The sequence below is a fragment of the Procambarus clarkii genome, chromosome 27 (genome assembly GCF_040958095.1).
Source record: "Procambarus clarkii isolate CNS0578487 chromosome 27, FALCON_Pclarkii_2.0, whole genome shotgun sequence".
Classification (NCBI taxonomy): domain Eukaryota; kingdom Metazoa; phylum Arthropoda; class Malacostraca; order Decapoda; family Cambaridae; genus Procambarus; species Procambarus clarkii.
Genome location: NC_091176.1, coordinates 14,721,591 through 14,774,090, shown reverse-complemented (window position 1 = coordinate 14,774,090; position 52,500 = coordinate 14,721,591). Strand labels below are relative to the sequence as shown.

Sequence of the window (52,500 nt, the reverse complement as noted above, 5' to 3'; positions counted from 1 at the left end):
AACTGGATATACCACCTCACAGTGAGTATACCATTTCACAGTGAGTACATCCCCCGTGCAGCTGGAGGGATCCCACAGTGAGGAGCGACTCATTACTGACTCACCTGGCGGGGGCTTCAAGGAGAATCGAACACTGAAAACACTTTAATGATTCGCCTTTAAAGCCAGTCACCTACCACCAGCGCCCTCGGTGATATCTTTAACACGATAGCCACTTAAATCCACCTCTGTCGCTCTTATAACAGGAAGCCTGATAGCATCGCTATCATATATATCACCATAAATTATATCGGCTATATTGCGTTATTATTAATCAACCTACACTCACGTGAAGAGGAACTTGCACGCACTACATATTTTTGCGTGAGAATCTGCACGCAAAAAACGTGAGAACACATGTTTAATGTTCGCATTTTTATTTCCACTGTGTTAATATTATTATTGGTGTTGTTAGTAATGGTAATTCCTTCTCACAGGCGTAATAACATAGGTTTCAAACCAACACCTGTATATTTGTGAAATTTGTGTAAGGAATTTACACAAGTCTTTCGCACTCTGCTGAGTGCTTTGTCAACGTCTGCGTGTGTGATTAAAACGAGACATACACCGCAACGTCTGATTAGACGTTGTGATTGTAAGTCTCGTCCTAGTCACACACTCAGACCTTGACAAAGCACTCAGAAGAGTGTAAAAGACTTTGTGTAAATTCCTTACATAAATTTCACAAATATACAAATGTGGATTTTTATCCTTTTGTTATTATCATCAGTAACTAATTACCATTATTTTATAATTATTGGATATAATCTCCATTATTATTATTATAATTATCTCCATTAGTCTTGTAGGACTTATTTTATATATTCAAAATAATCTTGCATGAAAATTCATTGAAGGATATCAAATTAGACATAAACATTTTTTTTAAGTTTAATTAAATAAATATGATATACAATATTTACAATATGTACATAATTAATAGGAATGTGCAGTTGGTAAAAGTAGAGGAATTGGCAGTTAGCTAGTTTTGCGTAACAAGGGGAGAAAGAGAAACGTACTCCCAATAGTTCGTTCTCGTTAGGTCCTCAGTGTTAAAAAATATATGTATGTACAGAACATGGAGAAATTATCATTTTGATCAGTGATCAACACAGCTGTGGGGGGATGCAAATCTCTTTGTTTATATAAAGGAAACAGTTGGGTCTTTATATATGAGGGTTGTAACCTAAAGAACAACAATGCTATATAGACCTTTCCTGTCGTAGTAAAGTGGGGGGGGGGAATGTTTGTTGATAGTCCTGGCGCGAGTGTGGTGGTGTGGGTGTAGTGTGAGTGTGGTGGTGTGGGTGTAGTGTGAGTGTGGTGGTGTGGGTGTAGTGTGAGTGTGGTGGTGTGGGTGTAGTGTGAGTGTGGTGGTGTGGGTGTAGTGTGAGCGTGGTGGTGTGGGTGTAGTGTGAGCGTGGTGGTGTGGGTGTAGTGTGAGTGTGGTGGTGTGGGTGTAGTGTGAGTGTGGTGGTGTGGGTGTAGTGTGAGTGTGGTGGTGTGGGTGATGGTTGGTGGGCGTGGTAGTGTTCTGATTTAAATAGGTCTTTAAAAAAAAAAAAAGTGTGTACTGGTAAGCTTCTCGCTGGATAACCAACCATAAGCTTTCACATATCCCTGGTCTAACCTGCAGTTATTTTTCTTGTATCCTTTTCAAAACTCCATTTTTATTACACTTTAAATTTGAGGTAGAAAATCAGACGACGTATTTTACCCAAGGGGGGGGGGAATAAGAACTTGTTTCAAAGCCATACCTTAACAATGGAAGAATTTTCTATTGATAAATACGGTAGAATTTTCCGCCACATAAAGCGATACAAGGGAGCTATTTAGGGTACAATAGGCCAGTCAGGCCCACTAGCATTAGGGGTCAAATCCTCTCGCTAACGACTCGTAGCGAGGGCTGACTATAATAATCACCATAGGGACAATACTATTTCCCACACCTTTCTGTACTTCTCCTTGCCTGGCCTCTACATCTTCTCCCTCTCCCCCCCCCCTCCCCCCAATCTTCTTTCTTTCATTCCTTCCACCTCCCATTCAGTTCTCTTCCACCCCACTTTCGCCTCTCATTCTTCCTCCCTGTACTGCGCCGCACGTCGGGTTGGTCATGAAAAAGGGGATCGAAATCCATCAATTTAAGGAGGCCGTAAACCATACTAATAACTTCTCTCTTCGAAAGGTCGCAGCCTCACTAAGCAGCAGATCGTGGCCAGGAGAGAGCAGCCTAGCGGTCTCTTTCTCCTCTCTTCAAGCCTCTACCTTTCTACTCCTCTACCTTTCCCGTTTTCTATGTATAAAATATATTATATATGTAGACCTGCATCAGTATAAATGCACCTAAATGTGTATGCGTTTATTTACGTGTAGGGTTCATTAAAAATGGGTAAGACTGTGTGTGAGAGTATGGGACTGTTTATATTATTATTATTGGCAATAATAATATAAATTGAATATTTCAAATATTCATGTTTACATAAAGTGATTTATAAGATAATCTGAACCCACACAGGTTTCATGAGAGACCGGGCCGCGGGGACCTTGAGCCCCGGAACCAACGCAAGGTAACCCAAACACAGCCCTAAACACACACACACACACACGCACATACACGCACGCACTCACTCACTCACTCTCACACACACACACACACACACACACACACACACACACACACACACACACACACACACACACACACACCCACCCTTGGTCCAAGAGCTAGAGCTCGATCCTGCAAGCACAAATAGATGAGTGTACACACACACACACACACACACACACACACACACACACACACACACACACACAACACTGGCCTGTTGTGAAGAGCATCTGGAAATCTCTCTTTTAATGGTGAACAGCCATGGAATTTTCAGTTACAAAAAAAAAAAGGAAATTAACACATTTTGTTCTATACTTCATGTTCACAAGGACGATTAAAGCTTCAGCGTAGTAAAAGACTCTAACTTTAACCGTACCTGTGTACATATTTTCCTAACATTCTCATCATTCTACGTATAAAAATATATTTGTTTCCTATACTTATTATGGTATGAACAAAAAAAATTCTACCCATGTGCTATTAAGTAACTGCTCAGCACATTTTAAGAACTGAAACTCATTTGCATCAGGAATACCTGTGTTGATCAGCACTTGCTTACTCTCGGGAAGAAAGGCAAATAAATAATGCAATTTGATCAGTCCCCCTTCATAACATATTTTTGGGTCCTGAGCTTAATTTAAATAAAAAAAATTTTCAGGGAAATATAACCAAATAGATGTACATTTCCCTAGTATCAAACCGACACAACCTCCCATAGAACACAAACAATTCACAATCATCTTTTGTCATTTCTTGTTTCACACTATTTAGTAAGAGTCAAATGAGATTCATGTACAGTTCTCTAGTAGCCTTGGTGACACCATGCCAAGGAAGGAGGCAGACTCCATTGGTCCTTTTCCATGACACTCGTCAGTCCAAGTTACAGTACCCTTTTAACCAGAGAATATTATAAAATTTGTATTTTGGTTAGGTCAGGAATTATCTGGAAAAATTGCATGCATATATATATATATATATATATATATATATATATATATATATATATATATATATATATATATATATATATGTCGTACCTAGTAGCCAGAATGCACTTCTGGGCCTACTATGCAAGGCCCGATTTGCCTAATAAGCCAAGTTTTCATGAATTAATATATTTTCTCAAATTTTTTTCTTATGAAATGATAAAGCTACTCATTTCATTATGTATGAGGTCAATTTTCTTTTATTGGAGTTAAAATTAACGTAGATATATGACCAAACCTAACCAACCGTACCTAACCTAACCTAACCTATCTTTATAGGTTAGGTTTGGTTAGGTAGCCGAAATAGTTAGGTTAGGTTAGGTAGGTTAGGTAGTCGAAAAACAATTCATGAAAACTTGGCTTATTAGGCAAATTGGCCCTTGCATAGTAGGCTGAGAAGTGCGTTCTGGCTACTAGGTACGACATATATATATATATATATATATATATATATATATATATATATTTGATAGCAGTCTTTCTTGTAAACATATGTTGAATATGACCGAAAGGGTAAGATTAATGATTCTAATACTAATTCTAACACTTTTTTGAAAATGTAAGGAGTGCCTTGCAAAACGCATCTCCAAGGCGTCAGACCATAATAAAGTGGGAAAATAAACTTTGGAGAGTTAATTTTTCAACTACCCTCAACATTGACGAAAAACAGAAATATTGAGAAGATTCGTATTAGAATCAGAAATCTTACCCTTTCGGTCATATTCAACGACATTTTATATATATATATATATATCATCCTTTTGAAGATGTATTATTAAATACGAAAATACTTAAGGAATTTCCTGTCTTAATCCATCCTTCGTGGTCTGACATTGTTATATATATATATATATATATATATATATATATATATATATATATATATATATATATATATATATATATATATAAAACACTAAATCCCATCTAAACAACACTGCCAGAATTATTGTGTCAATGTATTTTAATTATGATTACAAAAGAAGAATTTGGTTTAAATACCAAATAAATAAATAAATGTAAATATAACTTTAATTTCATTCTCTGCATAAGTTTAGTACATGCCAAAAAAATCCTGTATGTTTTGTGCTGTGATAAGGTTTTAAATCAAGTTATATATTAGAAAGAGCCAATTTTATAAGAAAACAGCCAATTTATGTAAGCTTTTAGCTTATTTTCGTTTGAAGTTTGTAACTTCGACACAAACAATACTTTGATTTTTTTCTTTATTTAATAGAAGTTTAATGAGAGTGGATAAGAACTCAATTAAGGTTGCATTGCATTCCGAAATAATTTCTACAGTTTAAGGGAAGTATTGGGGTTGGTAATCTGTATGAGATGGAAAAGTAGTTAAGTTAGCTTATGACAACCAGGTGGTGGTTCGTGCTAGAGCCTGTAGAGATGGGATTGCTTGGTTAGTCTCGTGAAGAGTCACAAGGTCGGAGTTTGAGGGAAAGACAGGTGTAGGTGGAGGTGAAGGGCAGGTGGAGGTGCAGATGAAGGGGGGTCTAGGGGAAGGGCAGGTGTAGGTGCAGATGAAGGGGGGTTTAGGTGAAGGGCAGGTGTGAGTGCAGGTGAAGGGGGCAGTTTAGAGAAGGAAGGGAAGTAGAAACCAGTCAGCAGAGGGCGGGGCAGGGAGGTAAGAGCCACGGTCGCTTCTAAGCAACTTTTACACCCATCCTCCCTGTCCACCTGGCTCTGACCCCAACTACCAATTAAAGGCTTTAATTGGTACTAGATAGAGAGCCATTACAGACAGGCCTATTGTCTCTCCCTGGCGGTACTGGGGGGGGGGGCGAGTGGAGGGGATACGGCAAAAGTGAGGTGGGGATTGAAGGGGGGGGGGGCAGGGAGGGGAGATTGGGAAATTGGGTTGGGAAGTGAAGGGGGGGGGAGGAATGACAAGGGTAGAGGGCAAACAAAATTGGGAGAGAAAACAGGGGATAATGAAGGTAGGAAGACTAGGAATTGGGAAGGGGGATACGGGTGTGAAGCGGTTATAGGGAAGGTGCGTGGATGGGGGAAGGAACTGGGGTAATGGGAGAGATGGAACGGAGAAAGAATCGTCTTAAAATTGGCAGAAAATAGACCAGAATCTGCCCCAGGTAGAAGGCCACCTGGTTTCCTTGATTGGTTACTTAAGGGAAAAAATGGCAGGTTTTCATGTTTTCTTTTCGTGTTCGTTTAACCTTGAATGTGTTACACCTTGACCTGGTGTAACTTGGAAATAATTCTGACGTTTTCATCTGCATTAATGGAGGCTGTAGGTGGGTGTGATCGGGTGTATATGGGGCGGGATTGGGTGTATATAGGGGCGGGATTGGGTGTATATAGGGGCGGGATTGGGTGTATATAGGGGCGGAATTGGGTGCGTATGGGCAGTGTTCGGTTGTACATGGATGGTGTTGGGAGTTGTATGTGAGTTGGGAGTGTTTGTACCTGGGTGAGGAAGACTATGTGGGGTGGGTGTGTGGGTGTATGTGTGTGTGTGGGGTTGGGGCTGGATGTTTGGGGAATAAGTGTACCCACACACATCATGAAGACGGGGGTGTAAGAGGGTGTTTGGAGAGATGGGGAGAGGTGTACACTCCCCACTTCCTTAACTGACGTCACTATTTCTAAGTGCTTTGGCTTTGCTCTGTGTCTTCGTTACTTAAAAATGGGGGAGTTTTCGGAGAGACCAAGTCATTAGTAATAAAAAAATGTGTATTAAAGCAAGTTTGAAAAAACAAATTGACTCTTTTTTTTACAAATCGTAAAATCTGATTGAACGTTATTTACATTACACTTCACTAGCCTATTGTATATCTAAACGTGTAGGGACTAGTATATGTGGGGGGGGAGGGGGTTATACATGCTATAGACCACCTTCAGATCTTTTACCGAGGTTGCCTGCCAGGCTCAGGTCATCATTGCTTCGTGTAGGCTGCTGGTGCCTCCATGTAGGCTGCTGGTGCCTCCATGTAGGCTGCTGGTGCCTCCATGTAGGCTGCTGGTGCCTCCATGTAGGCTGCTGGTGCCTCATGCAGGCTGCTGGTGCCTCATGCAGGCCGCTGGTGCCTCCATGTAGGCTGCTGGTGCCTCATGCAGGCTGCTGGTGCCTCATGCAGGCCGCTGGTGCCTCATGCAGGCCGCTGGTGCCTCATGCAGGCCGCTGGTGCCTCATGCAGGCTGCTGGTGCCTCATGCAGGCCGCTGGTGCCTCATGCAGGCCGCTGGTGCCTCATGCAGGCCGCTGGTGCCTCATGCAGGCCGCTGGTGCCTCATGCAGGCTGCTGGTGCCTCATGCAGGCCGCTGGTGCCTCATGCAGGCCGCTGGTGCCTCATGCAGGCCGCTGGTGCCTCATGCAGGCCGCTGGTGCCTCATGCAGGCCGCTGGTGCCTCATGCAGGCCGCTGGTGCCTCATGCAGGCCGCTGGTGCCTCATGCAGGCCGCTGGTGCCTCATGCAGGCCGCTGGTGCCTCATGCAGGCCGCTGGTGCCTCATGCAGGCCGCTGGTGCCTCATGAAGGCCGCTGGTGCCTCATGCAGGCTGCTGGTGCCTCATGCAGGCCGCTGGTGCCTCATGCAGGCCGCTGGTGCCTCATGCAGGCCGCTGGTGCCTCATGCAGGCCGCTGGTGCCTCATAGATGAGATCATCGGTGCTTCGAGTTGGTGGCCAATTCATGAACTTAAATCATTAACACTTCAACTGAGGTTAGCGTTTCTTCCGTTAGGTCACCAGGTGGTGCACTGAGGGGAACCCGAAGATGGTGAGAGCGAGAGTGAAAGACCTCACCCTCCAACCCTCTCGTTCACTGCACCCAACCCACCTATACCCAGCTACAACAGGAGGCACCTACCTCCTGGAGCAGTTTCCCTCATTCACCTGTAGGTTAGGAAGGCTGAATGGCCTGCACCTCTTCCCCTCTCGAGGGGAAGGGTAGGGGGGGGGGAAGGAGTCTGAGACGGGGGTGGGGGAGGTGGGGGCACTGAACACCAGATTGGGGGGAGAGGTGTTGGGGGAGGGGAAGCAACAACAGATTGGGGGGAAGGGAGAGGGGAGAGAAGGGGTAATCAGTCCCTGTATCCCCCCCTAATTCTCTACGCCCTGGGGGCGGAATTTGACCCCGTCAATAGGCCACCGCGGAAGGTCTTTGTTTACAAGTTTATCACTGAAACAGCGTCCTGAGCCTCTCAGCTCTTGCACGGCTTGTTGCTGATCTTGGCCATGTTGCCCTCACTCATCACCATGAACTGTCTGTTCTTCTCCTTGGGTTCCCGTCTTACGCCCTTCTTCTTGAGGTGCTTCTGCACCCGCCGGCCCCGGACCGCCAGGTACTTGGCGTTCTCCTCCACCGAGATGTAGGTGTAGCCGGAGCCGCCCAGCGTCTCGTGGAGGACGCACCGTAGGGCGTCTCGGGGCTTGTGCAGGATCTTGAGGTCGGTGTTGTTGAAGGGACACACGGGAGACCTGATGAAGTTACTCTTGACCCCTCGGCGGTGGCGTCGTCTGCTGCGCATGTGGCGACACTGACTCACTCGCAGGGTTTTCTGCCGAGAGAAACAAAGAAAACGTTAATGAAGGGTAAATTCATATATATTTTTATGATTTCAACCCCGAAAGTGTTGAAAAGGGTGAGTTTATTGTTAAGGTTACATCCTGTGAGTGAGCATATACCTCTATAGGAGCATGTAAGTCACCACCAGCCCCCCTCTATAGGAAAAATACCCGCTGGGTTCAATCCTGTCACCTATACCCTATACATGCAGCTGGGAGTCTCCGGTTCATCAGACAACAGGATTAACATTTACCAACCCTTGAACTAACTTTTATCTTTCTGGTGCAAAGTGAGGAACGTCTTGCAAGAACGGTGTATTAGCGCACCCCCGCAAGCACAACTAGGTGAGTACACAGGGGTCTAACGGCTGAGTGGACAGCGCTCGGGATTCGAGTCCCAAGGGTCCGCGTTCGATCCCCGGCGGAGGCGGAAACAAATGGGCAGAGTTTCTTTCACCCTAATGCACCTGTTCATCTATCTTGAGATCTTGAGGTTATCTTGAGATGATTTCGGGGCTTAGCGTCCCCGCGGCCCGGTCCTCGACCAAGTCTCGTTTTTGTTACACACCCCCAGGAAGCAGCCCGTAACAGCTGTCTAACTCCCAGGTACCTATTTACTCCTAGGTAACAGGGGTATCAGGATGAAAGGAACATTTTGCCCATTTGTCTCCGCCACCACCGGGGATCGAACCCAGAACCTCAGGACTACGAATCCGAAGCGCTGTCCATCCAGCTGTGAGGCGTCCTTAACCTAGCAGTAAATAGGTACCTGGGAGTTAAACAGCTGCTACGGGCTGCTTCTTGGGTGTGTGGGGGGGGGGAGAATTTGTTAATGGACAGTTTAGCGGCGGGCCCAAAGAGCCAGAGCTCAACCCCCGCAAGCACAACTATGCGAGTACACAATCGCACAACGTATTGGTATATATATTACATGGGAAAGATTAAGAGGATGCACTTATAGATGCCGTGGTTCACATGTCAGGCTGCGAGCAGCTACGTCTAACAGCCTAGTTGACCAGACCACCAGCCAGGAGGCACTGTCAGAGACCGGGCCGCGGGGACGTTGATCCTCGGAACCAACGCAAGGTAACCGCAAGGTAAGTCATCCCGATTCGCCAAGCCTCTAAGCCCCTCTGCCTTCCTCCTGTCCCTTGCCATATCTCAAACCTATCCCCCATCCCTCACTCCCTCCCGGCGTTGAAGAGCCCCGCAGTCCGCAGTTCGTCTCCGTCATCGTGTCGTGAGCGATAATTATTGCGCTTCCCGGTAAAATGGGTCTTGACCTTGGAACAGCAGGCTTCGTTGGCTGCTGAAGCCTCTTCCTGAAGCACGTATTGGTACCCTTAATACACGTCTCGACTATCCCTGTCTGTCGGCCTTCTGCCAGCCTGCCTGTCCCCCCACCCTGCCAGCCTGCCTGCCTGCCTGTCCCCCCACCCTGCCTGGTGTCCTACCTGATTGCCCCTACCATACCTACCCCTATAGGTAACACTATATGCAATGGTTACGCCTCGAACTAAAAAATCCACGATGTGGAACAGATCCACCAGCTTCAACCCAGACATCCAGACAACACAACGTGCTAAGCTGGACTCGGCAACTTATATAGAGGCATAGACCCCGGATATAATTCTAATTAACAGGCATGAAATAAAAAGAAAGGACAGAAGATAAAGATATTCAAGTACCAAACTTACCAGGTCAACCTCGGAGCAGCAATTGCTGTCGGAAGAAATTTACCGCACAGACTCAAAGATAATTTTCAGGAAAACTTCCTGTCAATTGAAATCCAGGCGACTAAATGGACAATCGTTATTGGAACGTGCCACTAACCACCAAAACGACCTTATCTACCTGTTTCATTCAACAGGAACAGGTAGGAACAGACCTGCCTATTTTACTGGGAGATCTGAACGCCAAACACAGAAACCTGGGACCTGGGAAAACCCATCAGGCCTGGGAAGCCACACACACTATGATAAGGAACGGAAATCTAACCCATCTGGGTCATTCGAAAGTCTGGCACACAGGCCTAAAATGTAGAACATTAGAACTAAGGCTTTCAGAGAGATTTACCGCCACACACTGCAGCTTCACAGGCAACAGAGCAGCTAAACTCGATATTGGCAGCTACTTGGATGTCATCATCGAACTGTATAGTGGAGTGCCACAAGGAAGCTGCCTCTCACCCACGCTTTCCAACATATATACAGCTGACCCGCCCCAACCTCAACATGGAGAATATATCACAGACGCTGATGATATCACTCAATATAACCAGAACCATCAAAGTCGCTACTGGCCAACAAGACCAAGGCAGCAATTGAATTCATAAACAACTTTGAAAGCAATGGAAAATAAGTACAACTCGACAAAATTTTCAGAGAATACAGATTGCAAAAAAAAAATAAGAAACCCAGACCCTGTTATCCTTGACAACCGCCGGATCCAATACGAATACAGACAGAATACTGGAATTCAAGATTAAAGGAACAAGAATCAAAATAACCGTCAATGATAGAATAAACAAAGCAAAAACAGCCATATGAAAACCGAGGGGTTTCCGACGTCTCAGCACGATAATACAGCTACACTTACATAAGGCTCGAGTCTGGACGCGTCTCAAATATCCTCCAGTACCACTACATACCTTGAAGCTTTTGAATGTTAATTTTCTTTAAGTAATGCAAAATAAAGCGCTAAGAAGAGCAGCAAAACACCGTCCACCATGTGATCAGACAATCCAGGAGCTCCATGAGCTCCTGAACATACAGGCACTAAACATCAGACTGCAGCACCAAGCCATCAGGGTGTGGAACACCATCGAAGTGTTAGAGGACCCAATGTTAGAAGGATTGCTGCAAGATGAGACGCCCCGCTCCCACAGTTGGTGGCCCAAGAGCCTCGATCATCTCGATGGAAACCAAGCCGCACAATACATAATTTGTAGATGAAATGCTAATCAGAAATCCACCCCTCTCTCCTGAATAATAAAAAATAATAAACATCCTTAAACATTACAACAAAACATGTACACACGCATTTGAGTGAGTATATGTGTATAATGCTGTACAGTATTCATATATAGACATCTATATTTCCTGACATACATGTGAAGAACCTCACAAACACTCACAACTCCCTCACAAGGAGAAAACAAGCGTAGTTTACCTGCCCGACACACAAACATTGTGTCAGCAAGGCAGACAGCCCGACTGCTATCATAACCCACACTGTATTTTCTTTTCCCAAACTTTACTCTTCACTTGTTGTGCAATCCCATTTTCTTTAACCCCCCCCCCCAAAAAAAAATCAAAACTTGCCCTTCTCCCTCCCTCCCTCCCTCCTTCCCTGTATCCTACGCTCCCTCCCTACAATGTATGTAATATATATATATATATATATATATATATATATATATATATATATATATATATATATATATATATATAAATCCCTATTTCCCTAACACCCTACCTCACTGCCCCCCTTCCCTACACCCCCCCCCCCCGGCTGCAACAGGCACTTGAGGACCACCTTTCACTAAACGCTACGTTGCAGCAAGGGTTGCTGGCCGTAGATCACACTCCCGGTGGCAAAAGCCCCTCATTAGGCCTGGACCACCCTTATGCTTCCCCTCCTCCAACCCTCACCCCCCTGCCCATCCCCATCTTCCCCCCCCCCCCTCCGGGAGAAGGCGATGGGTCCGTGTTAATTACGGTCCGCAGTGGTAATTACAGACCAGGGAGACGAGCAGGACGTGCTGGTTCAGAACCCCTAGGTCTACAGTAGGACTTTCAGAGAGCCCTGAGATTACAGTAGGGTTCCCTTCCAGACCCCTAGACCTATAGTAGTGCTCCCTGGAACTGTAAGCATACAATTAGGGGCCCCCCGAACCCTATAGGTCTAATGAAGATCCACCCCTTGGAATCGCAGGCTTATAATAGTAGGTATATCTGAGAGACTAGGCCTATAGTAGGTATAACCCCCTACCCCCCCCCCCCCCCGGCCTGCCCTTTTAAGTGTCTTCTGGTTCTTTTGCTAAGCTCATTCTCCTTCGTTTCTCTATCATGCATTTTCTCACCTCGCGGTTCTTCCTCACATTCGGTACGGCTGTGTGTGCTTCTACGACGAGGAAAAGGAGAATTAATAGAAGCTATAGTAATAAAAACAGTAGAAATAGAGTAGTTGTAGTAGAAGTAGTTGAAAATAGTGATCCTGTCAACTGTGTTTACCTGAGCTAAACACACACACACACACACACACACAATTAAGTACGAGAGATTAGTGGAAGAACAAATTAGATGAGCTAAGTGTTTGATTCAAGGTAAAACGATGAGTTGGGAGATGAATTAAGGAAAGCCCAAAAGAAGATGTCAGATATTAAATGTCAAGTGAGTGAGAAGTGAGTGTGTCAAGTGAGAAGGAAACCATAGAGACTCAAATGGATGGTCTGAACCATAAGATTGGCTACACTTAAGCCCAAGTAGTCATGAGCTGGTAGGAAAATAGATGGTGAACGATGCCCACCAAATAGCAATCTCAGAAACCATGAAAGTGCAAACAAGGAGGATAATGCCGAGTGAGAGAAAGCTAATCATTGAAAGCCCGAGACAAACATGGGATGGGGGGAAAAACCTGACCGTATGTGTATTGAGGACCTTCGGTAAATCTGTGAGTACTAGGCCTAGCGGAAACTGAGGGGGGGGGGAGGGCTTGATGAGAATGAGGCCATACACCCCTATCACAGTCACACGGAACTATTGATTTGATGAAGATTTAGCCACCCAAAAGGTGGCACGGGCATGAATAGCCCGTAAGTGGTGGCCCTCTTGAACCATTACCAGTATCAATAGATGATGCTGGGAATCTGTGGAGGTGCGACTGCACCCTGCGTGACGGGAGATGTCTCCCGGACTAAATGGTGACCAAATGGTGTCCGAAAGCACCAATGTTGTTGTTATAGATTCAGCTACTCAGAAGAAGTTCCAAGTAGCACGGGCTATGGTGAGCCCGTAACTTACCTGGCATAGGAGCGGGCAAGAAGCACGGGCTCCTTGCCCGTGCCTGGAAAGCACCAAGCCTGGAAAGCACCAAGCAATTACGACTATATAACACTGGGAAGGGGTCAGGAGAAGGATTAGGGATGGGACGAGGGAAAGGAATGGTACCCAGCCACATGAACTGTCGGGGATTGAACGCCGACCTGCATGAAGCGAGACCGTCGCTCTACCGTCCAGTCCAAGTGGTTGGATAAGAGAAGATGAAGAGGAAATGTTCACATTGAATACCAATAGAAAAAAGAGGGCATAGATGTAACCTTGAATAATGAGTCACAGAGATGTTAAAAGGAAGAAGTTTTATTTTCAGCGTCAGGGTGTGAACTAAACGAATAGGTTGTAGAAGCCAATTCTGATCATAGTGTCGAAAGTAGACATGATAGAAATGACGACCAGCGGCTGGAAAGGCGGGGCCCATGTGCTGAAGTTGGGTTCAGCAGGCACAATCGAGTACAGCGGTGGGTGTGGGCGGGCTGACATGGGCGTCCCCTTACAGCAGACAGCAGAGGTGTCACAGGTCTGTCCTGTGATAAGGGCAATGAGAGATGGGTGGGGGGGTGTGGGGTACAGAGGAGAGAAAAGGGGGGGGGGTTATCCAGAAGAATGAGGAATGGTTGAATATGAAGAGGAAGGGAATGAGGAGGGGAGAATAGAGGTCTCGCTTCATGCAGGTCGGCGTTCAATCCCCGATCATCCAAGTGGTTGGGCACCATTCCTTCCCCGCCGTCCCATCCCAAATCCTTATCCTGAGCCCTCTCAAGTGTTATATAGTCGTGGTGGCATGGCGCTTTCTCCTGATTGGAGAAAGGAGATATTTAGTTCCCTCCCGTCCTCATTCTTCTCTTCGTCTCGCCTTCCAACCTCTCTTTCCCGCTCTTCCTTACACCTGCGTCCCTCTCCCTCACCCTTCCCCACCTCACCCCCCCCCCCCCACCACCTATCTTAAGACGTCCCAGTGTTTGACTTCCTTATCAGCGCCAATCACCTTATGTAAAGTAATTTTTATATAACTACTTGCATATACGCATATATTTAGGTGCCTTAAGTGTGTGTACTATATTTACACATCTATCATTAGAACGCTTGCCTATATACGTGTGTGTGTGTGTGTGTGTGTGTGCGCGTGTGCGTGCGTGCGTGTGTGCGTGCGTGCGTGCGTGTGTGTACTCATGCCTAGTTTTATGTGCGTTTTCTTTGACCTTATCATGAGATCTTGCCTCCAAAACGTTCTGATTATTCCTTAAGCTCTGATAAAAGTTAGAGTTTTATAGCAAAACACATTAAAGGGGAAGAGAGAGAGAGAGAGAGAGAGAGAGAGAGAGAGAGAGAGAGAGAGATAGATAGATAGATAGATATTAACACAGAAAGGGACGGAGGAGTAACTCACATACATCACACTCTACCAACTGGATTAGGGGAAACAAGCTGTTAACTGTCAGTTTAGTGAGTGACTGGCCGCAACTAACCGGTCATTACCCAATAACTGGCTATAACCATAACAGACCCAAGTCTCAGGCCTAACCATTAACTGTTCCCAATTCATCTCTTCTCTCTGGCAATCGTTCAGTGTTAAAATATTAGACGTTTTATTTGACGATTTAAATAAAAAAAACTTGAAACAATTATTATCTTGAATTAGATACAAATTGTACGAATAAAATTTTTTTGCATTGAAGTTAAATCTACAGTATGATTTTGAACTATATTTTACTGTAATTGTGTGCTTATGTGCGTCCAGCATCAACAGTTTATATTGCGCTCACAGAAACACGGGTGAAAGTTAACACCTGAGAACTAATAATGACCGAATACCAAATTTAGGAATATAAGTAATTTTACTACGATAGGCGATTAGGGGAAAGTTACATTATTTACTAAAATATCTGATATGCAGGAACAAATTACGAGCTAAATTATATGCACAAACAATTTGGATTGAAATTAATAAGGCAAAAGTTAACCTAATAATAGAAGCAATATCTGGTGCATCTATAATTAATAACTTCTGCATTGTAGCCAACTTAATTTTTTGAATAGTAAACTAGACTACAATCGTGAAATGCTGAGACAGTACAGGTTTTGCAAGAAATTGACGTCTGTTTTCTCAAAGAGTATGTTAGGAATAGTGTGTGTTAGAGAGGAATAGAGTGTGTTAGAGAGAATAGAGGAATAGAGAGAATAGAGAGAATAATACGAATAGAGGAATAGGAATGTTAGTGTAATGAAGATTATTATATATTAAACCAAGCACTAGAGAAGGAAAACTACTAAATCGAAACGAGGAAACTAATTCAAGAAAAATGGTCATAAAGAAATGGTATGAAAAAAAAAGTTGATCGTGGCTCCAACCACTTGGGCTGGACGGTTGAGAAACGGCCTCGCTTCATACAGGTCGGTGTTCAATCTCCGACCGTCCACAAGTGGTTGGGCACCATTCCTTCCCTACCCCCGTCCCATCCCAAATCATTATCCTGAACCCTTCCAAGTGCCATATAGTCGTAATGGCTTGGCACTTTTCCCTTCCAGATGACCGTAAAGCCGCCTTGGATGGGATTAATTCCTGGCCCTGATAGGTGTAAACTGGGGCAACCCAGTTTACCCACTTGTAAACTTTACCACTTGCCCAATTTACCTTTTCGTAAAGGTAAGGGGCAACGAAGTTAAGGCAAGGTTATCTCAGCAGAGAGCTAAGCTAAGCTAAGAGCTTATTCCTAATATGTGAAGGATATGAGGCCAGGATGAGAGATGCTGGGATACAAGGCCCCAGGATGGGAGCAGCTGGGATATGAGACCGGAGGGAACAGTCACCTACCACCTGGACCTTCGGGAATCGAGCACCGACCCTGCAAGAAGCGAGGGCATGCCTGTACCGCTGGACGCATCTGAGGAATTTTACAAAAACAATTTACGTGTCCGCTTACGAAATCTGTACATCTTTCCCCGATCGTAACGGCTTAGTCTGTACATATTATAAACAGTTTACGGGCTTGGAAGCTTCGTTTCGCACGGTTATTACTCTTATAGACAACCTCGAAGCACTTCGTAACTCGTAAACTGTTTTCTAAATGTAAACAATGAGGAAAGATATACGTAAATGGACTCGTAAATACTCGTTGATTCCTGACCCAGAAACCTCATAAATATACCATTTAAAGCTGTCAGGTTGAATTATGAGGGACTTGAGTTTAAAAGGCTCGAATTTTAAGTTAAAAGGTTCACCATAGCCCGTGCTGCTTGGAAATTTTTGTTCCAAGTAGCGAATCTTAAACAACAACAAGAAGTAGAACCCCCCCCCCCCCACCTCCTCTGTATATGCAAATAATGAACTTGGAAACTGTATATATATATATTATACATATAAAAGATAAGAGCAGATGGTAAGGCATATGTTTTTCTTAAAGAGGTAGGATAACGGTTTTAAGACCTCAAAAGACTACACAAATTTTGGATGATAGGACTAAATTACGGAGGGCTACGATGATTGATTTTTTTGGGTCCCCTCGTGGCTATGGACAACAAAAAAAAAAACTGCAACAGAATAAGAAAAAAAATTAATTTACTTCTTTTTAATAAAATATTTTTCCCATAAAATCCCATATAAACTCCCAGATATAAGCGTCCTTTCGATAGCTATTACATTGATTATAACTTGAACACGGGGCCTCTATATACATATATATATTTCTTATAATAGGGGAGTCCTCTAATTACTGTTATTATCAGTTGGGAACGCAAATTGAGTGCGGTTTGGGATATGGGTTGAGGAGGAACCAGTTTGGGATATGGTTGGGGATAGGGATTGGGATATGGTTGCGGGGGATAGGGTTTTGGGGATAGCCGGGCGGCTCGGTACATCCCAGTCAACAATGGCGGTGAAATTGTTCTGTGACTTGAGGGTGAAAACACCACATTGGTTGTGAATTTCATTAGTGTTTTGACGGTAACTTTAAACACACCCGTCCACTGGACCACCCAGCGGTGGCCCTCGTGTCTGTCCTGTCCTCTCTACTCGTCTGTCTGTGTATCGTCCTATTCGTGCGTCTGTTTCGTTCGTACGTCAGACTTTTTCTCGACGTGTCTGTGTTTGTTCAGTTCGTGCATGTCCGTGTGTCCGTCCGTGTGTCCGTCTGTACATGTCAGTCCGTAAATGTCCGTGTGTCCGTCCGTAAATGTCCGTGTGTCCGTTCGTACATGTTCGTGCGTCCGTTCGTACATGTACACTTCCCAAAAACAAAAAGTTAAGGGAGAGAGGAGGGAACCAGACTCCCAGCAAGGGTAAGTTGTCATAGCGAACGGTCCGGTTCAGTGAGCAGCCAATCCGGACGAACATTTTACAGATCAACCGAGTCACGAGTCTCACTTCAGTGAGCGTGATCGCAGACTGTGTGTGAGACAGAACCAAAGTAATCTACTGGGCTCTATCATATCTACACTTGAAACTGTGTATGGAGTCAGCCTCCACCACATCACTTCCTAGTGCATTCCATTTGTCAACCACTCTGACACTAAACAAAATTCTTTCTAATATCTCTGTGGCTCATTTGGGCGAACAGTTTCTACCTGTGTCCCCTAGTGCGTGTGACCCTTGTGTTAAATAGCCTGTCTTTATCTACCCTGTCAATTCCTCTGAGAATCTTGTACGTGGTGATCATATCCCCCCTAACTCTTCTGTCTTCTAGCGACGTGAGGTTTAATTCCCGTCTGGCGTGATATCAACCCCCAGGTCTTTCTCTCTGACTCTTGAAGAATTTCATCTCCCAAATGATACCTTGTAACTGGCCTCCTGCTCCCTACAACTATCTTCATTACATTACATTTGCTTGGGTTAAACTCTAACAACCATTTGTTCGACCATTCCTTTAATTTGTCTAGGTCTTCTAGAAGCCTCAAGCAGTCCTCCTCTGTTTTAATCCTTCTCATAATTTTGGCATCGTCAGCAAACATTGAGAGGAATGAGTCTATACCCTCCGGGAGATCGTTTACGTATATCAGAAACAGGATAGGACTGAGTACAGAGCCCTGTGGGACTCCTCTGGTGACTTCACGCCAATCTGAGGTCTCACCCCTCACTGTAACTCTTTGCTTCCTATTGCTTAGGTATTCCCTTATCCACTGGAGCACTTTACCAGTTACTCCTGCCTGTCTCTCCAGCTTATGTACCAGCCTCTTATGCGGAACATTTTTTTTTTCTACCACAGACGTGGCCACACATTTACAATGCTAACTAGCATATATACATTTTCTTCTGTCCTCCATGGACGGGGTTAAAGATGTGTTAAACATATTGTTCTGGGGTTTATTGAACAATCAACCACAGAAGGTGATTCGGTGCTTTTAAAATGCTAAGCTAACCTACATACGTAAATACATAGATACACAGATTTACGTATGCCCTACATAAAGTGTTCGATGTGTCTTTTACATAGTGTCATTAATGTGCATTTACATAGTGTTATTAATGTGCATTTACAAAGGTGAAATGTAATTCTGATCAGCTTCCATATATACTTTAAACACATACATATACATACACACACACATATACGTGTGTGTGTGTGTGTGTGTGTGTGTGTGTGTGTGTGTGTGTGTTTGGGGGAAAGAGGGGGGAGGACCATACCTCTCTGACTGTTCCTTTATCGTCTGTTAACCTGTCTTTAAAGCTTATACTTAACTCGTTTCCCCCGGCCGCGTCTAATCTGTAAAATACTTCACTTTCTCGTTCTCCAATGAAGATATCCACGGATTATCGGGTGCTCTTAAAAGGGGGGGGGGGAGGATTGAGATGTGGTGGGTATTATTGACGGGGGATTGAGAGCATGTCGGTATTTCAAGGAGGCGGTGGCGATTGTCCCTGGTGAGCAAATTTTGACGGAAAGCGTGAAAAGCGGATTTCGGGGGATCACTTTGTCGCGGTCCCATTTACAAGCGATGTGTGGTGCCGCAAACACGGTGGAGGTGGAGGAGAATACCACCACCATCCATTACGGGGTGGAGATGATATAGTGGTATTCCATCCCATACGCGGATCTGGACGAGGTAAGTGAAATTTACCTATTGAAGTCATAGAAGGTAAATGAAATTTACCTTGTCCAGATCCGGAACTAGCTCCTGTTTTTACTTCAAAAAAAACTTCAGCTCCTGTCTCAACTTCTTAAAGTGGCCCAGTCATCGTTAGTCTTGCGTATTCATCCTGTTGTACTTGTGTGTGCATTCATCCTGTTATGGCATTGTTGTGCTACAAGTACAACGCATTTTCACTTGTTTTTCGTATCATATTTATATTTAAAAACTTGTATTGAATCGGTATCGAAAATTTCCTCACCAAATTCATTCGATTTATTCATTAGCCTTTAAACACACGAGGTTCCTTATGATATCTCTGTGAATCAATCAGGTCTCCAACCTCGACACTGTTGTTGATCGCTTAGAACATCGCTTCGTGGCCAATTCCCTTTAGTACTTTGTACGACGCTATCATGTGTGTGTGTGTGTGTGTGTGTGTACTCACCTAATTGTACTCGCCTAATTGTGCTTGCGGGGGTTGAGTTCTAGCTCTTTGGTCCCGCCTCTCAACTGTCAATCAACAGGTGTACAGGTTCCTGAGCCTACTGGGCTCTATCATATCTACACTTGACACTGTAGATAGATAGAGCTCAATAGGCTCAGGAATGTGTGTGTGTGTACCTGCCTGCGTCTGAGTGGATACTCACCTACTTAGTGCTTGAAAGCCGAACTTCAACTCCCAGGGCCCCATCTTTTAATCACCGGAAGTCTGTTGCATGAAACTTCTTATCGTATGTACTTTCGCAACCATGGAACTAGTATGTGTGCGACCAGGATTTAGGGATAAAGTGACCAGTATTTAGCGAGGGAAGGGCGGAGGAAAGAGATTAGGGGGGGGAGGATATGGGATTTAGAGCTAAATAGGATTTCTCTTAATACTTCGCACCTCAGCACCTGGTTAATTTATAGTGTGGGCATGTGTAGGGAGGGGGGACTGTAAGGAGGGGGGGGGGGAGGCTAGGATTCGGAAGGGGGAGAATATGATGGTGAGGGGGTAGCAGGGGGGACAGGGTATGGAAGGTGAGGGTAGGGGGGTGAAGTTGTGGTGGGTTGATGAATAGGGGGGTGGGGGTAGGGTCATGTTTGGTACGTGGGGAGGGGGGTGAGAGTTGCGTTGAGGTTTCATAGGGTGGAAGGACAAAGATGTGCTTGTAGGAGTTGGGGGGATCTTGCCTCGCGACTTGGAAAATATTGGTGTGAGGTTTACATTTAAAACTGTGTATGGAGTCTGCCTCCACCACCTCACTTTGCGCAGTCCACTTGTTCACTACTCACTGCCACCCCCACCCACCGCCCCCACTGCCACCCCCACCCACCGCCCCCACTGCCACCCCCACCCACCGCCCCCACTGCCACCCCCACCCACCGCCCTCACTGCCACCCCCACCCACCGCCCTCACTGCCACCCCCACCCACCGCCCTCACTGCTAACCACCTCACCCATTGCTACCATTTTTCTGTTACAAAGATGCGATGTATTAGGTGAAAAGACAGGTCGGAATACACCCTGCTCTCTTAAATCCTAAATTAATAAATTTAGAGTTCGGCGCATACATTTGTTTTTGCCTCTCACGACTGTTATTCCCCCCCCCCCCCCCCTTCATTCCAGCCCACCCTCCTCCCCTTACCCAGTAATCCCCCCAAAACCTTCCCGCCCCCCCTTCCCTTCACCTGTCTCCCCCCCCCCCCAGTCCTCCTGTCTAGTGTTTACCCATAAGATCAACATTTGTCCTGGACGCATCTCCCAGGTGAGAGAACACACCTCCGACATTTGTTTCCAGAAAAGCCTCTCCTGACATTGTCCCATTGTGTGTACAAGCGGTAGCTTAATGCATACAAACACCGCCATCGTTTAGTACAGGGGGGGGTGGGGGTACTGCAGGCTTTTACCATGTCTGTTCCGGTCGTCTGACCTTGTCTGACCCGGGGACAAGGGCCACCCGACCCGGGGACAAGGCGACCCGACCCGGAAAATCAACAGAAAATGGGGAATGCGATGAAAATGAGGGTTCCAAGAGGGAGGACTTTCACACGGTCGCCGGAGCCGCCGTCCCGCGCACAAACACCTTCCAGTCATACCGCCATCCGTGGCAAATGGCCCCACTTACGGACTCGGGCCGACAATTGCTCTGAAATGGTTTGTAAATAAAGAAGATCTGGAGTTTGGCTTTGTTATTTATAGAACAAACATAGTGTTCATGCGGCCATACCGCCATGAATGCAGTTGAGGGTTATTTTTACTCGTTATTTTATACTTTAATTATTTACGGAAGATAGAGAGCAAACAACTAATTTGATTATATTATGCGTAAGAAAAGCTGAAAAATAACTATAAAACTAATTATTTAATTATTTTCTTCAGAAAACAGTGGACTTAACCCTCACACGTCAAGTTTTTGCTCTTTGTTATTCTGTTTCCCTTTCGTGGACTCGTGGACCGTGTTAACGGGCCTGTCACCTAGGGATTAGGCTCCAGGTCCCCGCCACAGGACCCGGACTCGGGGATTACTGCGCTAGGCTCCAGGTCCCCGCCACACGACCCGGACTCGGGGATTACTGCGCTAGGCTCCAGGTCCCCGCCACACGACCCGGACTCAGGGATTACTGCGCTAGGCTCCAGGTCCCCGCCACACGACCCGGACTCAGGGATTACTGCGCTAGGCTCCAGGTCCCCGTCACACGACCCGGACTCAGGGATTACTGCGCTAGGCTCCAGGTCCCCGCCACACGACCCGGACTCGGGGATTACTGCGCTATATAGGCTCCAGGTCCCCGCCACACGACTAGACCCTGACGAGTGCAGAACTGTCCAAGACAGTTCGGGAATATATTTTGTGTTTACTTAAATGTATAGACCCTCGTTAAGATTGTGATGGTTGGGGTGGAGGGGGGGGGGGGTTCCTTTGTGTTAACATTTAAGGATGTGATTTGTTTGTGGTGTGAATAGTTTGCTTGAGGCTGTCACCAATCTGCCGCCCACTCCGCCCACCCGCAGCCCTGACTGCCGCCCACCCGCAGCCTTGACTGCCGTCCACCCGCAGCCCTGACTGCCGCCCACCCGCAGCCTTGACTGCCGCCCACCCACCGCCCTGACTGCTACTCAGTGCAACCTGTCATCAGGGAGGAAATATGCTCACAGGAATGGATTGAGAACGAAATTAAAGTTATTATTTACTCTATCCGTGGTTAGGTTAGGTTATATCTTGAAAGAGATAAGGTTATCTTCAGATGATTTCAGGGCTTAGTGCCCCCTCGGCCCGGTCCTCGGCCAGAACTCCTTTTTGTTACACACCCCCAGGAAGCAGCCCGTAGTAGTTTTCTAACTCCCAGGTACCTATTTACTGCTAGGTAACAGGGACATCAGGGTGAGAGAAACATTATGCCCATTTGTCTCCGCCTCCACCGGGGATGGAACCCGGAACCTCCGTACTACGAATCCGAAGCGCTGTCCACTCAGCTGTCAGGCGCCTAAAGGTTAATTTACGTTAAAGTTTAATTATGTTAGGTTAGAGTAGGTTTCATTACATTCGGTTACATTAATACGGCGTAATATTGACGATAATATGAAATATGGAATTCGAAAACTATTTCAGTGTACCTGAGAATTCCGTTTACAGAAAACAGAATTCTTGAAAGAAAACGTTTTTAGCATCCACTCTTATATTTTAAACCAACTATTTATAACAACATAAAGTTATAACTTGAGGATAATCTCCTGTTTATGACAAAAATTCACAGGATATTTTACCTTCCTGTTGTTGTGTGATTGCACCATTCCTTTCTCCCATCCCATCTCAAATCTTTATCCTGGCCCTTTCCAAGTGCCACATAGTCGTAATGGCTCGGCGCTTTCCCCTGACAATCCCCTTCCCTTCCCAGTTTGCATGGCGACAATTACTGGAACTGTAATATGCTTTCAGACCATCACAAATATCTAGATAACTATCCCGGTGGTTTGTAGGGTAATGTGGTTTCTGGCGGTAATGGATTTGGTCTGAGGACGGGCTCTCCACTGAGGGTAACATCGATTATTAACGTCCATCTTGCTAATTCCCTTCCCACTCATTCTTACGTCTCTGTTTCTGGGTTAGAGTTCTGTTTCTGGGCTGTTTGAAAACCGTAAGAGTTCATACATGCTGTTATTTCTGGCCCTGTTTACTTTAAGATGTTTCCTGATCCTTGTACGAGCTTGTTTTACGGGTTCGCCATAGCCCGTGCTACATGGACACTTCGTTCTGAGTAGCTAAATCTGAAACAACACCAACTTGCGGTTGTTACGATGCGGTGTATTGGGTCTATCGAAGCTGTTCTATGGTTTGTGTCTTAGTTTATCCCGTGATAGTTGCTACAAGTCGTGGCTATTAGAGTTACGTGTGACGGGGCCTTGAGCCTACCTAGGAAGCCTAGGTGACTTGTTGTGTGTCACAGGTGCCTGTGTGGAGGGCCGGCGAGAAACAATGGGCAGAGTTTCTTTCATCCTGATGCCCCCTGTTACCTAGCAGTAAATAGGTGATTGATTGATTGATTGATAAAGATTAAGCCACCCAAAAGGTGGCACGGGCATGAATAGCCCGTAAGTGGTGGCCCTTTTGAGCCATTACCAGTATCAAGAGCTGATACTGAAGATCTGTGGAGGTGCGACTGCACCCTGCGTGACGGGAGATGTCTCCCGTGAGTAAATAGGTACTTGGGAGTTGCTGCTTCCTGGGGGTGGAGGCCTGGTCGAGGACCGGGCCGCGGGGACAATAAGCCCCGAAATCATCTCAAGATAACCTCAAGATAACCTAACAATCCTAGGAGCTGGGGGACGTAAGCATGTGTGTGTGTGTGTGTGTGTGTGTGTGTGTGTGTGTGTGTGTGTGTGTGTGTGTGGTAATCCTCTGGAAACACCTGTCTTCACTAGTAAACAGGTGTCCATGTTGTAAACACCACGAGTGTCCATGTTGTGTGTTCAGTAATATAATAACAAGATTAGAATGAGGACTAATAATTATAAATTATTGACTACACCTAGGATACATTTCTCACCTTGTCGTACATTTCTCACAAAAAAAAAATATGTGGAGTCCCGTGGATTGTATACTGTTAGTTCGTGTGGCCCAGCTAATGACCGGTAGCTGGTCGCTTATCACCCAGAATCATCACAAGGGGACTGGCCATTAATGCTTCCCAAAACGACCCTCTCGCCTCCCGGGCCACACAAACAGCCTTGCCCGTCTCCCTTACACTCATCTTGAGACATTCTCAGGCGTGGGGGGGGGGGGGTGAAGGAGGGGAATAGGAACACTGAGGTGGAAAAGAAGAATGTTTTCAGTACTCTTTACAAGTATTAGAGCAGCGGTGGCTGGACGTCAAGAAACTGTCGTGTTAAAGTGCCCCTTTATCCTAACCTGCCAGAGGACCCAAAACAGAAAACGGGACAGTATGTGTCAGTTTCGCGAGCCGATACTATTTTCTAGTAAGGCGATTTTTGGCCTTAGAACGTCGCATTTTGACGTATACTTTACCTATTAGGAGGACGGGTTAGAACGGGACTCACACTCTCTCTCTCTCTCTCACTCTCTCTCTCTCTCTAAGCCTGTGTTGAGTCGCTTCCCTGGAGACGTTGATCTCGAATTGCGTTTAATTGTGTTTGATGGGGGTAACTAGTAGTAGGTTGCTAGTAGGATGGAGCGAGAAGGAGTGAACTCCCAGAAGGCGGCTAGTAGGAGGGAGCTAGCAGGAAGAACACACACAAGGGGGAACTAGGAGGAAACTATACGAACCAGTTGAACAATCTATATTTTCCATGAAGAGTAAAGTACGATGAAGACCCCTGTTCTGTTGAACTGTGAACGGAGTGAACACTCACCCTCTTCACCAGCTTGAACTTGCCCTTCTTCACGTCATAGCAGAGGAGTTTGTTGAGGTCCTTGGTGTGGAAGACCCCTGTTGATCGGTTGGTCTTTGTCACGTAGAACCTTTCTGTGGGGGGACCAGAGAAGACGTTGGGATTAATGACGGTCTGTGGGAGAAGTGGTTGGGATTAATTTCGGTCTGTGGGAGAAGTGGTTGGGATTAATGACGGTCTATGGGAGAAGTGGTTGGGATTAATGACGGTCTGTGGGAGAGGTGGTTAGGACTAATGATGGTCTGTGGTATTTGGGATTAATGACGGTCTGTGGGAGAAGTGGGTGGGATTAATGACAGTAGCAGAAGTGGGGATTAATAACCGGAGAAGAAAGCGGATTAATGGCGGAATGTGGTAAGCGGAAGAGCAAAAAAAAGATTACATCAGGCGCACAAACAAAAATAAGAAACAGATCAGAAATCGGGAGATATGGTTCTCAAGGCTTTACCAATCACCTGCACATTATATGTTGACAATGAGAGCCAGTGACAACACTCTCTTCAACTTCAACAAGATATTATTTTTACATATATATATATATATATATATATATATATATATATATATATATATATATATATATATATATATATATATATATATATATATATATATATATATTAGACCTCCAATATCTACTACTGAAAACCGGAATATGGATAGAGTTCTGGAATGTAAAATGTTTTCAAATTTCTATCCAAATTATTTGTCATGTCATGCGAGGTGCGTTTAGATTGATCTCTAAATGGCTGAATTTTTATACAGTGTGTGTGTGTGTGTGTGTGTGTGTGTGTATGTGTGTGTGTGTGTGTGTGTGTGTGTGTGTGTGTGTGTGTGTGCGCGCGTGTGTGTGTGTGTGCGTGCGTGCGTGCGGGGAGTTGTTATTATTTGGTATTTGTGTATTTTATGGAATGATGAGCAAGATTGTGGTAGTGAGGAAGATTGTGGTAGTGAGGAAGATTGTGGTAGTGAGGAAGATTGTGGTAGTGAGGAAGATTGTGGCAATGAACAATATTGTGGTAGTGAGGAAGATTATGGTGATGAGCAAGCCTGTCTCATTTGCACTACAGGAATGATGTAGCTATTTCATAAAAATGGCAGATGGGGTTTGTAAGTCTGAAGGGCTAATTCGGTTGTTAATTAAGAGTTTGACAGTTAATGTTCTGGATGAAATTGATCTGACAGGTGACAGGTTAGAAGTTAGAGGACACTAAGAGTTAATTGTAAAAACTAACGGGATGTTAGAAATTAGCAGTTGGAGACAGGTGATTTAGAATGATAAGTAACTAACAGTTACACAATGAAAGTTAACGAGCTGAAGTCATAGTGGAGATAGTGATTAGGAGGTTGAGAGACGATAAAAGCCGATAGACAAATAGATACATGCACACGAAATTAATGAATAGATTACCCCAACAACCGAGCGATCCATTACAGTTGAAAGTTACACAGTGAAGAAAAGCGCATATGCAAATTTTTAATAAGTAAATATGTAAATCTGTAATACGAAAATATGTAAATTGTTATTACCTAAATATGTAGCTGAAAGTCTCTGTATCGCACACAGGATGAACGGCCGCCATTTCAATAGGCAATACATTATTAGAGGTTCATTGGTATGCACGCTGCCTATCCTGGAGTTCACACAAAATTATGCAGCTATGTATAATCACCCATGGTCTCATCGGCTCATACACCGAGTCTGTATGTATACTCTGTATATCTACGTCTGTGTCTAGTGAGGTGATTTGAATAGGCAGCTTGGGATGGGTGGTGGTTGAGGGGGCATGTCAGCAATCCATATATAATTAATCCCACGCTCTTTATAATTGAAGGGCCGAACATACATGGGATATAATACTGTTAATCTTGTATGTTAACGAGCTGCAGTATATCTCACGCCTCATATAATTTAAGAAGTAGCGTGGCGTCCAATTCAAAGAGGAATATTAATTGTCTTGTTTGTTGATTGGTGGGTAGTTCCGTGCCTCACAGCTGAAGTTGGGTACTGAAGCCAACAGCTGGGGCTAGGCACGTAAACCAACAGCTGGGGCTAGGTACGTAAACCAACAGCTGGGGCTAGGTACGTAAACCAACAGCTGGGGCTAGGCACGTAAACCAACAGCTGGGGTTAGGCACGTAAACCAACAGCTGGGGCTAGGTACGTAAACCAACAGCTGGAGCTAGGTACGTAAACCAACAGCTGGGACTAGGCACGTAAACCAACAGCTGGGACTAGGCACGTAAACCAACAGCTGGGGCTAGGTACGTAAACCAACAGCTGGGACTAGGTACGTAAATCAACAGCTGGGGCTAGGCACGTAAACCAACAGCTGGGGCTAGGCACGTAAACCAACAGCAGGAGCTAGGTACGTAAACCAACAGCTGGGACTAGGCACGTAAACCAACAGCTGGGACTAGGCACGTAAACCAACAGCTGGGACTAGGCACGTAAACCAACAGCTGGGACTAGGCACGTAAACCAACAGCTGGGACTAGGCACGTAAACCAACAGCTGGGACTAGGCACGTAAACCAACAGCTGGGACTAGGCACGTAAACCAACAGCTGGGACTAGGCACGTAAACCAACAGCTGGGACTAGGCACGTAAACCAACAGCTGGGACTAGGCACGTAAACCAACAGCTGGGACTAGGCACGTAAACCAACAGCTGGGGCTAGGCACGTAAACCAACAGCTGGGGCTAGGCACGTAAACCAACAGCAGGAGCTAGGTACGTAAACCAACAGCTGGGACTAGGCACGTAAACCAACAGCTGGGACTAGGCACGTAAACCAACAGCTGGGACTAGGCACGTAAACCAACAGCTGGGACTAGGCACGTAAACCAACAGCTGGGACTAGGCACGTAAACCAACAGCTGGGACTAGGCACGTAAACCAACAGCTGGGACTAGGCACGTAAACCAACAGCTGGGACTAGGCACGTAAACCAACAGCTGGGACTAGGCACGTAAACCAACAGCTGGGACTAGGCACGTAAACCAACAGCTGGGACTAGGCACGTAAACCAACAGCTGGGACTAGGCACGTAAACCAACAGCTGGGACTAGGCACGTAAACCAACAGCTGGGACTAGGCACGTAAACCAACAGCTGGGACTAGGCACGTAAACCAACAGCTGGGACTAGGCACGTAAACCAACAGCTGGGACTAGGCACGTAAACCAACAGCTGGGACTAGGCACGTAAACCAACAGCTGGGACTAGGCACGTAAACCAACAGCTGGGACTAGGCACGTAAACCAACAGCTGGGACTAGGCACGTAAACCAACAGCTGGGACTAGGCACGTAAACCAACAGCTGGGACTAGGCACGTAAACCAACAGCTGGGACTAGGCACGTAAACCAACAGCTGGGACTAGGCACGTAAACCAACAGCTGGGGCTAGGCACGTAAACCAACAGCTGGGGCCAGGCACGTAAACCAACAGCTGGAGCTAGGTACGTAAACCAACAGCTGGGACTAGGCACGTAAACCAACAGCTGGGGCTAGGCACGTAAACCAACAGCTGGGGCTAGGCACGTAAACCAACAGCTGGGACTAGGCACGTAAACCAACAGCTGGGGCTAGGCACGTAAACCAACAGCTGGAGCTAGGCACGTAAACCAACAGCTGGAGCTAGGCACGTAAACCAACAGCTGGGACTAGGCACGTAAACCAACAGCTGGGACTAGGCACGTAAACCAACAGCTGGGACTAGGCACGTAAACCAACAGCTGGAGCTAGGCACGTAAACCAACAGCTGGAGCTAGGCACGTAAACCAACAGCTGGAGCTAGGCACGTAAACCAACAGCTGGAGCTAGGCACGTAAACCAACAGCTGGGGCTAGGCACGTAAACCAACAGCTGGGGCTAGGCACGTAAACCAACAGCTGGAGCTAGGTACGTAAACCAACAGCTGAGACTCGGCACGTAAACCAACAGCTGGGGCTAGGCACGTAAACCAACAGCTGGGGTTAGGCACGTAAACCAACAGCTGGGGCTAGGCACGTAAACCAACAGCTGGGGCTAGGCACGTAAAGCATCAGCTGGGACTAGGCACGTAAACCAACAGCTGGGGCTAGGCACGTAAACCAACAGCTGGGGCTAGGCACGTAAACCAACAGCTGGGGCTAGGTACGTAAACCAACAGCTGGGGCTAGGTGCGGAAACCAACAGGTGGGACTAGGCGCGTAAACCAACAGCTGGGACTAGGCACGTAAACCAACAGCTGGGGCTAGGCACGTAAACCAACAGCTGGGGCTATGCACGTAAACCAACAGCTGGGGCTATGCACGTAAACCAACAGCTGGGGCTATGCACGTAAACCAACAGCTGGGGCTATGCACGTAAACCAACAGCTGGGGCTAGGCACGTAAACCAACAGCTGGGACTAGGCACGTAAACCAACAGCTGGGACTAGGCACGTAAACCAACAGCTGGGACTAGGCACGTAAACCAACAGCTGGGGCTAGGCACGTAAACCAACAGCTGGGGCTAGGCACGTAAACCAACAGCTGGGGCTAGGCACGTAAACCAACAGGTGAATGTTAAATAAGAAGAGATGGAGGATGGTGGGGAGAGATGGAGGATGGTGAGGAGAGATGGAGGATGGTGGGGAGAGATGGAGGATGGTGAGGAGAGATGGAGGATAATGAGGAGAGATGGAGGATGGTGGGGAGAGATGGAGGATGGTGAGGAGAGATGGAGGATGGTGAGGAGAGATAAGTTAGAGACACAAAGGAGACACCAGGAAAGAGCTACAAGAGATGATCGAGGGAAATTCAGTAAGCAGTTTCAAAGGGAAATACAACGACCGAACTAATTAATCGACGACCACAAGTACCCCCCCCCCCACACACACACAGGGGGGGGGGCCGGTGGCTGAGCGGACAGGTCGCTGGACGCGTGGTCCTGTGGTCCCGGGTTCTATCCCGGGCGCCGGCGAGAAACAATGGTCAGTTTCTCTTTCACCCCTGATGCACCTGTTACCTAGCAGTAAATAGGTTCCTGGGAGTTAGTCAGCTGTCACGGGCTGCTTCCTGGGGGTGGAGGCCTGGTCGAGGACCGGGCCGCGGGGACACTAAGGCCCGAAATTATCTCAAGATAACCTGCTCATATCAGTCCGTCTGATAGCTGAGGGTATGTGTGTGTGTGTGTGTGTGTATTCACCTAGTTGTGTGTGTGTGTTTGAATGAAAAATATGTAGTAGATAGAACAGAAGAAAAATATATTGGTTAGAAACGCGGAGTCTAGGAGCTAATAGCTCGATTTTGCAGCCATAAATAATAAATACAAATATTACACACACACACACACACACACACACACACACACACACACACACACACACACACACACACACACACACACACACTAAAACAAGAAAATCCCGTTTCTCTCGAGCAAGCAGCGCGTAATGCACATGTTTATGTTGCTTATTACTTAATGCAAACAAGTTGCTCGAGCAAATGATGGCGTGTGTATGTAAAGCAGTGGGTGATAACACTGCTTGATAGGATGGCAATAGGGAATACGAAGAGTTGCCAGCCCATACGGCAATAGAAAAGGGGGGAAAAAGAGAGAGGTTGCCGAGCCACGCAGCATATAAGGGTTGTCATACAAGGCATCGGAAACACTCCCCCCATTACCCAATACCCAGGCAGGAGGCTTCCCCATGAGTTCATTGGTGATATGAACGCGCCCGAGCTCTCTTCAACCCGCGGGTTAGGTTTCTGTCTCCACTGAGACTGTAGCCTCTTGGCGACGAGGCTACAGTCTGGTCGCATCCTGGCATTGTCACACTCTATATATATATATATATATATATATATATATATATATATATATATATATATATATATATATATATATATATATATATATATATATATAATATATATATATATAATATATATATATATGTATGTAGTGATGGTCCGCCAGAAAACCACAGTTTGTACTATTAAATTTACGGAGTCTGGAGAAATAAGGCTAGAAACCAAATTTAAATATTCCTAGGCCTATTATAGCACACACATGTACTGTATTAGGCCTAGGATTCAATAATTCAAGTGTGAATATACTGGTGGTCCATCACTACATATTGGTACTCACGGCCACAGAGTTACTTTAAGTACTGTCGTTTCAGGAGGATGGGATGATGTGTGTAATGTGAGGACGTGTGTGTGTGTCTCTTCTGTTACCTCTCTCTCTCTCTCTCTCTCTCTCTCTCTCTCTCTCTCTCTCTCTCTCTCTCTCTCTCTCTCTCTCTCTCTCTCTCTCCACCACACACGTTGCCAAGAGCATCTATGCACTTGCATATCGTCCACTCAGACCACGAAAGATAGAGTTAGTGAATACACATGCGGTGATAAAATGGCAAAGAAAATGGAGGCAAGGGAAGATGGATGGAGGGGGGACTTACGGAGGTGATCATCACCATTACAGCAGTCGGTGAGGTTGTTGTTGTACTTGAAGGAGAGACAGACGCCGGGGTTGGTGGCTGAGGCGAAGTACCGATACCGGTCGGCACTGCCCCCCATTGCTGAGACCTGTGAGGGGAGAGACACACACGGCGGGTTAGTGTGGTGAGGGGTGGACGGGGGTGGGGTTTGTGTGGGGGAAGTATAGAGGGGAAGGTGTCGTGTGAAGGTTAGGTTAGGGTGGGGTCGTGTTGAGGGGAGGGGAGGGCCCATGTGTGAGGGGATCCTATGTAAGGTCAGGGTCCATGTAGGGGGGATAACGTAACATCCAATCCCCTTGCATAACACGTCGTAATTTTGACGTCAAAAATCCCCGACGTCAGAGTAAGATGTACTCAAAAACCACAGCGGCTCCCCACGTTAACGTGATGTTCCCGTTTTCTATTCGTGGTTCCTCGGTTGTGGAGGCTAGAGAGGACGGGCTGCATGTATAATAAATGCTACTTTTTTTTTTTACACTTAAGAGGTACTGCTATTTGTAAATAACAACAGCTTCAAGTCTATCCCTAATATCTGTACAGTAAGACAGAATGTGTGTGTTTGTCCAAAAGTAAAAATGAAGATGCACATGGCGCTAGCCTCGCCCAACTTTGCAGGGGGGCGGGATATAGTGTCTGGGGTGTGGGACGGTAATAGGTTGAACGGGGTAGGCCAAAATTAAATATTTTAAGAAATGTTAGCATTTATAAACACCCCCCTTCCCTCCCTCCATGCGATTTTCAAGGTGCTTTGGATATGCCTGTTTTCCCCCACACCCCCATTCTACCCCTTTTCTTCCACCTCCCCTCTTGAACCCCCTTGTCACCATCCACTGGGTTCCCCTATTTGTCCCTTCACTTGTCCTCCCATCTCCAACCTCAGCTTCCCCCTTTCTCCTCCTATTGACATGATCCCCCCCTACCCCTTTTCTCAGAACATATGAAGCAATGTAACCACAATATGGATCTCTCGGAAAATATTATTTTATGATCACAAAAAACTCTTAGGGCATCACAACCAATACTTCACACATGATCACTTTTTTGACTATGAAAATTGGATATGAGGTGTGTCAATAATTACTAATATTTCTGAAATCATTTAACTTAGGCGTACCCCCAACTAGCCTATGTCCATCCCATATGCCACACCACTCCCCCTGCAAAGGTGGCTGAAGCTAGCTCAAACCTCTGCCCTCCAACTTTGTACAGACAGCAAGCACTTTCTTATTATAAATATATATATATATATATATATATATATATATATATATATATATATATATCTACTTCCTTCTTACTAATATATATATATATATATATATATATATATATATATATATATATATATATATATATATATATATATATATATATATATATATTAGTATATTTTGGTAGCAGTCTTTCCTGTAGACATATATTATTAAATATGACCGAAAAAGTAAGATTAATAATTCTAACACGAATTTTCTCAATCTTTCGTACATTACGCTTCACTGTTGGAGGTAAATCAAAAATTAATTCTCCGAAATTCATTTTTATTTCTAGTCTGACGCGACACGGGCGCGTTTCGTAAAACTTATTACATTTTCAAAGACTTTAGTTCACAAATACACAACTGAATAGAACTTACGTATCTCCGAGTTTATATCTACATTTGAGTGAGGTGGGAGGGGTGATGTGGCATTAACACAAGACAGAACAAGAGGGGATATTAATAGGGTATTAAAAGTATCAACACAAGACAGAACACAAACAATGGGTATTGAATAGAAGTGTTTGTAGAAAGCCTATTGGTCCATATTTCTTGATGCTTCTATATTGGAGCGGAGTCTTGAGGTGGGTAGAATATAGTTGTGCAATAATTGGCTGTTGATTGCTGGTGTTGACTTCTTGATGTGTAGTGCCTCGCAAACGTCAAGCCGCCTGCTATCGCTGTATCTATCGATGATTTCTATGTTGTTTACTAGGATTTCTCTGGCGATGGTTTGGTTGTGGGAAGAGATTATATGTTCCTTAATGGAGCCCTGTTGCTTATGCATCGTTAAACGCCTAGAAAGAGATGTTGTTGTCTTGCCTATATACTGGGTTTTTTGGAGCTTACAGTCCCCAAGTGGGCATTTGAAGGCATAGACGACGTTAGTCTCTTTTAAAGCGTTCTGTTTTGTGTCTGGAGAGTTTCTCATGAGTAGGCTGGCCGTTTTTCTGGTTTTATAGTAAATCGTCAGTTGTATCCTCTGATTTTTGTCTGTAGGGATAACGTTTCTATTAACAATATCTTTCAGGACCCTTTCCTCCGTTTTATGAGCTGTGGAAAAGAAGTTCCTGTAAAATAGTCTAATAGGGGGTATAGGTGTTGTGTTAGTTGTCTCTTCAGAGGTTGCATGGCTTTTCACTTTCCTTCTTATGATGTCTTCGACGAAACCATTGGAGAAGCCGTTATTGACTAGGACCTGCCTTACCCTACAGAGTTCTTCGTCGACTTGCTTCCATTCTGAGCTGTGGCTGAGAGCACGGTCGACATATGCGTTAACAACACTCCTCTTGTACCTGTCGGGGCAGTCGCTGTTGGCATTTAGGCACATTCCTATGTTTGTTTCCTTAGTGTAGACTGCAGTGTGGAAACCTCCGCCCTTTTCCATGACTGTTACATCTAGAAAGGGCAGCTTCCCATCCTTTTCCATCTCGTAAGTGAAACGCAGCACGGAACTCTGCTCAAATGCCTCCTTCAGCTCCTGCAGATGTCTGACATCAGGTACCTGTGTAAAAATGTCGTCAACATACCTGCAGTATATGGCCGGTTTCAAGTTCATGTCGACTAAGACTTTTTGCTCGATGGTACCCATGTAGAAGTTTGCAAACAGGACACCTAGGGGAGAACCCATGGCGACCCCATCTACTTGCTTATACATGTGCCCATCCGGGCTCAAGAAGGGTGCCTCTTTAGTACAAGCTTGGAGTAGTTTCCTCAGAATACTTTCTGGCATGTCAAGAGGAGTACAGGCTGGATCACGATACACTCTGTCGGCTATCATTCCGATTGTCTCGTCCACAGGTACGTTGGTAAACAGCGATTCTACGTCCAACGAGGCTCTTATCCCTGTGGCCCGTGTGCCCCGCAGTAAGTCCACAAATTCCTTTGGAGACTTCAGGCTGAAGGCGCAAGGAACATAAGGAGTCAGCAGGCCGTTGAGTCGCTTCGCCAGTCTGTACGTGGGTGTGGGTATCTGGCTAATGATTGGCCGAAGTGGGTTTCCAGGCTTGTGCGTCTTGACATTTCCATACGCATATCCAGGTTTATATTCCCCAATGATCTTTGGCAGGTGGAGTCCGGATTTCTTGGCGTTCACAGTTTCGATCAGTTTGTTGACCTTTGCTTTTAATTCGGCTGTAGTGTCCTTCGTTACCCTTTGGAACTTAGTTTGGTCAGAGAGTATGATGTTCATTTTCGCCAGATATTCGTCTTTTTTAAGAATGACATATATTGGCGACTTGTCACCTCTCCTGACAACTATCTCCTTGTTCTCACGAAGGCTTTTAGCTGCCGCTTTAAGCTCGGGGGACAGTATGGTGCTTCTGTAGTTGCCTCGATTCTTTCCTCCTTCTGCAATAAGTTCTGCTTGTAAGGTATCTTTGGTAGTGACCTTCTTTTGTGTCTCGAGGTCGAATATGTCGTCCAACAGAATTTCCAACTCCCCAAATTTCCAAATTTCCAACTTTCGTTATCCCTACAGACAAAAATCAGAGGATACAACTGACGATTTACTATAAAACCAGAAAAACGGCCAGCCTACTCATGAGAAACTCTCCAGACACAAAACAGAACGCTTTAAAAGAGACTAACGTCGTCAATGCCTTCAAATGCCCACTTGGGGACTGTAAGCTCCAAAAAAACCAGTATATAGGCAAGACAACAACATCTCTTTCTAGGCGTTTAACGATGCATAAGCAACAGGGCTCCATTAAGGAACATATAATCTCTTCCCACAACCAAACCATCGCCAGAGAAATCCTAGTAAACAACACAGAAATCATCGATAGATACAGCGATAGCAGGCGGCTTGACGTTTGCGAGGCACTACACATCAAGAAGTCAACACCAGCAATCAACAGCCAATTATTGCACAACTATATTCTACCCACCTCAAGACTCCGCTCCAATATAGAAGCATCAAGAAATATGGACCAATAGGCTTTCTACAAACACTTCTATTCAATACCCATTGTTTGTGTTCTGTCTTGTGTTGATACTTTTAATACCCTATTAATATCCCCTCTTGTTCTGTCTTGTGTTAATGCCACATCACCCCTCCCACCTCACTCAAATGTAGATATAAACTCGGAGATACGTAAGTTCTATTCAGTTGTGTATTTGTGAACTAAAGTCTTTGAAAATGTAATAAGTTTTACGAAACGCGCCCGTGTCGCGTCAGACTAGAAATAAAAATGAATTTCGGAGAATTAATTTTTGATTTACCTCCAACAGTGAAGCGTAATGTACGAAAGATTGAGAAAATTCGCGTTAGAATTATTAATCTTACTTTTTCGGTCATATTTAATAATATATATATATATATATATATATATATATATATATATATATATATATATATATATATATATATATATATATATATATATATATATATATACACATATATATACAGTATATATAATCAACTCTAAGTTAAATTAAACTGTAAGAATTTGGTAAATTTTAATTGAAAGTAAAAAATATAAACTGCAAATATTCGTTGGAATAAAATCCATCATTTTTAATTTATTTCGGTGATAACTCCATAGAATTACCAACCAAGACGAGGCTTAATCTATCTATAGACAATGACACATAAATCAAAGATACTGCCCTAGAAAATGTGTTCTCGGTGTTGGTCGGTTAGAAATCATCTAAACAATACATAGTACACCTATGTACATAGTACACCTATGTACTGTGTACTACAGTACACAGGTGGCGTAGCAAGTCCACATGAAGGTAACATGAATCATTTTCACTTACCACAAAGAGCAGGACCAGCACGAATATGGCGACGTATGGCAGTCTGCAAAGGAGAGAGGAATAATGTCATTGATGTTCTGAAGTATGACTGATATTCTGAAGTATAATTGATGTTCTGAAACATAATTGATATTCTGAAACATAATTGATATTCTGAAACATAATTGATATTCTGAAACATAATTGATATTCTGAAACATAATTGATATTCTGAAACATAATTGATATTCTGAAACATAATTGATATTCTGAAACATAATTGATATTCTGAAACATAATTGATACTCTGAAACATAATTGATATTCTGAAACATAATTGATATTCTGAAACATAATTGATACTCTGAAACATAATTGATATTCTGAAACATAATTGATATTCTGAAACATAATTGATATTCTGAAACATAATTGATATTCTGAAACATAATTGATATTCTGAAACATAATTGATACTCTGAAACATAATTGATACTCTGAAACATAATTGATATTCTGAAACATAATTGATATTCTGGATCCAGTGAACTATGATGGCTGGTGATGATAACAGCTGTGGGTATAATCAGGTGTCCGTGTTCATTTACTATGTGCTCGGGGTCGCTGCCTAATGAGGGCTGATGAGATGGGGTGATTATAACGGCTGTTAGCCGTGTCAGGGCGTGGTAATTACACGTAGGCCTCTCGTAATGAGGTGGTTGGAGCCTAATGGCCAAGTCATCGTTCTTGTATGACTGTGTTGTATTTTGTATACATTTAGTTCTCTATTATTATTATTATTGTTATTATTTATGGGTTGTAGGTCTGAGGTCAGATGCTGGAACCAGCTATAGGTTATTTAGCATGTTTCTCCTAGAACACGATCCATCAAGTGTTTTACATCCATGTTCATTTTTTTGGCTAGGGTGAACGGTGTGGAAGGATGATGAGCATGGCCGTTTGACCTTGCCCAGGATTCGAACCTGGGCGGCGTGTTGCATGGTGTTGATTTGCATCTGTGGCCCGTATTCCCTGATGATTCATTCCACCTCTCTCTCTCTCTCTCTCTCTCTCTCTCTCTCTCTCTCTCTCTCTCTCTCTCTCTCTCTCTCTCTCTCTCTCTCTCTCTCTCTCTCTCTCTCTCTCTCTCTCTCTCTCTCTCTCTCACTCCCCCATACTTCCATGCTACATCTCCCCTCCCCCCCCCATCTCCCCCTTTCCCTTTATGTACCTCCCACTGTAACCTATCTTTTTTTCTATGGGTAATTATTTTTTATTTTTAGGAATATTTTGACTCGTATTTCGAGTAAAGAAATTGGTGTGTAATTTCCTGTTTGTGTTAAGAGATTTACCTGACTTAGGAAATTAATATGCTAGAGGTCACTACGGGCTCACCATAGCCCGTGCTACTTGGAACTTATTTTTTCCAGGTAGCGAATCTTAAACAACAACAACAGCTAGAGGTATTTATTAAGTATGTGGCGCAAGAGCTGCGTTAAATATTTGTGAATTGATGGATTGCAGGCACTGGGAGGCTTGTCAATAGCAATTTATGTGTTTTCTTAATGTCTGGGGCCTTGTTCTTAAGACTTCTGAGTGATCTTGTTCTTAAGACTTCTGAGTGATCTTGTTCTTAAGACTTCTGAGTGATCTTGTTCTTAAGACTTCTGAGTGTTGTGGTTTTAACCTCTGCGTGGGTTGTCTGCTGTCAAACACTGTCGCCTCCTTTTCTCACCTTTCCATCCCCTCCCGGCTCCTCTTCCGTCTGCTACTTACTCCTTCCACCTCCCTCCCTCCCTTCCCCTTTCACCAGTGCCGGTGCTGACGCCTGCACCTCGTTCGGGGGGGGGGGGGGGAGGACGATTTTGCCTGTCAAGCGTATCTGCTTGTGTCCTGGAGGTTAGACACAGCCAGTGTGGTGGCACTCTCCCCCCAGCCAGTGTGGTGGCACTGTCCCCCCAGCCAGTGTGGTGGCACTGTCCCCCCAGCCAGTGTGGTGGCACTGTCCCCCATCCAGTGTGGTGGCACTGTCCCCCAGCCAGTGTGGTGGCACTGTCCCCAGCCAGTGTGGTGGCACTCTCCCCCCAGCCAGTGTGGTGGCACTCTCCCCCCCCAGCCAGTGTGGTGGCACTGTCCCCCCAGCCAGTGTGGTGGCACTCTCCCCCCAGCCAGTGTGGTGGCACTCTTTTCCCCCAGCCAGTGTGGTGGCACTGTCCCCCAGCCAGTGTGGTGGCACTGTCCCCCAGCCAGTGTGGTGGCACTGTCCCCCAGTCAGTGTGGTGGCACTGTCCCCCAGCCAGTGTGGTGGCACTGTCCCCCAGCCAGTGTGGTGGCACTGTCCCCCAGCCAGTGTGGTGGCACTGTCCCCCCCAGCCAGTGTGGTGGCACTCTCCCCCCAGCCAGTGTGGTGGCACTCTCCCCCCAGCCAGTGTGGTGGCACTCTCCCCCCAGCCAGTGTGGTGGCACTCTCCCCCCAGCCAGTGTGGTGGCACTCTCCCCCCAGCCAGTGTGGTGGCACTCTCCCCCCAGCCAGTGTGGTGGCACTCTCCCCCCAGCCAGTGTGGTGGCACTCTCCCCCCAGCCAGTGTGGTGGCACTCTCCCCCCAGCCAGTGTGGTGGCACTCTCCCCCCAGCCAGTGTGGTGGCACTCTCCCCCCAGCCAGTGTGGTGGCACTCTCCCCCCAGCCAGTGTGGTGGCACTGTCCCCCAGCCAGTGTGGTGGCACTGTCCCCCAACCAGTGTGGTGGCACTGTCCTCCAACCAGTGTGGTGGCACTGTCCCCCAACCAGTGTGGTGGCACTGTCCCCCAGCCAGTGTGGTGGCACTGTCCCCCAGCCAGTGTGGTGGCACTGTCCCCCAACCAGTGTGGTGGCACTGTCCCCCAGCCAGTGTGGTGGCACTGTCCCCCAGCCAGTGTGGTGGCACTGTCCCCCAGCCAGTGTGGTGGCACTGTCCCCCAGCCAGTGTGGTGGCACTGTCCCCCAACCAGTGTGGTGGCACTGTCCCCCAGCCAGTGTGGTGGCACTGTCCCCCCAGCCAGTGTGGTGGCACTGTCCCCCCCAGCCAGTGTGGTGGCACTCTCCCCCCAGCCAGTGTGGTGGCACTGTCCCCCAGCCAGTGTGGTGGCACTGTCCCCCAACCAGTGTGGTGGCACTCTACCTCAGACAGTGTGGTGGCACTGTCCCCCAGCCAGTGTGGTGGCACTGTCCCCCAGCCAGTGTGGTGGCACTGTCCCCCAGCCAGTGTGGTGGCACTGTCCCCCAGCCAGTGTGGTGGCACTGTCCCCCAACCAGTGTGGTGGCACTCTACCTCAGACAGTGAGGTGGCACTGTCCCCCAGCCAGTGTGGTGGCACCCCTGTACTCACCAAAGGGGGTGAGACACAAGCAACCCCATGCGTTGAGAGGTTCAGAGGAGACTTGAGAGGGAAGAGACTGAGTGGGGGGGGGCAGGTGATGAGGGGTTGAGTGAGTGAGGGGGCTAGGGGAGGGGGACGGTCAGAGGGGAAGAGTAACAATCAGGTTCCAGCGACACAAGATATGCCATTATGCGGTGTCGAGCCAAAACAACCAGAGAGGGACAAACAATGTAAGCCGACGAAGAGACCCACCACCAGTGACTTGGCGATCCCAGTGTGAAGTGTCTTGGGTCAATATTAGCGCTGTAAACTTGGGCCCCCAACCGCCAGCCAGTCAGCCGGCTAGCCAGTCAGCCAGCCAGCCGGCAAGCCAGTCAGCTAGCCAGCCAGTCAGCTAGCCAGCCGGCAAGCCAGTCAGCGAAGGCATCAGCCAGCCAACCAGACTGTAGGCTAATCAGTAAGTCAGTATGGCAGGTGACAAGCCAGCCGTTAAGCCAATCCAAATCCACCAACTAGCCTACTAGTAAGCCACAGTCAACCAGCAAACCGTACCCAGTCAACGGTTCTAAAGCCAAATGGAAATTCCTCTGAAAACTAGCTGACTATGCAGCTATAGTCAGCTACAGTTAATCATCTACACCCACGTGTACTGCTAGGCTCCACCACTAGCACTACTGCCACTTGGAGAACCAGTTACTACCACCACCACCACTACTACCACCACCCAACTCCAACTTCGGGAACCCCCCCCCCCCCCCTACCTCCCCCCACTCTTTCCCACTCTCGGAATCCAACAGAGTTTATTACCTACCACCACCCACTACCCTCCACCACTATCATCACCCACCAGCCAACACCTCCCATCACCACCACCACCTCTACCATCATCCACCACAACCACCACCATCCCCCACTTGTAAACCACACTACCAGGTTGAGAATCCACCACACCTCTCACTCTGCGCGGTTGTCTGGGCGAGACTTCGTGAAACGCAGGATCTTAATTTAGAGCGTGAGATAACGATAGCGACCAGGATACACCGGGCGACAAAAATCGTCTGGTTTTGCCGTTACGCAAAAGACGCAGGCGACGCAGGCGACAAACTGGCGTCAAGGGATGTGTAACTTGACTATAAAGCAGGAAAATGAATTTCTCCGTGATAATTCTTGTCTACACACACACACACACACACACACACACACACACACACACACACACACACACACACACACACACACACACACAGGGGCGTTAGAAAGAACTTTTTCAGTGTTAGAGTAGTTAACAGGTGGAATGCCTTAGGCAATGATGTGGTGGAGGCTGACTCCATACACAGTTTCAAATGTAGATATGATAAGAGCCCAGTAGGCTCAGGAATCTGTACACCAGTTGATTGACAGTTGAAAGGCGGGACCAAAGAGCCAAAGCGCAACCCCTGCAAGCACAACTAGGTAAGTACATACACACAGGTGCTGGTGCGCTGAGTACGCTGGATACATAGTCCTGTGGTTCGGGGTTCGATTCCCGGCACCTGCTTGAAACAAATGGGCAGAGTTTCTTTCACCCTGATGATCCTGTTACCTAGCAGTAAAATAGGTACCTGGGAGTTAGACAGCTGTTACCGGCTGCTTCCTGGGGATGTGTGTGTGGGGGGGGGGGGAATTTATTATTGAGAGGCGGGCCGAAAGAGCAGAGCTCAACCCCCGCAAGCACAACTAGGTGAATACACGTCAGGGGGCCTGACGGCTGAGTGAACAGCGCTCAGTATTCGTAGTCCTAGGGTCCGGAGATCGATCCCGGCGGAGGCGGAAACAAATGGGCAGTGTCTTTCACCCTGATGCACCTGTTCATCTAGCAGTAAATAGGTACCTGGGAGTTAGACAGCTGCTACGGGCTACTTCTTGGGGATGTGTGTGTGTGAGAGAGAAATGAATGTAGTAAACATGATAGAGGAAAAATAAATTGGTTAGAAAGGCGGAGGTCTAAGAGCTTTACAAATATGTATATACACAGAGTAATGAGAACACACTGCACCAACGTGGGCTAATGTGTTCACCTGTGAACAGGTGGCAGAGACAGCCTCACCCTGGACCAGCATAATCTTAAGGGCTTCCTGTTCCTGAGAGAGTATACTCAACTCCTTACCCCCCTCTCTCTCTCTCTCTCTCTCTCTCTCTCTCTCTCTCTCTCTCTCTCTCTCTCTCTCTCTCTCCCTCCCTCCCTCCCTCCCCTTTTCCTCCGCCTCCTTCCTCCTTTTTCTCTTGTACATTTTATTAGCTTATATTTTAGATCTTTTAAATAATATACAAACATTAACAAGCAGTAGTATATATATATAATTATATATATATATATATATATATATATATATATATATATATATATATATATATATATATATATATATATATAAGGAGAGTAGAGGTTCCCAGTGGGAGGAGGAAATGACCTACTTCGCAGTCATGACAGGAGACCAGCAGAGCAGCTGGCCACGGTCGACGATGTGACTAATATTTCCTTGTACCGCATGCCGACCCTGTGGGCACCCCTCCCTCTCTTGTGTCGCTGAAGCTGCAGATGGAATACAAGCAGCAGCAGCAGCAGTAGCAGGAATGCAAGCAGCAACAGTAGCAGAACAGCAGCAGCAGCAGTTGGGAACATTTAGAGGCCACAATCTGTGTGTTATCAAGCGTGGAACAAGATACTTGGCCGAGTTTTGGTGAGGTGCCAAGCACCGAGGCTCTCTTGCGGTCTTGACTGGTGGGGTTCTAGGCCAAAGCTGCTCATCACGAACTTCACACAACCGCGCTTATCCAACAGTCACCATCATTGACCCCTCAAATTACCGAACAGTATGACGTTAAATCATCACTGAGACGGAGATCAATTTGGTAACATTCATCACCAATCACAATTCCACAATCCCGCGAAAGAAAAAAAAACAAGTGAAAATAAAACAATTATTTCCTGGACACGTTCTCGCTCCACGATCACTGGCCGCGGTGCCGTCTTCAGTGCAACTGAGGACATTCCTCTAACGCGAACGTTAATTTATCAGCTGAGGATCGTGGAATGTTATCTGTGACTCCCACGCATAACTCCATTGGAAGGTTGGTATGTGATAGAGGCAGTAAGGAACGCCGGGAGGGAGGGGTAGTGTTGATGTCACACAGGAGATGGAAGAGGAGATGGGGGCTTCCAGACTGTGGGAGAGAGGGGAAGGCGGCTTCCAGACTGTGGGAGAGAGGGGAAGGCGGCTTCCAGACTGTGGGAGAGAGGAGAACTTTTCCCAGAAAAAAGTAGCGTACAGAAGTGGAACGTGATATAACTAGACGTAAACAAAAAAAAATCCCTAAAATGAAACTTCAGAAACCGCAGACAAAGCAAGCAGAGAATGTAAACATTCAACACCCATCCATTAGAAACACACGAGGAGCCTATCCAACTCGACCCCAAAACAATACAGCTCGGAACAACGCCACCCGGAAGGTTGAGAAATACCATCTTTCCCCCGTCTCCCATCGTCTGACCGGAAGCCCAGAGCGCCGAAGATGTTGCATCGTGTGTCTCAATCATTGCATCACCGTCCTCATCTACTACACGCAGCGTGCCTCAGGGGGGACTGACTGCCCCCGCCCGTGATAACCACCATGGCGCCCATTGTTGGTAGATGCTGCAATTCTCGTGTCTGATTGGCTCGTGGATGTGTGTATCTATCATGTTTACCAATCAGAGACTACTGGCAAGTGGGTGGGTGGGGGGGGGGGTTGACTTTCTTCCTGCCCCGCCTAATAGTCTTGTAACTGAGTTATAGCTTAAGTATTCTCACATTCAAATTCTCGAACTTGACCTTAAATTTGAGAGTGGAGGTGGCTTCCACAACTTTCCTCAGTGCATTCATTCCACTTGTTAACCACCAGTACAGGGTACGAGTATTTCCTTACATTTCTTCCACTCATTTAGTTTTTCCAGCTTTCACTTGTGTCCGCTTTGTCCTACTTTTTCTCAGCTTAACGAGGCTGTCCTTGTCTATTCCCCTGAGTATCTTGTATGCTGCGATCATATCTCATCTGTTTTTCTGTCCTCCAAGGTTTCTTCCTAAATGCTGTGGAGATTACCTTGAAATTTATGTTACTAAACGACATTGTGTGTGTGTGTATTTACTATTTCTGAGTGCAGGATCGAGGTGTTATCTCTTGGACCCCGCCTTTTTAACCATCGGATGTATAATCTATTAACTCCCGATCTATTTTCTTCCATCATATCTACTACTTATATTTCTAATGCACACACACACATCCCCAGAAAGCAACCCGTACTAATTGTCTAACTCCCAGGTAACTATTTAACGCTAAGTGAACAGGAGCATAAGGTGAAAGAAACTGCCCATTTGTTTGTGCCTTGAACAGGAATTGAACCCGGGCCTTTAGAACTACGACCCCCAGAGCACTGTCCGCTCGGCTACTTGTGTGTGTGTTCAATAGAACTCTCAACCTTCACAACACATTGGCAATATCTATATTATATTAGCATTCTCTCTCTCTCTCTCCCCCTCTCTCTCTCTCCCCCTCTCTCTCTCTCTCCCCCTCTCTCTCTCTCCCCCTCTCTCTCTCTCCCCCTCTCTCTCTCCCTCTCTCTCTCTCCCTCTCTCTCTCTCTCTCTCTCCCTCTCTCTCTCCCCCTCTCCCTCTCCTCTAGAGATGTACGTACATCAGCCTGCACGTCACAAGCGGATGTTGGTGCTGTACCTGAGAGAGAGGCAGATAGTACACCACTACTTGTCTATATATAGTGACGCAACGACCTCGAGGTGTCTTCAATCGCCAGCTTATCACATCACCGTCACGCCACTGTGTCTTTAATATACCCCTGGGCTGCGTCTCTGTGTACCCCTGGGCTGCGTCTCTGTGTACCCCTGGGCTGCGTCTCTGTGTACCCCTGGGCTGCGTCTCTGTGTACCCCTGGGCTGCGTCTCTGTGTACCCCTGGGCTGCGTCTCTGTGTACCCCTGGGCTGCGTCTCTGTGTACCCCTGGGCTGCGTCTCTGTGTACCCCTGGGCTGCGTCTCTGTGTACCCCTGGGCTGCGTCTCTGTGTACCCCTGGGCTGCGTCTCTGTGTACCCCTGGGCTGAGTCTCCGTTTACCCCTGGGCTGCGTCTCTGTGTACCCCTGGGCTGCGTCTCTGTGTACCCCTGGGCTGCGTCTCCGTGTACCCCTGGGCTGCGTCTCCGTGTACCCCTGGGCTGCGTCTCTGTGTACCCCTGGGCTGCGTCTCTGTGTACCCCTGGGCTGCGTCTCCGTGTACCCCTGGGCTGCGTCTCCGTGTACCCCTGGGCTGCGTCTCCGTGTACCCCTGGGCTGAGTCTCCGTTTACCCCTGGGCTGCGTCTCTGTGTACCCCTGGGCTGCGTCTCTGTGTACCCCTGGGCTGCGTCTCCGTGTACCCCTGGGCTGAGTCTCCGTGTACCCCTGGGCTGCGTCTCCGTGTACCCCTGGGCTGAGTCTCCGTGTACCCCTGGGCTGCGTCTGCGGGTACTCTCGACGCCCCACAAAGCGCCGATGGAGGAAGTGCTCAGAACCCAGATTCCAAGTGTCCCAAGGTGCTCACGCGCGCTCAAGTTACCTGGTAAAACAGGCTGTTGAGAGGCGTGGAGCTCACGGAGCTCGCCACGGATATATCCGGCATATATTTCGGCGTGGAAGGGCGTTGAAATTATCCTATAACATACATGTCTCACTTTAACATGCCACTATACATAATTTGTATAACATGTTATATATGTCCAGTAACATATAGCAAGTTATATGTACTTTCGACGCGGAAGACATACAGTATAGCAATAGGAGAAGGACAAAGTGGCCTGAGGAGTCCCAAATTATGCAAGCATGATAAAGGGAAAATCATGCAGGAATCGGGTGTGAACGACGATATGAATTAATTACCAAAAGTAAGTACACGCCGTTGTGTGACGAAGACAAGAGTCGAGTGACAGGTAGCGACAGTTGCTGTAACTTGGAAGCCAACACGATCATGTCGGCACTGTGTAGACACGACACGAGTGATTGATTACCGCTGTCTACGTCAGCCCGATAGCGATATGACGCTCAAAGTCTCGCAATTTGACGCCCGTTGGGCTGGGGGGGAAGACTATTGAAGGGGCCAGCCAACCTTTCCGGAGATTTGACATCAGACCCGGAACTGAACGAACACAGTGACGGAAAGAACGAGTTGTGGTCGACTCCTGACCCGGATCTGAACCTAATTTGTGGGAGGTGATCTAGTTTAGGTCGAATTGCCACACACACTCGTGGTCAGTTGATGGAAGCTCCTTACATTGCACAGTTGTATGGCAAACAATTATTGGCCAAGATAGATTACCTAAATTTTGTACTGCTGCCCAACCGTCACAAGTCATGAATCAACAAATTCATGTCTTTAAGGCCGTAGGTAACCAGACACACTAACACAAACGGGTTCAATTAAGTCAATTGAAATTGGACGAGTTAGTTGTTCAGATAAACCACATTTATGGGGCGGTAAAGGGCTGTTACCTGGTATATTGAGATCGTGCCCACGTGACTCAGGCTGGCCAGCTACAGCCCTGATATTATAGACCCCAATAAATGTCGCATTCAAGCAAATCTCTTATTTCAAGCCTTGACTCCTAACTCGCTCTGTGGGCTCTGCGCCTCGACCCTCAACAATGATTGGGTCATGTGCCTCTATACTGGGCCCAGTGCTCAGAACAGCTCACTCTCATAAACAACAGTCAAATGCTCGTATATCAAGCAGGTGAACCCCCTGTTTGTGAATGAAACCAGCCCGTCCTCCAAACAAAGACCCAAAGTGATTCCATGCACCCGCCAAACCCCAGCTGTTTATGAATGAAAAACGGTTTACACACGACTCACAACTGCTGACGTTCGAACACTTCCGGAACAAGTGCTTCACTGACGACTTGTGTTCGAATCACAACGCTGTAAATGCTTCACCCACGTACTACAAATACAAATAATCACCAACAGAACCTAAACACCTAACCTATCCTATGCCTATATATACACAATATGCTAATATATTATATTATTAATTTATACTTGAGAAAATTCCCGTTTTGAATTAACAGCATGTTAAAATTTATGAATGCGTCTGTGGGGTCGACCGCTGGATGTAATGGACTTGAGTCGAGGACGGGTTGCCTTGTCAACAAACGTCAAGTGCTCGTTAATCCAGCCACCAAACCTCCTGTTTGAGTGAAAAACACTTGACACGACTCACAGCTAATGGTGTGTGTGTTTTTTCTCAACCTTCAGGCCAAGCTCGTTAAAGCGGCTGCCGTACCCCCAAGACCCTTTCATCAATTTTTATGTATTGCGTATTAAACATAAGTGTGTCATATAAATTAATATCATTATATATTAAAGTTCTATGTATAGTTAGGCATAGATGAAGATACGTGTTCAGGTCGTGTTGGCGATTATTTGCATTTGTACCACTTGGGTGAAATATTTACAGAGTTGCGATTCGAACAGACGTTAGTGAAGCACTTGTTCGAGAAATGTTCGAACGTCATCAATTGTGAGCAGCTCGTCTTCATAAACAAAGGCCAAAGTCCATCCCATGCACCCGCCAAACCCCGATTGTGAATGAAAAACGGTTTAAACACTACTCACAAATGATGACGTCCGAACACTTCTCGAACAAATGCTTCACTGACGACTTTTGTTCGAAACAACGCTGTAAACGCTTCACCCACGTACTACAAATAATCGTCAACAGAACCTAAACACCTAACTTAGTAAGTGCGTAAACATGCACAATATGCTAATATATAACAATATTAATTTGAGAAAATTTATATTTTCAATGAACAGCATGATAAAATTGATAAATGCGTCTTTGGGGTCGACCGCTGGATGGAATGGACTTGGTCTGAGGACGGGTTAGTTCTAAGTCGTGTGTAAGGTGTATTATTCATTCATAAACAAGGGGGTTTTGCTTGCAGGTTTTACGAGCATATGTCATTTGTTGATGAGGACGGGCTGGTTGATGAGGACGGGCTGGTTGATGAGGACGGGCTGGTTGATGAGGACGGGCTGGTTGATGAGGACGGGCTGGTTGATGAGGACGGGCTGGTTGATGAGGACGGGCTGGTTGAAGAGGACGGGCTGGTTGAAGAGGACGGGCTGGTTGATGAGGACGGGCTGGTTGATGAGGACGGGCTGGTTGATGAGGACGGGCTGGTTGATGAGGACGGGCTGGTTGATGAGGACGGGCTGGTTGAAGAGGACGGGCTGGTTGAAGAGGACGGGCTGGTTGATGAGGACGGGCTGGTTGATGAGGACGGGCTGGTTGAAGAGGACGGGCTGGTTGAAGAGGACGGGCTGGTTGATGAGGACGGGCTGGTTGATGAGGACGGGCTGGTTGATGAGGACGGGCTGGTTGATGAGGACGGGCTGGTTGATGAGGACGGGTTGATTGATGAGGACGGGCTGGTTGATGAGGACGGGCTGGTTGATGAGGACGGGCTGGTTGATGAGGACGGGCTGGTTGATGAGGACGGGCTGGTTGATGAGGACGGGCTGGTTGATGAGGACGGGTTGATTGATGAGGACGGGCTGGTTGATGAGGACGGGCTGATTGATGAGGACGGGCTGATTGATGAGGACGGGCTGGTTGATGAGGACGGGCTGGTTGATGAGGACGGGCTGTTTTTTTCTCGAGCAGTGCTACGTTCACGTCCTCTGCTTAATCTGCACCTCTAAATACTTCATCAACGTCCTACAAATACGAATAATGCCCAACATAACTTAACCACCTAACCTAACTTAGTTAACTTAGCCCTAAGTTAACTGTTAACAACAGTAAACTTAGGGCGAATTATTCACCACATTCTAATAGGAAACAATACCACCATATACTTGAGAAAATACCAGTTTTGAATAGAGGGATATGTTAAAATTTATGACTGGGGTCTTTGTGTTTGGCCGCCGCTTGGACGAGCCTAGCCCGTGTTGTTGAACCACACCTCCCTAAATGCAGCAAATAGAAATAATTACCAATAGTACCAAATTACCTAACCTAATCTATCCTAGACCTAATTCTATACACACAATTATATTAAACATGTAAATTCATTTACATGCGAAGAAGAAGATATCGATATTAGCCACACAGTAAGTTTAAATTGACGAATGTGTATGTGAAGTAAGACTGCGGCTTGAACGAGAATTGACTGAGGGTTAGTGTGTTCAATAACTCCACGGAAGTTATATACACAGATGTATATACCGCAGCTCAGTGTATATATATACACACTGGGGGCATACACATTAGTCCTGAACTATGTTTGGGAGTGATGTATATACTTGCTGGGTGGCCAATAGGCTCGTGGTCTCCCTAATAATCCTCAACAGTTTGATAGACCTTAAGACCAACACCATATTAACCTCTCAAAACTAAAAGAAAAAAATTGCTTGGTTTTTGCAGGGGAAACTGGTCATGCAATGCGTGCATATCATAGCAAGTGCATGAGGCACACCCGAGTGCGTGCCATGGTAAGTGCATGAGGCACACCCGAGTGCGTGCCATGGTAAGTGCATGAAGCACACCCGAGTGCGTGCATATCATAGCAAGTGCATGAGGCACACCCGAGTGCGTGCCATGGTAAGTGCATGAGGCACACCCGAGTGCGTGCCATGGTAAGTGCATGAGGCACACCCGAGTGCGTGCCATGGTAAGTGCATGAGGCACACCCGAGTGCGTGCCATGGTAAGTACATGGGGCATGCGCGAGTGCGTGCCATGGTAATACATGGGGCATGCGCGAGTGCGTGCCATGGTAATACATGGGGCATGCCCGAGTGCGTGCCATGGTAATACATGGGGCATGCGCGAGTGCGTGCCATGGTAATACATGGGGCATGCCCGAGTGCGTGCCATGGTAAGTACATGGGGCATGCCCGAGTGCATGACAGTAGCATGTTATCATTTTGAACCATTGGTGCCCATTGAGAATACTAACGATCCTGAGACTCCTGAATGGGCAAGTTTGCCGTCTAGGCAATTGGCAAGTGCGGCTACAGCATAAGCTGGCTGCTGGTTAGTACACTTGTGAGTAACTTTTACCTTCGTGAGCGTAGAATTTAAACTTTATGAGAGTAGCATTCAAGCCTTGTGAGCGTAGAGTTCAAGCTTAATGGGCGAATAGGAGTTCAAGTTTCATGGGCGTATAAGAATTCAATCTTTGGGAGCGTAGAACTAAATCTTTGTGAGCGTAGAATTCAAGGCTTATGAGCGTACAGAACCCAGAGCAAGGCACACACGTTGCTACTCGTGGCAGACCGGTTATTGATGCCCATTTGAATGCAACACTTGAGCAATGTTGATGACTTAATGTGTGGCGATGTTAGAGGGTGGGCGGGATCACACGGGAGGGCGGGATCACACGGGAGGGCGGGATCACACGGGTGGGCGGGATCACACGGGAGGGCGGGATCACACGGGTGAGCGGGCGGGACCACACGGGTGAGCGGGCGGTACCACACGGGTGAGCGGGCGGGACCACACGGGTGGGCGGGCGGGACCACACGGGTGGGCGGGCGGGACCACACGGGTGGGCGGGCGGGACCACACGGGTGGGCGGGCGGGACCACACGGGTGGGCGGGCGGGACCACACGGGTGAGCGGGCGGGACCACACGGGTGGGCGGGCGGGACCACACGGGTGGGCGGGCGGGACCACACGGGTGAGCGGGCGGGATCACACGGGTGGGCGGGACCACACGGGGTGGGCGGGCGGGACCACACGGGTGGGCGGGCGGGACCACACGGGTGGGCGGGCGGGACCACACGGGTGGGCGGGCGGGACCACACGGGTGGGCGGGCGGGACCACACGGGTGGGCGGGCGGGACCACACGGGTGGGCGGGATCACACGGGTGGGCGGGATCACACGAAAGGGATAATAGTTATAATCGATATCATTCGTTTTGTATTGTGCGAAGTTGATATATACGACACTGCCTCCCTCCCTCCCTCCCTCCCCCATTACCTTTTCCGTCTCTCCATCCTTTCCATCTACACCTCCCTCACCATCCCCCGCATCTCTCCCTCTCCCTGATCTCACCTCCCCCTCCCACTATCCCTCCCTATCATTCGCTATCCTCGTGTAGGTTTAAGATAACGACACACACAGATCACAGTACCAAAGGCCATAGAAGGAAATCACTGGTGTCGTGATTATCTTCAAACGGTTAGGGCTGTCATTGAGTTGACAGCCTCTGGCCGCTTGTATCGCTGTCATCTCCTTCTGCAGTAGTCCGGTTAAGGTCAAACTTGTTCGCGTTTAGCGCAGTGGGCGGCACCGGTGTTCAGTTGGCCTCCCCCATTTCCGGGTCGGGAGTCGCTTCTGCAGATGGTAAGGTTTTTCTCCTTCACTTCCTTCACTTCCTTCACATCCTTCACTTGCTTTCACTTGCCAAAATTGCACTCTTAATTACTGGAGCTCATAATATAAGAATTCTATACTATTTAGAGATCGCCTGGAGGTCAGCTTGAGGTCATCTTACAGTTACCTTCAGGCGGTTCCGAGGATCAATGTCCCCGCGATCCGGTCTCTGACCAGAAGTCGTGGTTGGTGGTCTGGTCATCCTGGCTGTTAGGTGCTCGCAGTCTGATGCATGAACAACAACCCGGTTGATCAGGTTTCCTTAGGAGGTGTTTATCGCAGAAAAATTGACACGGAACGACATCCGTTCCTAATAATGTAATGAATACTGTCGTTACAAAACGACAAATGACCTAAGATTCCAAACTTTCCGGTGTGAAAGGACTTGAAAGTAGTTCAAGTGCGTACGCATCTTGCGTGCGTACGTCAACTGTGCGTATGCGTGCGTATACGCACCGTACACGCCACCAAATACGTATGTGTGTATTTGGTGGCGTGTACGTACACCGCGACACTGCTATTGTGTGTACAAGGGACACCGCCATGTACGCACATAGCGAAAAGTGAATTCCGACTCGTGCATACTCGTACACGGGCGTACAGAGTTGAGGTACGTGAGTAAGAGCTTGGCTGAGTGCGTTCCCCGAGAGTACGTGCTTGGCTGAGTGCGTTCCCCGAGAGTACGTGCTTGGCTGAGTGCGTTCCCTGAGAGTACGTGCTTGGCTGAGTGCGTTCCCTGAGAGTACGTGCTTGGCTGAGTGCGTTCCCCGAGAGTACGTGCTTGGCTGAGTGCGTTCCCTGAGAGTACGTGCTTGGCTGAGTGCGTTCCCTGAGAGTACGTGCTTGGCGAGGAGTACCGACGTGTGTTATCTGCGGCCTGTATCTGTACAAGTGGCACGGGGCAGGTGTTGCCAAGATGTTCAACATCTGAGCACCTGACAGATATTGACAGATGGTGAAGCAAGAGGTGATTGTGAGTAGGGGGGGGGGGGGAGAGAGAGTGAGTGAGTGAGTGAGTGAGTGAGTGAGTGTGGGGGAATGAATTTAA

The 52,500-nt window shown here is 46.8% G+C and overlaps 1 protein-coding gene across 2 annotated transcripts; it reads right to left on the bottom strand.

Annotated features, from left to right (window-relative positions):
* Positions 1–7,052: 7,052 nt before the first annotated feature.
* LOC123747497 (uncharacterized) lies at positions 7,053–43,015 on the bottom strand. Of its 2 annotated transcripts, none has more exons than XM_069332379.1 (5): positions 42,462–43,015; positions 36,672–36,714; positions 31,628–31,739; positions 25,147–25,259; positions 7,053–8,165 (listed from the first exon to the last, which is right to left on the bottom strand). In XM_069332379.1, exons 1-5 carry the CDS (start codon positions 42,470–42,472, stop codon positions 7,809–7,811), a joined length of 636 nt encoding a protein of 211 aa, XP_069188480.1. In that variant the 5' UTR covers positions 42,473–43,015; the 3' UTR covers positions 7,053–7,808. The 2 variants fall into 2 exon arrangements, with proteins under 2 accessions (XP_069188480.1, XP_045585670.1); XM_045729714.2 differs by having other exon boundaries at positions 7,055–8,165; positions 31,613–31,739.
* Between the last annotated feature and the right edge of the window lie 9,485 nt (positions 43,016–52,500).

Excerpts from the sequence above, each read along its gene's own strand:
- LOC123747497 (XM_045729714.2), bottom strand. Across the intron at positions 25,260-31,612 it reads TAATGGTGATGATCACCTCC|AAAGGTTCTACGTGACAAAG; the intron begins GTAAGTCCCCCC and ends GTCCCCCCACAG. Across the intron at positions 8,166-25,146 it reads AGTTCAAGCTGGTGAAGAGG|AAAACCCTGCGAGTGAGTCA; the intron begins GTGAGTGTTCAC and ends TTCTCTCGGCAG.